Source organism: Callospermophilus lateralis, chromosome 3 (genome assembly GCF_048772815.1).
Source record: "Callospermophilus lateralis isolate mCalLat2 chromosome 3, mCalLat2.hap1, whole genome shotgun sequence".
NCBI classification, from domain to species: domain Eukaryota; kingdom Metazoa; phylum Chordata; class Mammalia; order Rodentia; family Sciuridae; genus Callospermophilus; species Callospermophilus lateralis.
In genome coordinates, this window is record NC_135307.1 from 173,024,876 (window position 1) to 173,094,092 (window position 69,217).

At 49.4% G+C, this 69,217-nt stretch overlaps 3 protein-coding genes across 6 annotated transcripts; 1 reads left to right on the plus strand and 2 right to left on the minus strand.

Annotated features, from left to right (window-relative positions):
- The first annotated feature begins 3,471 nt into the window (after positions 1-3,471).
- Positions 3,472-23,971, plus strand: Tbc1d20 (TBC1 domain family member 20). Its single transcript, XM_076851652.2, has 8 exons — positions 3,472-3,621; positions 12,398-12,583; positions 13,957-14,037; positions 18,868-19,054; positions 19,299-19,400; positions 20,115-20,256; positions 21,464-21,651; positions 21,867-23,971. The coding sequence occupies exons 1-8, from the start codon at positions 3,552-3,554 to the stop codon at positions 22,120-22,122; spliced, it is 1,212 nt and encodes a 403-aa protein (XP_076707767.1). The 5' UTR covers positions 3,472-3,551; the 3' UTR covers positions 22,123-23,971.
- Positions 23,972-25,697: 1,726 nt separating this feature from the next.
- Rbck1 (RANBP2-type and C3HC4-type zinc finger containing 1) lies at positions 25,698-40,563 on the minus strand. Of its 4 annotated transcripts, none has more exons than XM_076851656.2 (13): positions 40,462-40,563; positions 39,796-39,884; positions 38,710-38,854; positions 35,678-35,771; positions 35,380-35,578; positions 34,072-34,190; positions 33,826-33,999; positions 32,867-33,027; positions 31,811-31,922; positions 29,148-29,327; positions 28,437-28,535; positions 28,025-28,168; positions 25,698-26,266 (listed from the first exon to the last, which is right to left on the minus strand). In XM_076851656.2, exons 2-13 carry the CDS (start codon positions 39,815-39,817, stop codon positions 26,186-26,188), a joined length of 1,530 nt encoding a protein of 509 aa, XP_076707771.1. In that variant the 5' UTR covers positions 39,818-39,884; positions 40,462-40,563; the 3' UTR covers positions 25,698-26,185. The 4 variants fall into 4 exon arrangements, with proteins under 4 accessions (XP_076707771.1, XP_076707770.1, XP_076707769.1 ...); XM_076851655.2 differs by having other exon boundaries at positions 40,437-40,559; XM_076851654.2 differs by lacking the exon at positions 40,462-40,563 and adding an exon at positions 40,196-40,420.
- A 4,875-nt stretch (positions 40,564-45,438) lies between these two features.
- Trib3 (tribbles pseudokinase 3) lies at positions 45,439-56,386 on the minus strand. The gene is made up of 4 exons (XM_076849012.2): positions 56,136-56,386; positions 51,776-52,066; positions 50,000-50,292; positions 45,439-47,167 (listed from the first exon to the last, which is right to left on the minus strand). The coding sequence occupies exons 2-4, from the start codon at positions 52,064-52,066 to the stop codon at positions 46,675-46,677; spliced, it is 1,077 nt and encodes a 358-aa protein (XP_076705127.2). The 5' UTR covers positions 56,136-56,386; the 3' UTR covers positions 45,439-46,674.
- Positions 56,387-69,217: the final 12,831 nt, after the last annotated feature.

Genomic DNA, 69,217 nt, shown 5'->3' on the forward strand with positions numbered 1-69,217 from the left:
TTATGTGGTGCTGAGGATCAAATCCAGGGTCCCTCGCGTGCGGGAGGAGGGCTCTGCCGCTGAGTCACAACCCCAGCCCCATGATTTTTTTTTTAAGCCATGATCTTTATTTTTTAAATTTTTTTAGCTATAGATGGACACAACACCTTTATTTTATTTATTTATTTTGAGGTGGTGCTGAGGATCAAATCCAGTGTTTCACATGTGCTAAGCAAGCGCTCTACCACTAAGCTACAACCCCAGCCCAGAAGTGGTTCTTACATGGAAGTGAGGATTAATTCTAGAAGACCTTGAATGCCTCATCCAGTGCTGAAGCACTGCTGTCTAGCTGGTTCCATCCAGTCCTGACTTGAGTGTGGTTCAGGAGGACCTGCCTGGCTTACCCCTGCATGCCCAGTGGCCCTACTCTAGAGCCAGAGTCCACTTTCATAATGTACTGCAGGCCATTAGACACTTCTGGTTTCTAGACTCTTAATTCTATACATGGGCTATCTTCTCAGTCTAGAATGTTCTTAACCACATTGTTGATTTAATGTACCCAACCCTCTTTATAAGACATCACCTCCCCAGGAAACTTCATCACCCTCCCCTGCCCCAGTATGAGCTTTGTTCTTTTGGCTTCTAAGACTCTCTAGGTGTCTTCCCCCTTTCCTAGAACTTGTCACCCTTTGTAAGTAAATAAACTTTCTCTCCTAGCAGCCAGGGCTGTTCTGGAGTCCAGAACACAATGAAATTTCAATATTAGGTCCCAGCATAGGCTTGGTCTTGGGTATGGATAGTGACTATTTGTTGCATAAACCATGTTTGTTTATTCAAGATTTTGTATGATGTTCATGTCCTGGGCCCTGTGGCAGGCCAGCCTAACAGACTCTGGCTCACCTGCAAGCCTCCAAGCCCAGGCCACAAATTTTTACTTGATACCCACTCTACTTTCAAAAAGACACAGCATGGGAATAGTGAGCAAAGAAACTAGTATTCTTGGTCATGACATTCAGAGCTGCATAGTGATGAAGTACAATTAGGCAATGGGCTTCCCAAAATGTAGGGTGCCAACCTGGGACAGGAATTATCTATGAGATACCTTGTTCTTCACCTTGCTGAGCACTTGACAGGAGCTAGCACTTCCTTGTACAGAGGGTAAGGGCTGACTAAGCCTCACGATGACCATACAACTGATGAGCTCCTAGACCTGCAGTGCTGAGGAAGAGAGGGGCCACCGTCCAGTCACTAGCAAGAATCCAACTGGTTCACTCTTACTAACTAGTTCAGTAAATTGTAAAGGGAATAAACACTGTAACTCAAATTGCCTGAACAGGTTATTCCTAAATTGGGATGACAATTCTTCAGGGAGCACTAAACATCTTTTAATCTCAACAATAGTTTGTAATAAAGATTAGACAAGTCAGACTTCCAGCATTAATATTTTTTGCATTAAGGAATCTGTAAATGTGATACTTTAAATCCTTACAGTTTCTTTAAATCCTTACAGCAGTGGATGGGGATGTAGGTAAGTGGATGAGGGCTGGCCTAGCATGTATTAGGCCTGTGTTTGACCCAGAAGAAAAAAAAGATAAATTCTTATAATGCTTAAGATAATTCAAGAATTTTAACATTCTTGGGGTAGTAATTATAAATGTGTATTTAGATAATAGATTTACACTTGTGATTTAAATTGAAATTTTAAGTTTGTATTCACACATTTTTGCATGCCTATAATCCCAGCAACCCCCAGAGGCTGAGTCAGAGGATCTCAAATTCCAGGCCAACCTAAACAACTTTTTGAGCCCGAGTCTCAAACTAAAAAGGCCTCAGGTATGTAGCTCAGTGGGAAGGACTCCTGGGTTAAATCCCCTGTATCGCCCCCCCCACCCCCACAAAAAAAAAAAAAGTTAAAAAGCCCAGCGCGGTGGTCCCCACCTGAAATAATCTCGCCACTGGAGGCGCAATCAGGAGGCTAGCAAGTTCCAAGCCAGCCTCCAAAAACTTATAAAGACACTGACTCAAAATAAAAAAAGGGCTGGGGCTACAGCTCAGTGGTAAAGTGCCCCTGGGTTCAATCCCCAGTTCCAAAAAGGAAAAATTAGGTTTGGGAATTTCTGATTTTAATGAATATTAACTTTAAAAGTCAAAGTAAACTTCAGAGTAATCTTTTCTGCTCATGAGGTCCTTTTAAAAAAGGACTTAACCATATACTAGTGAAGCCAGATTTAAAGATAGGTACTTAGTGTAGTTAGGTAAATGGGGTCTAATATTGAGTAAAATCGAGAATGAAGGCCACATTGAGAAAAGAGTCCAGGAAAAGGGGGAATTGAAAAGGCCCAGAGCCCATCCCAAGGAAGTGTTAATGAAGCAGCTGTCCCTGCCCAGATTACTCCTTCAGCTCACCTGTCCCCCACCCTTCCCACCTATATTCCATCACTGCAAAATAACAGAACCAAGGACAGGAATTCGGGAAAGCTGAGAGAACACCTTAGCTATAAACGAGGGAAGACCTCCCCTTTCCACGGCTTCCACTCTTGGGTCCCCTTCTTCCTCTGGGGAGAAGTCTTTTCTGCTGTCCTTTAATAAAGCTTTTACTTTCCACTCTAAACTTGCCTCGGCGTGTTTCTCTGGTGTTATACTTCAGCATGGGGAAGCAAGAACTCCTCACGGGGTAAAACAGTGGTAACACTAGTGAACCCTGAAACCGGGACAGACATGAAATCAGGAGGAGCCAGTAATAAGTCTCACCATTTTTTGGTGGAGGTTGGACTATGAGAGTTTTCAAGCAACTTGAATCATGAGAACTTCATACTCTGCGTCGGAGATTTGGGAAGTGAGGTATTTCTGGCCATTACAATGTCAGAGGTGTGATTGGGTGTGTAGCATTGCAGAAGAAAGAGTGCAAGTGGAGATGAGAAGGAAATCAAAGACCAGAGAAGCCAGTGTTATTTTGGGCAACTCAAGGCGGGAGCACTGTTCCAATAGCTGTATTCATGGCCACCCCTTGTACTGTGCATTGCGGGAGCCGTCAGCAATGGTCCTGCTAAACCCTGAAGTATACAAATGCATAGAACAGGAGTTTGCGCGGGAAAGGGACACTACAGGTAAAGTCCTTGTTAACCAAAATAGCTCGTAATTATTCAGTACAGTATTTACCACGTGGGTAATGGTCTAAGCACAAGCACAATAATATTCTCACCACTACCATTCTTGAGATTATAAAAGCCAAAAAAATGACAAAATCCGATCCTGAACACACGAAGTCAAAAGCGCCACGCACCACAGTGGGGGAATTCAAACAATTCCTCAGCAAGATCCCTGCTCTTTCCCCACCACCCGCGCCCGCCGCCCAGGGCGCAGGCGCGCGTGCTCCGCGACCGTCGCCCGCCCCTGCGTGATGTGGGGTCACGTGCCGGCGTGGGGCGGGGCCGCCTGCGCGCCTGCGCGCCGCGGGCTGACGAAACCAAGCCTATCCCACGTAGTGGGCGCAGCGTCCTGCGGCCAGAGTCGCGTCTCCTTACGGCTCCGACACCAGCCGGGGCTCGGGCCGGGGCCCGGGCCCCCGGGACATGGCCCTCCGGCGTGCGCAGGGCGACGGCCCCACCTCCAGCCGCTGGGTCGGCGGCGCCGACAGGGCAGGTACGGAAGCCCGCCGGGGCGCGGGGGAGCGGCCTCCGAGGACGGCCTGAGGGGCCAGAACCGGGTCAGAAGAGCGGGCCGAGGGCGGGGTCGCGGCGCTGGGAGAGGAAAGGGGCGAAGGACTTGGCTCACGTCAGGGGGGGAGAGGGCCTGGAACTGGCGAGTCCTGAGCCATCGGAGGAAGAGCCCTGGCGGGGAAGGTCCGGGGGCCGTACGCTGCGGCCTCCGGTACCCCGGGAGTGGAGAATTGGGACTCCCGAGGGCTGAGGCCAGGCCTCACCCCGGCCCGCGGCTGACGGGCCACGTCCGCAGACTCTGGGGCCGCCTTCCTGGTTGTTGGGAAGGTTTCCCAAACTTCACTCGGACCGACCGGACTGAGGCGTTCCTCCCGTATCTTTAAAGTACCATAGAATTCCCCCTTCTAAAGCGTCGAGTTCAGTGGTTCTTGGTTCTCTCGCAGAGCTGCAGGCACCGCCACTGTCCAGTTCCGGACCTCTGGTTCCAAAAGAAACCCTTGTCCGTCAGCAGTCACTCCCCTTCCCCCGTCGAGGCACTCCCGGCAACCGCTCCTCTCCTTGGCGCTCCTAATCCTCCCTTAACGTTATTTAATTGTGTAGAAAGCGATTCTGCTTTTTATACTGTTTCAGTCTAGTCAGTGCTTTGGGTGAAATCATGGTCTTGTAGCACCTATTCCCAAGACACCTTCCATACCATAAATAGGTGGTAGTTAAAATTATGAATGTTTATCCTGCATCAAGTGAAATCTTTTTCCCCTCTTGGGAAGGCTGAAGTAGCTATCCTCCTTTCCCCTCTTCTGATGAGTGGTGCCCGTGATAGAACAGTGGTATTTTGATGAAGTTCCTGGTATCCACATCATGTTTCTAGGGCTCAGTTTTCTGTCATCCCTCTTTTCTTTTGATACTGGTTGGAACTGGAGCTCACTACACATGTTAGTTTTCTGGGGTCTTTGTCGTTGCAACATTTTGCTGGTGTTTGTGTGACATCTGTCCTCATGGCATAATAGTCAATGTCCCAAGCAGCATGGGTTATGTGACCTGTTGCAGTGCAACTGAATAAAATACTTACCTCCTTCTGTATCCTTGACTTTGCTTCTTTGGATGAAAAGGAGGAACTTAGAGATGAGGGGCTTGAGGGGAGGGTGTTTGTTTTGGCTTTTTTTTTTTTTTTTATTCATATTGGAGAATTGTTGACAAAACTTACTAATGCTAGAAGCTGCCTTTGTAAAGGATGGTTAGATTAGTTTACTAGACTATCATTCTCCGTTGTTGGAGTAAAGCACGTTTTTTTTTTCTTTCTTTCTTTTTGTGTTCTTAACCACTGAGCCACATCCCCAGCCCTTTTTTGTATTTTATTATTTAGAGACAGGGTCTCACCAAGTTGCTTAGCACTTTGCTTAACTGTATGCCTAAAAACTAGCAATTTTATTATATATAAATGGTACTATAACAATTGTTAAATGTACAGTTTGGTTGGGGTTGGGGGCTTTTGTTTGCTTTGTGCTACTGGAGGTTGAACCCAGGTATTATCTGCCTCTGAGGACATCCCCAGCCCTTTTTATTTTTTATTTTGAGACAGTGTCTTGCTAAGTTGCTGAGCCTGGCTCTGAACTTGATCCTCCTACTACCTGAGCCTCCCAAGTCCCTGGGATTACAGGCATGGGCCCTCATGTCCAGCAGCATCTTTTTTGATGCCTTTGTTATGGTTCAGATAGTTAATGAATCTCTTCTTGTTTGGGTACTGTTTTCTAGAAACTAATTAGGACTGCCAAAGACAGAAGCTACTATATTTTATTTTATTTTTAATGGGAATCTCACCCAGAATAAGATATTATTTTCCCCTTCCATTGTCTATCTCAGGTACAGACATGAAGTCTGAGCATAAATTTTCAAATTAATTTCTCATGTCCATATTGGGAGTTCAGAGTAAGTATAGGGAATGTCTCTGAATAGGAGAATCTCTCTCCCTCATCCTCTCTCCCTCTCCTTTACTCTTCCATTGTGATTGAAGCTATCATTTTTGAGTTTAGCTTCAGTTTAAAGACTAAAGTTTTCTGGATATGCAGGCATATACTAAATAATCAGTATGGAATTTTGTGCTCTTGCATAAGGTTCTGTTTTACAAGTATGTACGTAGATCACTTACCAGATTCAAGTCACTAATTATTTTAGGGCTATGATTAAAAACTCTTAAGAGGATTCATAAGTGTGGTCATCTTTAGTCATGGCTCTTTCCCTCTACATTAAATTCCTGAAGCCAGGGACTTTTGGAGATACCTGTTACTCTGAGGAGGCAGAAATCTACACCTGGGTTCTGTAGCCAGTGTTGGGAGACAATTCAGACAGTAATGGGCTCAGCCATCTTTATCTGAACTGTTAAGAAATACTGCTTCAGTGGCCCTTATTTTAATAGAAAACAGGCCAAAATAGTGCCTGTATCATTTTTCCTTGTTGAATGAATTGCTTTTCAGGCACTAGGAATTTATTTATAGCAGCCTTACCTTTTATAGCCAGCTGTAGGCAATCATTTCACTCCATCATGGTTATGATAGCCAAGTCCTCTACTACAGAGGAATTTGAAACATATCAGTTTTGGAATATATACAATACACCTTTCTTATAAGTGAGGCAATAAGTTGGAGAGCAGAGGATTCAGGGAGATTAGAATGACATCAGTGATACCTTCAGATGAAATGTAGGCTTTAATATCAAGCCAAAATACAGCATGATCAAGTCCAAAAATATATGTCGTACCCTAAAATCTATACATAAAATTTACCTTTAAATAAAATAGATAGTAGGCATTCATTTCAGTCTTTTTCTTTAACATCCAAGAATAGCTCTGTGATTTTTTTGCTTTCTTAGATAAAAACAATGTGTATGAAGTATTTGTTCGGTGAAGACCCTGCTAAAACTTTTTGTAATGCAGTAATTGACCTTCTCACCTTGGAGTTTATGTATCTCTAGCTCATTGAACTTTCTGTTTTATCTTTCCGTATCACAGTGAGAGAGTATACATTTGATGTAATAAAATATCCATGGGGGTGGTACATGTAGGAGTGCCTTCCTCATCTGCCACTGACATTTAACACTGGAATATGGGGGTAAGGAAGGCAGTCTTGGGGCTTGAAATAGCAGCCACAATCCACATTTGAGCAGCATACTAGGAGCTTTATTTTATTTTTATTGCTTCTTTTTTTGGGTGGGCACCAAGGATTGAACTCAGGGGTCCTTAACTACTGAGCCACATCCCCAGTATGCATGCATGTCTGTTTGTCTTTCTTTCTTTCTTCCTTTCTTGTTATGCTGGGAATTGAACCCAGGGTCTTGTGCATGTGAGGCAAGCACTCTACCAACTGAGCTATATTCCCAGCCCTAGTTATTTATTTTGAGATAATGTCACACTAAATTTCTTAGGGTCTTACAGAGTTGTGATGCTGGCTTTGAATTTGCAGTCCTCCGGCCTCAACCTCTGAAATTGTTGAGATTGCAGTTATTCACCATCACACTGGGCCTTGGGAGCTTTAGAAACAAACCAGAGTGCTGGATGTGGTGGTACATGCTTGTAATCCCAGTGGTTTGGGAGGTCTGAGGTAGGAGGACTGTGAGTTCAAAGCCAACCTCAGCAACTTAGTAAAGCCCTAAAAAAATTCAGCAAGACCCTGTCTGTAAATAAAATATAAAAAGGGCTGGGGTTATATAGCTCAATGGTTAAGCATCTCCTTTAATCCTGAGTACCAAAGAAAAAATAAATACACCAGAATCTACAATTTATATTTAGAATTCTACAGTGAGCATACTAACAGTAGTATGGGAAAAGTATCATATACTTTAGGCCATTTTTTTCCAGAGGAACAGTAACTAAGTAATTTATTCAATATCCACACATTTATGGAGTTCCTACAGAGTGGCAAAAACAGGAAGATACTAAATTTTGAAATGCTGGATTAAAAATAGAATCAGTGCCAGACCTGTAATCCCAGTAGCTCTGGAGGTTGACAGGAGTATCTTGAGTTCAGAGCCAGCCTCAGCAACAGCAAAGTGCTAAGTAACCCAGTGAGACCCTGTCTCTAAATAAAATACAAAATAGGGCTGGGGATGTGGATCAGTGGTCAAGTGCCCCTAGCTCAATTTCTGATACCAAAACAAACAAACAAACAAAATAGTATTAAGAGAAACAAGTGGTCAGGCACAGCCGTGCGTACTTGCTATGCCAGCAATTTAAGAGACTGAGGCAGGAGGATTGCAAGTTTGAGGCCGGCCTGGGCAACTTAGACCCTGTCTCAAAATAAAAAGGGCTGGAGATATAGTTTAGTAGCAAAGCACCCTGAGTTAAAAGTAAAAAATAAAAAAGAGTGAAAATAAGTATTAGAGCCAGGATTTTGGTTCAGAATTAGTTAACACTCTGACAGATTTTTTGCCAAAACCTCACAGAAATCCAGCTGATTACAAACAGTGTTCTCCCCGAAATACAAGCAGCAGTTTTCCTTTTCCCCAGTTGCTGAAGAGTCTACTTGGAAAGAGGAGTGGGGGTGGAATATGTCTAAACAAACTGAGGAAAATCACCCTATGCTTAACAAAGAGGGCAATGCAGTTTCTAAATGTCAGCCTCCCTCATGTAATACTCAGTATTACCACGTAAGTGCTCTTAACTTGTGATGTATGGAAAGTGCAAGAATACACAAGTAAAAAAAAGTTAGATTTTTTTTCCTTGTGAAAATTAATTAAATTCCTGCACTTATTTTGTCTCGGCCTGTGTTGTCTCATAAAAAGTCTTCTTGGCGTCTGAGGATGTGGCTCAGTGGTAAAGCCCTTGCCTACCAACCTCAAGGCCTTGGGTTCAATCCCTGGTACTGCCAAAAAAAAAAAAAAGTTTCTAAAAAGTCTTCGTGGGCTGGCATGTAGCTCAGTGGTAGCATGCATGAAGCCCTGGGTTCCATCCCTAGCCAGGGGAGAAAGGCGGAGAGTCTTCTGTTTCCTGTATGCCTGTGACCCCTCTGAAAACATTCAGCCTCTTCTTCCAAAGGAGGAAGTCCCTGCAGGGTGTTAACCAGACTTCCTGCAGCTGAGTACAGCCTGACCACCTTGATTAGCCTCACTTCCTTCAGTGCCTCTGCTGCACTCTTCCTGTATCCAACTCTGTCACATGTCAGAACTCCTCTGTTTCCCAGACATGCTGTTGGTGTTTAGTTCATGTGACAAGGTCTTTGCACATAGTCTTTCCTCTGTCAGGAATACTTTCCCTTCAACACACTCTTCTGTGTGGCCAAGTTTTCAAGAAGATACCAGACTATTCTTGGTGAAGCCTTTCCTCATTGTCTCAGAAGTAGTCATTCTTTCTTCTAGGTTTTCATAATCCTTCATGATTCTGTAATATCCTATGTAATAATTGTGTTTCTCTCTACAATGATATACTAAAGGTCTGGGTGGGAGACATATTAATCTCTCTATTCAGTACAGTGCTTGTACAGATAGTCACTCATTAAATGATGGACTGATGGGTGGGTGAATGGATGGAAGGAAGGAGGAAATGAACCCAAGGATAGACACACCAGAGCTAAGAGCTTGACACACCTCATAAACATTTAATTTGCTGACAGAGGGAATTGGGGACTTGATTTTTCATGATTTCTGGGTAAAACAGCCATTTAATTTAGTATCCAAACTGGGCCAGTTTTGCAGGTTGCAAGAGGAGTTAGCTGTGAACAGTTACAGCAAGACTCCAGTTGTAAATCAGGAAGATCTCAGACAAATGATCACCCTCCTAGGCTATCATTGTTGTTAGGAGAATAACAATAGTTTGGCCAAGATAACAGGGTACCTGGCAAAAAGTCACTTGTGTTATTTTACTGTCTGCAACTTCAGTGGCATGTGACCCCAGTCCTCTGTTTGTGTGGTTTATATGGCACAGCTCTCACAGGCTCCTAGTACCAGTTCCCATTTCTGTTAATAATGTGCAACTTTCTCATGGAGACAGTTTGAGACAGACTTTTGTCTCAGAATAGAACATTGCTGAGGAAACCTGCTTAATGACTTTTCTGAAGTCTAACCTTTCTTCCAATGTTACCTTCCTTCTTACATTAACTCTAGAGCCTTGTATCTAAAATTTATTCCATAATATTTTTTTAATGAATCTGTTTGCTATCCAAGAAGAAGCCCTGTATGTATGTTCAAACTTTCTATTCTCTACTAAATCCTCTTTTTTTTAAGTTATGCTTCTTGGCCTGACTTGTTAAAATCACTTTTGGGTTCTTGGCCTTCACTGTCTGTGTACACCTTTTTTAATTATAGGACAGTGCCTTGTAACATTTGATATTGTCTTATTTCACTTTTCTTGTGTTTTGTTTCATTTTCTCAGTGGTACAAGCAAAAGAAAAGAATCTAAATATACCCCATCATTCATTTAACTTCAGCTAGCTATTCTAAAAGTAGCTATTCGTTTGGATACAGTGGTGCATGCCTGTAATCCCAGCAACCCAGGAGGCTGTGACAGGAGGATTGCAAGTTCCAGCAAGACCCTAAGTAACTTAGCAAGAGTCTCTCTCGAAATAAAAAAGAGGCTGAGATGTAGTTCAGTGTTAAAGTACTCTTGGATTAAATCTCCAATACCAAAAAATAAATAAAATAAGCCATCTGCTTGAAAATTCTAAGATCCTATGACCCCATTATTTTAAATAGAAGACTAATAGTGACAGATATCAACCATAAATTCCCAACCTATATCCTAAAAAGTAATGTAAACACAGTAAAATGCCTGTAAATAACAGACTATCACATAAGAATGTAAGATGCTTAATGATCACCAGTAATTTATGTGGTTGTTGAGAAATGATTGCTTTGTGTGCAGTCAATATCTCTAACCTCCAGCCACATTAGAAATCCTAGTACCCTTTGACAACTCTTGCTTCTGAAACTGTCTCCGCGTGATTCTGATGTTCACCAGTTAAATTAACTGGTATATGTAAAAACTGATACGTGTAACTGGAGACTTCTCTATGTGATTTTGTTAAAAATGTAGTATTGAGCTTCACTCAGTAAAACACGCCTATAATCTTAGTGATTCAGGAGGTTGAGGCAGGAACATGGCAAGTTCAAGGCCAGCCTTGGTAACTTAGCAAGACCCTGTCTCAAAAAATAAAAAGAACTGTTGGTGCATGCCTGTAATCCCAGCAACTCAGCAGGCTGAGGCAGGAGGATTGAGAATTCAAAGCCAGCCTCAGCATCCTAGCAAGGCACTAAACAACTCAGTGAGACTCTGTTTCTAAATAAAATACAAAAAAGGAGCCAGGCACGATGGTGCAGCACCTGGGGAGGCTGAGGAGGAGGATCACAAGTTCAAAGCCAGCCTCAATAGAAGTGAGGCACTAAGCAACTCAGTGAGACTCTGTCTCTAAATAAAATACAATATAGGGCTGGGGATGTGGCTCAGTGATTGAGTGCCCCTGAGTTCAATCCCTGGTACCAAAAAATGAAATAAAATAAAAAGGACTGGGAATGTAGCCCTATGGTGGCATAGTGTTCCTGGGTTCAAGCCTCAGTACTGCAAAACAAAACAAACAAATGTGTATTGAGGCATTACAGAGCCACACCCTGAGCTATACCCCCAGCCCTAATACTTAGAGGGTTTTATTTTTTGGTGTTTTTGGTTTTTTTTTTTTTTAAGAGGAGGGAAAGTTTATTTGGTGCTCACAGTTCCCAATGTCTCAGTCCATAGATAGCTAACTCCATTACTCTGGGCCTGAAGTGAGGCAGAGCATCATGGTGGAAGGTTATGGAGGAGAAAAACAACTTGGGACATGGCAGTCAGAAAGCAGAGAGCTAGGATTGAGTTTTGAATTACCTTTTTCCTACAAAAATAATAGGAAATTTTTCCTAAATTGAGATAAGAGTGTTCTTTGAAGTTTGAGTACTAAGAACAGGAAAACATTGCCACTGACTGATAAGCCTGAATTTACTGAACATTTATTATAATTCTGATTCCTTGCTTGTTACTTATATATCTCAGTAGAATCTTACACATCATGTGCTACATAATTATTCGTGGGTTGGTTTTTTTAAATCTCTGCTGTTTTAGAATGAGGAAGGTAACTAATATTTAGTAAATAATTGTGACTGTCCTGACAGATTGGTGTTAACCCTGAGGACCAGAGAGGTGGAATAATCTGCTCAAAGTTATTTGAAGGGATAAGTGGCAGACCCAGATGTGAACCATGATCTGTCTAATGTTAACACATTCTTTTTTTCTTTAAAGAAAGATGCTGTGTACCTATGATCATTGGTTCCAATCTATAGAATAAATCACCTTCTAAAAAGTAGTGCACACCTGTAATCCCAGCTACTGAGGAGGCTGAGGCAAGAAGATTTCAAGTCTGGGGTCAGCCTTAGCAATTTAGCAAACACTGTATCTCCAGAAAGGGAGAGATAAGGTAGGTACCTCCTGTTAGACAGGAGGGAATGCAACTCAGTGGAGAACGCTTGCCTAGCATGCATGAAGACCTGGGTTTAATCCCCAGTACCAAAAACGAAATAAGTAATTTTTAATTATTTTATAATGAGTGCCCCCCCCCCACGATTAAAAGCACTTGGCATGAAATTTTGAGTGTCTCTGTCCATGAGATTTAAATGCCAGCTTCTAACAGGAGGTACCTACCTTATTACCTCAAACCAAATAAGGAGAGGGAGCCCCAAGCAGAAAACTACACATGCTGAATGTAAGCCTCACATTCCCCACATACACTTTTTTTTTTTTGTAATTTCAGGCTTTAGTGCCAAAAGGAAGAAGAAAGTGGCAGAGATATATCAGGCTCTGAACAGTGATCCCACTGACGTGGCTGCCCTCAGACGCATGGCTATCAGTGAAGGAGGTCTCCTGACTGATGAGATCAGACGAAAAGTGTGGCCCAAGCTCCTCAATGTCAATACGAGTGACCCACCTCCTATATCAGGTAATGGGGTAAGGGCTCAGGAGGGGAGCTGGTCCAGGAGGTGGGGAGAAAATAATACTGGGATCCTTGATTTTTATGATCAACCAAGAGTAGATGAGTAAATCAAAAACATTTTAGGAAATCCTTGAGCCCACTCTGAAAATAAGTTCAGACTGATGAGTAGAGTCTTACTCAAAACTGGAATGAAGCCAGTCAAGGTCACACACATCTATAATCCCAGCTATTGTGGGGGCTAAAGGCAGAAGGATCACAAATTATAGGCCAGCCTGGGCATCTTAGCGAGGCTCTGTCTCAAAACAGAAAGGGATAGGGATGTAACTCAGTGGTAAAGCGACTCTGAGTTGAATTCCTAGTACCAAAAAAAAAAAGGCATTGCTATATTCATACTCTCAGTTCTGGGATGAAATTCTTCTGTCAGATTCCAGATTTCCCATGTCTCCTGATAAGATGGAATCACTGTGTGAAAATTTACACAGCTTCCTCTCATACTTTTGATTTGGTTGTAAAGGAAATCTGTGCTTATTATAGCACTTGTTGTGGCTTGAGGGAAGTGGTACCCTTGTGTATATAATAGCAAGAAAATACTGCTGTACTCTTGAACTAGTTGGACTTACCAACTAACTGACCACAAGTTCTGTCTCTTGTTTGCAGTATCCTAGTTTTAGAATTGCAGGGCTGAGGGGTGTCAGGTTCATCTTTGTCTGAATTTACTCCTTTCTGAACAGCTCAGGATGCCTACGATCTTATAGATGTTGGAATTTTTTTCATTGGTCTATGACTTCCACATTCATAATTTTATTCAGTACCTGAAAGGTGCAAATCGAAGGGAATATCATCATTTTGCACACATGGGCTATTCTCTGGTGATGCTCAGTGGCAGCCTGCACAGACCCAGGCCTCCTGACTTTTCTGGTGCTGTCTCCACCCCACTGTGGACAGTCTGTTTATGACTTGCATTAAACAGCATGTGTTTGTCCATACATGATGATATATGCCTATAATCCTAGCCAGCGACTCAGGAAGCTTAGGCAGGAGGATCACAAGTTCAAGGCCAGTCTCAGAATTTAGTGAGGCCCTAAACCACTTATTGAGACCCTGACTCAAAACTCAAAATAAAAATGACTGGGAATGTGGCTTAGCAGTAAAGCAGTCCTAGGTTAATCCCCAGTACCAAAAAACAAAAACAAAAAAAGAAACACTCCAGCATGCATTTAAAACTGAGTAGGGATTCCCTTCCACGTGTATCTGGAGTTGTATACTTTTCAGGAAAAAGCTGCATTGTATCCACCAGGGCTTTGATGTTATTCCAGAACTTTTTGCTCCTTATATGACTTCCCAGGCATTCCTGCAGTAATACGTTCTTTTTCCAATAGGAAAGGACCTACGACAGATAAGCAAGGACTACCAACAAGTGCTGCTGGATGTCAGGCGATCTTTACGGCGGTTCCCTCCTGGTGAGACACTCTTCCTTCCTTTGGAAGTCTTTCTGCCCTGTTGCACTTCCCTCTTGTGTTGGTGCTTGCCAGTCTTGAGGACTTTCCATCCCAGTCCACAAAGGCCCAACATGTAGGACCCTGCTTCTCAGGCATTTCGGGTGCTTTCAGTCTGCTGAGTCATTCTTTTGATGACTGGGCCACCATCAAGCCTTCTTTGTGAAAGCCTAAAAGTGACATAATGTTTCTTGGCCTGGAAGTGGTAATGAGAGAAGAAGAATTTTTTGGGGGTCTTTTTTTTTTTTTTTTTTCCCCCCTGCCTCAGTCCCGCTGCAGCAGAATAGGGGGGGGTGACGAATAACGGAGCCGTTTATTGTAGGATCTGAGAGATATTTATACATTTTACACAGCTTATCTAATTAGCATAAAATAGATACAGCAGTCAACCAATAAGGAATCTCCACACTTAATGGCTCGCTTTTGTTACTTCACAAACCACTCCCCTCTGGCATTTTGCCAGGCGCCATCCAGACTTGTTTACAGACTTTAATATTTCTCTGGCAAAATAACAGGTGCCAATCTGACTTGTTTACAGACCTTAACATTTCCCTTCATGCCACAGAGAGGACTTTAGAGATTGGTAGAGCCATCAGTCTGGCTTTAGAGAGCAAATTATCTTAAATTGGATACTAATAAGAACTGATAATATCATCATCTAACTAGATTTTTAAACATACATGTATTAGGTCCCTTGGACTAGAGGGGAGGCCATTCCCTTCATGTTCATAGAATCTATTCTTAAAATTGCCTCCCTTGGCTGTGGCTATAGCTCAGTTGGTAGAGTGCTTGCTTTGCATGCATAAGGCCATAGTTTCGATTTCCAGTACCACCAAAAAAAAATGCCTCCTGCTTCTCAGGAAGAAAGAGAGGGATCCTTGTCATTTCCATTTTCACAAGGAAGGAAACTGGATGTCAAACCTTATATATATGACCTATTTCTCTTCCTCTAATTACTCCACTTGGAAGTCCCTGGAGAGAAGAGAGCTGCTGAAGGGAACTAGAGCCTCTAACCCTGTTTTTCACTCATCTGAAACCAAGCTCTAGCTTGGATTTGTCTGTTAGGGTCTTTTTTTTTTTTTTAAATATCATTTTTATTATTGTTGTTTGTTTTTTATGTGGTGTTGGGGATTGAACTCAGGGCCTTATGCATGCTAAGCAGGTGCTTTACCACTGAGCTATCCCCCTAGCCCCTGTTAGGATCTTCTTTCCTGCTTGTATCCATGTTCCCTACAGAGGCCCTTGTGACTCCCTTGTAGCCAGTAGCCTGCCAACTCTGGTTTTCTTGTTGTTGTTGTTTTCCTGTACTGGAGTTTAAACCCCAGGGCACTCTACCACCAAGCTGCATCCCCAGCCCTTTATATATATATTTTTTTTTAATTTTGAGACCGGGTCTTGCCATGTTGCCAAGGCTGACCTCAAACTTGTGATCCTCCTGCCTTAACCTCCCAAGTAGCTGGGATTACAGGTGTGTGCCACGGTGCCCAGCTCTAACTTGGTTTTGTTTTGTTTTATAATTATAGATTGATACCATGCTTTTATTTTGTTTATTTTTGTATGCAGTGCTAAGGACGGAACCCAGTGCCTCACACATGCTAGGCAAGTGCTCTGCCATGGAGCTACAGCATCAGCCCTTGGACTTGGTTTTGATAAGATTTGTACCCATGATCCAGTCCCTTTTTCCTACCTCCTAGTCCAAGTGAGACCTCTCTGAGCGGATGGCTCCCCTTGCCTCCCCTAGTAAACTGCTTTCCCCCCGAGCCCTCTGTTCCTCTTCCATTGTGTCACTTCAGTCTGTGTTGCTCTGGCAGGCTGAACTTTTGTCGTGGCTTTGTGGTATTTTCCATTCGTTTTCCTCTGGGCTTGGCTGAACACTCTTCGCTTTGGAAATTCAAATAGGGTTTAGTTTTGACTCTTACTGCTTTCATTATTTTACCTATCCATAGTTCTTGGTTTATTTCTTTTTTGTTGTTGTTGTTTTATTGTTTGAAATATGACTCTTTTTTTTTGAGATGTGGTGGAGGAAATGTGGGCATGAGGTAAGCTTTGCTGTCACCTTGCACCTTTTGTTCAGTGGGACTGAGCCCTTAAGTGAGCTGTTTCTCCCGTATCGGTTTTTAACAGTGAAAGTTAAGCTACTACTATATTTATAACTCAAACTTCGGGAATTCTTAATTAGCATCCTTGCCTGTGAGCTTATTTTTTAGTTTTAGATGGACACAATATCTTTATTTTATTTTTATGTGGTACTAAGGATTGAACCAAGTGCCTCACGCATGTTAGGTGAGCGCCCTACCATTTAGCCCCAGCCCCAGCCCGTGAGCATCTTACACCTGAGTTTGCTCTTGTGTTCCACATTGTTCTGTCAAGCTTTGTCAGAGTGAACCTTTATGAGCAGCAGCCTGCTGTCCAGCTTCAGACAGAGTCTCTTACCCATGTCAAGGGTCACAGCCTGTACAGCTGTCTGCATGCAGCTCTCAGGACGTTTTTGCTTGTTTTTCCTATGGCTTTTTCAAGTTGGCTTAGGTGCAGTTGTCCTCTGATCGTGCTTCCTGCTGAGCTTTATCTTAAGTTCACAAACTAGCCATGGTTGGATTTTCTGGAAAGTTTTCAGCAGAACTAGATCAAAGATTGTGATAGCTTTCTGACTACGGCCCACTTTAGTCTCCTTGGCTATGGTGGCATTCAGCTCCCTTAGCTGAGCCTTGAGGTCTACCTGGATTCATCTCTTGCTCCTGAACTGCCCGAGAGATGCAGTACTCAAACCTATTGGGCTTCTCACCTTTGGGCTGTAGTCTTGCCATTCCCGCTGAGCACAGCCCTCCCCTTGCTGCTGGCTTAGGGGGACAGTTCAGCACTCTTAACACTAAACACCCAGATGAGTGAGGAGCTTGCTGACCACTGCGGACTGGCTTCATCCTCTGAAAGAGCTCTGGAGACAGGCGCCCCCGTTTCTAAATGTATTTTCGGGTGGAAGAGATCAGTCTTCCCTGGAATATTGATTTAGTTTAGAGGGGAACATGCAGCTTTTTCAACTTTTAATTTATAATTTCATTCCAAAAAGTTGCAAAAGTAGGACAAAGAATTCTCCAGATACCTTTTACCCAGATTTCCTTATGTGTTTTACCACATTTGTTTTATTAACTCTTTGTTATTCTTTCCTTCTTTATACATAGAAATGAATTTTTTTCTGAACTATTATGTAAGAGTACAGTGGGATTCTAATTAGAAAAAGTTATATTCCATGTATAATATGTCAGAATACACTTTACTGTCATGTTCTCTAAAAGAACGAATAAAAAATAAATAATTTTTTTTTTTAAATCAATATTTAAAAAAAAAAGCCAGGCACAATGTAGCAAGCCTATAATCCCAGCAACTCAGGAGGCTGAGGCAGGAGGATCAAAGCCAGTCTCAGCAAAAAGCTAGGTGCTAAGCAACTCAGTGAGACTCTGTCTCTAAATAAAATATTAAAAAGACCTGGGGATAGGGCTCAGTGGTCAAGTGCCCCTGAGTTCAATCCCGGGTACAAAAAAAAAAAAGCCAGGCGCCATGGTACATGCCTGTAATCCCAGCAGCTGGGGAAACTGAGGCTGGAAGATCATGAGTTCAAAGTAGAGTCAGCAAAAATGAGGCACTAGGCAACTCAGTGAGACCCTGTCTCTAAATAAAATACAAAATAGGGCTGGGGATGCAGCTCAGTGGTCGAGTGCCCCTTGAGTTCAGTCCCCCGTATCCAAAAAAAAAAAAAAGTTCATCATAAACATATGGTCCCTCTTTAACCAAACTATTTCAGGATGTAGTTCTAAAATTAAGGTTCTCACCAAATCAGTGGCAACATTGAAAAATACTGTTATCTAATCCAATCTAATTTTTGAGATTTCACCATCTCACCACTTATCCTTTATAGGAAGAGGAAATACAAATTCACCCATCTCCCACTCAGCCATCATCTCTTTAGCCATTTTTTTCAGGGAGGAAGTACAGGGATTGAACTCAGGGCACCCGACCACTGAGCCACATCCCCAGCCCCTTTTGGTATTTTATTTAAAGACTGGGACTCACCAAGTTGCCTAGCACTTTTCTTTTACTGAGGCTGCCTTTGAACTTGCTGTCCTCCTATCTTAGCCTCCTGAGCTGCTGGGGTTAGAGGCATGTGCTACTGCACCTGGCTTCTTCAGCCTCTCAATCTGTAGCAGTTCCTTTGTGTTTTATGACAGCCTAGTTATCCTGCTCAGTTTTCCTTACTTTGGCTTTGCCTGGTGTTTCCTCATTGTGAGATCAGGCTTATGCACCTGATAGGAGTTCCACTCGTGAACCACAGATCTCCTGTCAGCACATCATATCAAGAGGCGTATGCCATCCCACCATCCCTTGTGGAGGATAGTAACTCCAATTTGGTTAAGTTGGTGTCTTCAGGTTCCCCCTGTATGTTGAAGGTGTGGCTCTTTTCTGTGTGTCAACTTGATAGATGTTACCAACTTGTTTTATTTATTTATTTATTTTTAAAGAGGGAGAGAGAGAGCGAGCGAGAGAGAGAATTTTAATATTTATTTTTTAGTTATCGGCGGACACAACATCTTTGTTTTGTCTATGGTTCTGAGGATCGAACCCGGGCCGCACGAATGCCAGGCGAGCGCGCTACCGCTTGAGCCACATCCCCAGCCCCCCAACTTGTTTTAAATACATTTTCTTTTGTTGGACACTTTCTCTGAAAAATCCATTGCTGGCCTTCTTCCTAATCTCCCTGTTACTGGGCTGCTTGCTGTTTTCAAACGTACCTCCTCTCCACAGGCATGCCAGATGAACAGAGAGAGGGGCTCCAGGAAGAGCTCATTGACATCATCCTCCTCATCTTGGAGCGCAACCCTCAGCTGCACTACTACCAGGGCTACCATGACATAGTGATTACGTTTCTGCTGGTGGTAGGCGAGAGGCTGGCAACATCCCTGGTAGAAAAATTGTCTACCCACCACCTCAGGTACCCCTGCAGAGGGATATAACAGGAGGGTGTCACTCCTTAAGCCCAGCCCCCTCAGAATAATTCCTTAGTCCTTTTTTTCTTCCTTTGGGCACTGAGGATTGAACCCAGGGGTGCTTTGTCACTGAGCCACATCCCCAACTCCCTTTGTCATTTTCTTTTCAGTTTTTTCAGTGGTCACACCCTCCAGCCATGATATCTAAGTGCTTGATCCGACTAAGCTCATTGAATTGTCTCACTCTAGGGACTTCATGGATCCCACAATGGACAACACCAGGCACATTTTAAACTACCTGATGCCCATCATAGACCAGGTGAACCCAGAGCTCCATGACTTCATGCAGAGGTACGGGATGCCGCCTTCATGTGTGTACCACCCGTCTTGCCTTTGCTCTCCTGGCTCTTGTTTCTTCGCCACAGATCTTTTTCCGTTTCCTCATATATTAGGTTGATTCATGTTGGTTGTCCCTTCCAGTCACCAGCAATCTGGATGATTCGGTTCTTTACATAGTCTTAGAGCCCTTTTTCGGGTACTGGAATGCAAGGGGGAGACGACCCATGGCTTGAGGAATTCACATCTAGTAGGGAGGAGGGGTGGCATCAGTTTACTAACTTAGACTTGCTCCAAGATGAAGTACGAGTTCTTGGAGATTGAGATAAAAGGACAAGGCCATCCATGAGTGATTTTATTTCCCAAGTTCCAAGGAGAAGAAAATTTTCTGTGCAGATATCAAAATTGTCTCAGAAAGAAAATCACAATATAGTTCTCTGAAAACACCTCCTTATTCCTGTAGTTGACATCTGTTGAGCATTAGAAGAGCGCTTGGTGAGATAAGGCAGGCAGCATGCTGTTGTGGTATGAGTGTCGTGCTGCAATTTTAAAACTTTGTATTTTTTGAGGAGAAAATGCTAAGTTCTCAGGTAGCTGGATTTAAAAAAAAAAAAAAAGTGTATTTCCCAAATGCTTCCTTCTCACCAGCACTGAGGACAAAGAAGGCCCTGAGAGAGGGAAGGGGTGACATAAAAGGGAACCTAACATTTGGATTTCCTTTGCTCCTAGTGCTGAGGTGGGGACCATCTTTGCCCTCAGCTGGCTCATCACCTGGTTTGGGCACGTCCTGTCTGACTTCAGGCACGTTGTGCGGTTATATGATTTCTTCCTGGCCTGCCATCCGCTGATGCCCATTTACTTTGCAGCTGTGGTAGGTACCCACCATGAGCAGCAGCCAGGCTCTCCGCCACCCACCCTCTTCCTGCAGGGGTCTGGTGATCATGAAAACAATGTAAGAGATGGCATTTCCTAGGCAGGTGTCCCTCTTCTGTGCAGTGTAAATGGGGGTGTTATGAAAAACAGAAAATTACAGAGATTTCTGTCCTGTAAGACTCTTCTGAACCTTTGAAGTGCCAGTGTGCATTGTGAATTGTCATTGTTCTGCTGATGCCTTCTGGAACTATGTTCACCTGATGAACCCCTAGCAGTCTGCACAGCAGCTGCCAAAGGAGAGAGCTGGCCTCAGGCTATAGAAGCGAGGTGGCTGGTGGTAGTGGTGAGGGCTGCACTTACTAGAAGGTGACGCACACCTGTAACCCCGATAAGTCAGGGGCTGACTCAGCAGGATCACAAGTTTGAGGCTAGTGGGAACAACTTAGCAAGATTCTGTCTCAAAATAAAGTTAAGATTTTTTTTAAAAAGGGATAGTGGGGCCGGGGCAGAGTACTTGCCTAGCATGCATGAGGCACTGGGTTCTATCTTTAGCACCACATAAAAATAAAAAACAAATAAAATAAAGGCATTATGTCTGTCTACAACTACAAAATTAAAAAAAAAAAAAAAAAAAAAGGGATGTAACTCAGTGGTAGAGCACCCCTGAGTTCAATCCCTTGTATGGGGGGTGGGGGAAGCACAGGCCTGAGTAATTTGTAGAGGTGGGGACCCAGGAAGTTCTTCACAGATCCCTTCAACAGCAGTGGATTTGTGGGCCAGCGATCAGAAGGAAGATGTTTAAAGGGAACGAGACGATTCCTTCTACAATTTTGAACCATTTCTTTGCTGAAGCTCCAAGAATCTCCCTATGATCCATCTCCTTTTCTTCTTAAAAGAATCACCTTCATTTCTTTCAAGACTCTGAGAGACACTTGAGCAGACAAATGTGCCTGGAAGGACTTACTTTAATTTGTCAGTCTTTCACATCATGAGTGGCAGTGAGCTCCTAGCAGGAAGGCCCAGCCCAGCTGGAACAGCACTGAAAGAATGTGCCTCATTCCTTCCTAGATGGATACAAGAGCTTGCTGAGCAGCTGGGCTGGGCTCTGTCTGTTTCCGGTTTGAACTCATCTCTATAGAGACTGAGAGGCAGCTGGCCACGGCCCTATGTGTCTCGTCCGTAATGCAAAGTCTTTCTTCCCACAGATTGTGTTGTATCGTGAGCAGGAAGTTCTGGACTGTGACTGTGACATGGCCTCGGTCCACCATTTGTTGTCCCAGATCCCTCAGGACCTGCCCTATGAGACGCTGATCAGCAGAGCAGGGGACCTCTTTGTTCAGTTTCCCCCTTCTGAACTCGCTCGGGAGGCTGCTGCCCAGCAGCAGGCTGAGAGGTGAGCAGAGCGAGGCACTAGTAGAGTTGGGGCAGCTGTAAAGGGCAGAGGCAGGGGAGACTGTGGGGTGAGGACAGGGCAGGACAGTGGCCAGAGCCATTCCAGCCGAATCCCCTTAGACTTCTCGGGTCTTTATCCAAAAGAACTTTCTGGCTCTGCCGCTCCTCTTCCTCTTCCTTCATACCAGTCCTTATTTCTGCCTCCTTCCTCTGCAGAACCGCAGCCTCTACCTTCAAAGACTTTGAGCTGGCATCAGCCCAGCAGAGGCCGGATATGGTGCTGCGGCAGCGGTTTCGAGGACTTCTGCGACCTGAGACTCGAACAAAAGATGTTCTGACCAAACCAAGGACCAACCGCTTTGTGAAACTGGCAGTGATGGGTCTGACGGTAGCCCTGGGAGCAGCTGCTCTAGCAGTGGTGAAAAGTGCCCTGGAATGGGCCCCCAAGTTCCAGCTGCAACTCTTCCCCTGAAGCCCGAGCCACTTTCTCTCACAGTGCACCCGGTCTCGCCCTTTCCCAGAAGGACTGAGAAGATGGAATTTCCTTGATTAAAAGGGTTTCTGTCGAGGTGTTCTGTTCCTGCCACCCTTGCCTGCCACGTTTGCCATGGCTTTGGAGGCCAGTCACAGAACAAGCCTAACCTTCGGTGTCTTCCACGGACCTGAGAGTGTCTCTGCCACCTCCCCTCATGTTGGTGGAAGTGGGTTCTTTTGTTCCCAGCCATCCTGAGAACCTCAGGGCCTGGGCTTCCCTAGCTACCCAATAGAAAGTAAGCCAGACCCCAGAATGCCCTCCTTGCAGCTTCTGGGGTTCTATCCACTTCAGATAGATGAGGAAGGAGGTTTGCTGCTGAAGGAGTCGGGCCTTGGGTGAAAGTGAGGGGCAGAGGACTCTCGTGTGGGAGCCCTTTTAAAAGCAGCTCCATTAGCTGGTCAGAAATCAGACACCAATGAGGTGACTGGTGAAATCCTACCTATTTTCAGCCTAGAAATCACGTGGGTACTTCCAGTCTAGCAGGAGAGGATATTACCTAGACTGGTTTGCCTGCCTTTTTATTTCTTCCTGTTCTCTTCTACAAGCCACATGACATTACTTATAAAAGACATTTTTATTACTATTTTTAGAATTATATACTCCTAACATGTAAAGTACTTTCACTTTAAAAAGAACCGTTCCTTCATGGAAAAAAATAGTTCTCATCAGAAGGATGAGCTTGTACAACCCTGAAGTTTACTTTCTACTCAACTGCGTAACATTTCACTTCAGCCAGAGCTGCCATTTGTGGAGAGCCCCCCACTTCCAACCCAGTTTGCTTCCTTCCTGTTCCCCACAGACCAGCCTTCCACTCCCAGCGAGGCGCCCACTCGCATCGTCTGGGCTTGATATAGCAGAGCCCCTGGTCTCTGCCTAGTGGGAAATGGTGGAAGCTTGCTGGTACCAGAAAGGGACAAACTGTAGCATGAAGAGCATGGCAGGGCCCAGAGCAGCCAGTCCCGCCCCAGGCTTCTCGGAGGCCCCCCAGGCCTTGGGAAGAAGGGGGGATCCCATAGTCCTCCTGGGCAGCTTTCCTGTGAGTGAAGCCAGGTTTGTACATTAACTCGAGCTTGGGGGACGGGGAAAGTGCCTTTTGCTGCTTTAAAAATTGGAGTGCATTGTGTGGAGCAGCTGTGTACTTTTATTTTCCTGGTCTCTCCCCTTAAGTGAATGGGTCAGAAGCACTCCGCCCTCCTGCATGCCCACCGTGTGCAGGGTGGGTGGTCAGCAGGCTTCCTGCCAGCATGCTGGAGAGTTCTGAGTTACACTGAGCACTTTAATCAAAACATCTCAAAGCATGGTGAGTCATGCACAGCAGGAGGCATGTAGGGTGAATGTGCTGCAGATGGATTAATCTAGAAAGTGGTGGGATCATTAGGACAAATGAAAATTCTTCCAGGATCCAGAGGTGACAAGAGATGGCAAATATTCCATCTTCTCCTGTGCCAAGTTTGTCCTCTTGCCATCTTTACAAATGAAACAGCTCTGTGCCTCTAGCCACACTACGCAAGCCTGTTTGTAAACCCAGTGATGGCAAGAGGTGGAGGAGCTGCTGACGACCCAAGGCCACAACTCTGGATCCCACGAAGCAAGCGATGTTTGCCTGTGCTGTGGCCTAAGGAGAAAGTGTGCACTGCAGCTTGCTCACACCAGGATTCTCCCTAACCACTGAGGAGAAAGCATTATCTATTTACCTTCAGGTGACTTATTTATTCTGTAAAGAATATGTGTAAATATTTTGTACAGAGAGCCCTGTATGAAATAAACAGCCATATGTGGTTACTAATTATGTCTGTCATTCGTCCACACCCTCCAAGGCTACCCTTGAGCTACACTCCAGCCCTTTTTACTTTTGGGAACAAGACCTCAAAACTGTAGTCCTCCTGCCTCAGCCTCCATGCCTGACTCTTCAGCAGAATTTTGATAACTGGAGAGTTGAAGAAAGGGTGTGTGTGGTGTAAGTTATGTGGTCTTTGTGCAGGTTCCTGACCCAGGGTTCCTGCAACCCTTGGAATTGCCAAGGAGTAGATGATTCAGGAATGTCTATCATTTTTAATAAATTCACCTTAGTTCATGCTAACCAGGTGACCTAAGTGAAATTCCTAAATGGCCTCATGACAGGGCTGGTCACTGGAAACACCAAGTGATTACATTGACCTAGGGGCTGGAGGGGGGAAATCTATGAAAAACCAAATGAGGTTCTGTGAGCTGCCTGGCCGGTGAGTACATGGATATGCAGGGGTCGTGACTGCACATGACTGCAGGGACATGGAGGCTCACCCCCATCTTGTTCTGGTCACCTCTAGCTGCAGGTCACTGAATCCAGTGTTCCCTGTGAACATTAGTGAGCCCAAGGGGGAGAGGTCATGATGCGAACTCCAGAGAGCTGGAGAACTGGTTACTGGACACCCAATTGGCTTCAAAAAACCCCACCCAATGTGCAAGGCCAAGGAGAGAGTAGCCAGGGCACAACAAAGCTGACCATGAAGTGTGGGGGTTGTGGGGAGGGGGAAGCCCAGGCCTGGGGCTGGGTCTGTGGAGAGAGGTCATGGCAGTCTGAAAGGCACCTGCAGGCTGGGCTGGAGCCAGCTCTGCCTGATCCTCCCCCAGGGCTGGGGAGGCTGCCAGCCACCGCCAGCCAGAGTCAGTGACCTGCACCCACACCGGCAAGCCAGGGGCACTTACCCACCCATATTCTCTGGTGTCTGCTCACTGCCTGGGGTCACCTTTTGCTCTGGGCATCCAGACACGGTGGCAGTGCCTATTCAAGGGTGGAATAAACCCTTCCCCCAACATCCTCAGGCCCAGCATCTAAGCCTGGAGTCAGGCCCGGAGCAGCAGAGGCACCCCCTGCCTGCCCTCGTGATCACATTTGTGGCAGAGACTGCTTTGGGCATTAATAACCAGCTCTCAATAGGGGATGGGTCACAGCTTGGAGGAGAATGCACAAAATGGACATCCCCGGACCCTGCTTTATTAATATGACCAGCAGAGTGGGTACTAATGAATATCACTAGGTCGATACTTTGCCATCTTGCCTGAGACATTAAAATTAGGATGGACAAGCTGAGCACAGTGGCACATGCCCATCACCCAAGCCACTCAGGAAACTGAGGCAGGAGGATCACAAGTTCAAGGTCACCCTCAGCAGCTAGAGATGAAGTTCAATGGCAAACTGCCCCTGGGCTAGAATCCTCAGTACCAAAGAATAAATTTAGGATGGACAACCTCACCCCAAAATCTCTGCTCCCCACCGCTGGCTCTCCACTGAGAGGTCAAGGGGGACCAGCAAGACTCCCCAGCCGGCCTCAGCCTCCCTCCCCCCAAAGTCCCCCATGGCCCACTGTGTCCTTGGGCACAGAGATGCCAGCTCTGGTACAGGGTCCCAGCACTGAGTCACAGCCTCTTCTTACCACTGAAAACGGCTGACAGATTACCTTCTTCATGTCATTCCCAGAGGCCTCAGGGACCCTGGCCCATGACACTCCCTCTCAAGGACAGGACACGCACCCTTCCTGGAAAAGCATTTTAATCTGCTCATGCAGGCAACAGAGGGAGATGGTGGCGGTCAGACCAGAGGGCTGTGCTCTCAGCTGGCCTGGTCTCAGCAGCTCCGAGCCTCCAACAGCAAAGGCAGAGCAAATTCACCCCAGAAAGCCAAAGTGGAGGGGCAAGCTGTGGCTAGCTGGTGACCTGCAGGCGAGGAGTGGGGGTGCCGGTGGCTCACAGAGCCCCTTCCAGAAGGTCTGGGCTGCAGGGACGAGGCGAGGGATGGGCCGCAAGCCCGCAGGAAGAGGATAAAGGCACTGGGCACAGGTGATCTAACAGCAGGCTCAGGTGGGGCCTCTACACCACCTGTCGCAAACAAGCCATCCCCACAGGGCCTCTGCCTTGGCCAAAGCACAAAACGGTCTTGCAGCCCAGAAATCAGAGCCAAGTTCCGAGCCCAGCCCTGCCGACAACTGCCTCCGGATGTGGGACTGGGTCCACCATCTTGGGTTCAGTGGCAGTTCTGACAGCTTGGGTGGCAAGGAATCCCATTCACACGGCAGCGGCAGCCCCCGCTGGTGTCTCCAGGGCCCTAGAGGACAGAGGGAAGTGCCTTTGAACAGGGAGGAAGGACAGCCTGCCTGTGCTGCTCCCTCAGGCCCACCTGAGCACACCTGCCACTCGGGCCCTCACCCCCGAAGATCCTCCTGGGCGGCCTTCCTGGCTAGGCCACCTGGTAGAGGCGGTCATGCAGGCCTTTTCTGGGCTCTGCAGCTCCCCTATTACAAGAGTCGTGTCCGTCTGCCACAGACCCAGGGTGGGAAAGACTCAGACAGTACGGCACATCCGGGTGGGCAGCGCTGGTGCGAGAGCGGGCAGACCCCTCCATTTCGTCTGTGTCTCCTGTGTGCCACATGAGCCCCAACTCCAGGAACATCCCCAGTGAGGACAGCTGACTTCAGCAGAGAGCTCCCAGGGGACACTCTACCTAGCAAATGCCTTTGTCATTTGATTTTGACAAGCCTGAGGCTCCACAGTTGTCCCAGGGGAGGAAGCTGAGCCTCAGAGAAGTGCCCAGTGTGGGGGGCCAGGGAGGAGGCGCCCTGACTCCCGACTGCACTTTCCCACTGTCCTCTGCAACAGGGAGGGAGAAGGTTCCTGTAAAGGCCCGATGTTGGGCACTGGCAGCCATATAGTTAGCCCCTGGGGCACCAAAGCAGCCAGAGACCGGAGGCCAGGACAAGAGTGTGGCTGGCCTCGGACAGAACTATACTGAGGACACTGAAATCTGGATTTCACCTAATTTTCTGTTTTCTGCAGAGTGATCAGGGCTGAACCCAAGGCCTCACATATACTAGGCAAGCACCTACCACTGAGGTACTCCCCAGCCTAGATTTCATATCTTTTTCACCTATCATGAAATACTGTGTGCTTTCAGTACTGTTTACACCATTTAAAGATGTAGCTGGGCTCAGTGGCACATGCCTATAACTCTAGTGACTCAGGAGGCTGAGGCAGGAGGATCCCAAGTTCAAGGCCAGACCCAGCAATTTAATAAGAGCTTTAGAACTTAGTGAGACCCTGTCTCACAATAAAAAATAAAAAGGGCTGAAGATGTAGCTCAGTGGTTAAGCACCCCTGGGTTTAATCCCCAGTACCAATAAATAAATATTTTTAAAGTAAAAATAAATAGGCTGGGGTTGTAGCTCAGTGGTAGAGAGCTTGCCTTGTAAGCGGGAGGCCCTGGATTCGGTCCCCAGCACCACGTAAAAATAAACAAATAAAAAAAGATTGTGTCCATCTACAACTAAAAAATTTAAAAATAAACAAATAAATAAATAAAAATAAATGATTAAAAAATAAAAATGTAAAAAGCTACTGTCATGTGTAACTAATCAGAACAAATTTTTTTAAAAAAATTTTTAAAGTGTAAAAAGCAAGGTGCAGTCGCACATGCCTGTAATCCCAGCAATGCAGGAGGCTGAGGCAGGAGAATCATAAGTTCGAGGTCAGCCTCAGCAACTTAGTGAGACCCTCTCTAATCAAATAATAAGGGCTAGAGATGTAACTTCGTGGTAAAGAGCCCCAAGGTTCAAAACCAGGTACCAAAAAAAAAAAAAAATGGGCTGGGTATGTGCTCAATGGTAGCACACACCTGCCTGTGTTCAGTTAAAAAAAAAAAAAAGTTAAAAAACCCTCTCCTGGGCCGGGCTGGGGCTCGGTGGCAGAGCACTTGTCTAGCATGTGGGGCTTGGCACAGTCCCGAGGCTATAGTTTTCCAAGCCTCTCTCCCAGGCAAGCCCCACTCTCCCCACCCCACCCCCAAGCCTCTGCTCCTTGGACAACTCACCCCAGGGCCCCACCGCGGGCCCTTGGTGACCCAGCAGATCTCGGTGTGGCAGACGGTGCAGCGGATCCAGTCGCACCCATCCTTCTTCTGCACCACAATATGGCACTGCGGGCAGTGCATGGCCTCGCCCTGCTGCAGCAGCACCTGGAGCAGAGGGTGAGTGGGCGGGGCCTGCCGCCTGCCCCGCCCACCCCTGGATGCTTCCAGCGCCCTCCAAGAACTTCTCTGGCCTCCTTTGTCACAGAGGTCCCCTGCCTCCAGCCAGACCCTGCTCCTGCTGCTCACCACCTGACTCAGGGCCTAAGGCCCATCCTGGGATGGGAGTTGACAGAAGGGAGCTCTGCATCTCCAGGGATCTGTGAACTCAGCTCTGAGAAGCCCCCAGAGCAGAAATCAGCCCGCCCCTGCTCACCCTCAGCATCTCCGTGGTCTGCCGGGCTGCCACGTCATTCTGAGCGCGCAAGGCCAGGTCGTCCTGATACTCCCTGCAGTTCATGCGCTCGTGGATGGCCTGCGGGGGTGGGGTGGGGGGGTCCAGGAGAGAGAGTTCCCGGGGCTTCACACTGGAAGCACTACTCAGCACAACCAAAGAAGGTCCCTCGGTCTCTGCTTGGCTCTGCCCCCACCAGAGGTCCATTGCTTGGAGACCCCGTTTGCCAAGCCTGAGTCTGAGCCTGGGCTCTGCCTGTCTGCCTGCTCATCACTTTCATGGGCAATTTTTGAAGGCCTTGGGATGTGCCTGGGGAAGGATGGGGCAGGGTTGGGTGGGTCTCGGTGTCTGGCTTAGCATGGGACCAGTTAAGTGTGCAATGTAGAGCCTGAGCTGAGTTTGGGGCCAAGTTTGGAGATCGCAAGGGTCAGGGCTCCATACGGGACCAGGATTCAGTCTGTGACTAGGGCCAAAGTTGAACTCAGCCCAGGACCAGGACGTGGTCCAGGATCAGGATCAGTACTAGGCTGTGCTGGGGTCAGTGCTGGGATTGGCCTCGCGGGTCAGGGCAGCGACATGCAGCTCCTCATCACAACTCCCAGACCAACATCGCTGCTCCCTCCCCATGGGAACAGGCGCTGATCTCTGATGCCTCCACAGAACCAGGGGAGGAGGCAGCGTGGGACCACGCACCTTGCAGAGCAGGCAGTTGACGTGGAAACACACAGGGCAGGTGAACTCATTTACATCATCCTCAAAGAAGCACCAGCCCTTGCAGTCTGGGGTCTTGCAGTGGTAGCTGAAGGCGCTGCGGTTCTCGGCAATGGAGACGCTCAGGTCCAGAAACCGCTGGTAATCCTCGGGGCTCAGGAGCTGCCAACACACCATGTCCTTGTGCTTGGGGTTCAGAATACCGACAGATGGCCCTCTGTGCCACCAAATATCGTCCAGGAAGCCCCAGCCCATACAGTCAACCCAGTCCCAACTACTTTTCTCCTGTAACCCTTCTAGTGTTTAAAGGCTGCATGCAAGCCGGGCGCCGGGTGCGATCTCAGCCACTCAGCAGACTGACTGACGCAGGATAGCAAGTTTGAGGCCAGCCTCAGCAACTCAGCAAGATAATATCTCAAAATAAATAAATAAATAAATAAGTAAAAACAATACCCTGCCTCAAAATAAAAAATACAGGTTGGGGACATGGCTCAGTGGTTAAAAATCCCTGGTTTCAATCCCTGGCATCAAAGTAAGTAAATAAATAAATAAACCAAAAATGAAAATAAATTAAAAGGGCTAGGGATGTAATTAGATGGTGGAATACATGTCTAGCATGCAGGAGGCCCTGGGTTCAACACCTAGTACCATGAGAAAAAAAAATAAGAAGAAGAAGAAGCAATGATAAGGGCAACATAGTTAAATTAGTATCCTGGTACATCATACTCAAAAAAAACAATTTGCACCAGGCATGGTGGTGCACACCTGTAATCCCAGCAACTTGGGAGGCTGAGGTAGGAGGATCACAAGTCTGAGGTCAGTCTCAGCAATTCAATGAGGCCCTAAGCAACTTAGTAGACTCCTGTCTGAAATTAAAAAATAAAAAGGGCTGGAGATGTAGCTCAGTGGTTAAGCCCTCCTGGATTCAATTCCTGATACTCCCCTGCAAAAAAAAAAAAAAAAAAAAAAAATACCAGTTTGGGCTGGGGATACAACTTAGCAGAGAACTTGCTAAGCATGTATGAGGCTCCAAGTTCAGTCCCCCACATACAAATCAATGTCATACAGACAGAGGAAATGATTATTATATAACATTTTTGTATTATATGTAAGATTCTTTAGCAAAATAATAAGTTGTTGCGTCTTTGCCAGTTACAATGAGGTAAGAATCGGGCCTCTGCTCTGTATCTCGACTGGCTGGTGGTGAGGGCTCTGGGTTAAGGTAGAAAGCTTGCCTAGCCTGGGAAGGGCCCTGGGTTTGATAACCAGCACTGAAAAAGAAGAGAAGAAAAGAAAAGAAAAAGATCTCATCAAGCTGCACAGTTACAATGGGTACATTGTAACTAAGTATAATTTAATAAAGTTGATTGTTTTTTTTTTTTTTTAATTTTATTTTTTTATGGTTGAGTAAATATCCATTGTGTATATATACCACATTTTCTTTACCCATTCATCTGTTTTTTAAAGAGAATTTTAATATTTATTTTTCAGTTTTCGGCGGACACAACATCTTTGTTTGTATGTGGTGCTGAGGATCGAACCCGGGCCGCACGCATGCCAGGCGAGCGCGCTACCGCTTGAGCCACATCCCCAGCCCTAAAGTTGATTGTTAAAAAAAAACACATGTCTGCCAGAAATACTGGAGGAAACAGGACAAAATGCAGTTGGAGGATGTCCTGGGATGGGAAGAAACGGGGGTGCTATGTGCATGTCTGGGAAGCATCTCCCATTTGGCCCTTGGCACCTCTGGCCCTGCCTCCATGTTTTGGCCTGCAAACCCCAGACGCTCGATTCTGAGAAGGCCATTTTCTTGCAATTTGAAATTGGTGAATCAAGCCCAACAGTTTACACTGTGATGGGGAAATGGAGGCCCAGAAGAGGGAAGGATTTGCTCAAGTCATCAGTAGCCAGAGGGGGAAACTGACCCCTTAATAACCTGAACCACAAGAGCAGCAGCACGCACACAGGAGCCCCCACAGCACTGTGCTAGGCTGTTGCTCATGTCCCCTCCCACAGGGACAGCAGGCAGAAGAGAGCAGAGACTCAAAAGCACTCCCACACCCAGGCCCCCCACAGCTGCTCCTGGAGCCCTGGAACCACCAAGTGAGCCCTGCCAGCCTGCAGGTGGAGAGGAGCCACATGAACCAGTCCACCATAGTGGCCCACCTGTCAAGCCCAGAAAAGAGCAGCCTGGCCCAGCGCAGACAAGAAGCACCCCCGGCTCAGCCTAACTGGAATCACTGACTTGCAACTGATCACTTAAATTGTTGGGAGCCATTAAATCTGGGGTGACTTGTTACACAGCAAAAACCAGCTGATACAAGGGCTTGCCATGTGCCAAGTCTACTCTAACTTCTTCATGCACACCCTCTACCACAATCTCCACAATTCTTGAAAGGAACTCAGGTCATACACCCAGCCCCCGGGCCCAGAGCTCCCCACTCCAACAGCTCGCTCTCTTCCCTTCATGAAGGAAAAGTTACAACTGTCAGTTTTAGCTACTTCCCCCAAATCCTGTCCTGGTTGGACCCCAGCGCCCAACGTGGGGGAGGCGCTTGAAAAATGTCTACTGAGACCTGCACTCCTGTGTCAGCCAGCTTAGGCCAGCTCCAAGGACTCTGGGGCCTTCCTGCCCCCAGCCTTACCGCCCGGATCTCCCTCTCCAGCAGCTTGCCCGGGCAGGAGTAGGTGTTGTCGATGAAGGGGCAGGAGACCTCAGCCTCCTGGCAGTTGCGGATGGTGCCCTGCAGGCACTCCCTGGCGGAGGTGGGGGACAGGGTTAGGTCCTACAACTGCCCACAGGCACTCCACCCCTCCCATGGCGCAGCCTGACCCCAGGGCCCTAGCTGGGCTTCTCCTCAACACCCGAGTTCGGTCCATCCAGCCGACCGGCTTCTCCCTGCTGCTCTGACCCAGGCCCCCATCACTCCACCTGGTGACACAGCCTCCTCCCTGCCCCCACCTGGCCCCTAAGTCCACTCTCAGCACAGCAACAGTGTCAGTGCCCAGGAGCTCCCCACCCCTTCCACTCCAGCACCCACGCAAACCCCCATGTGCTGGCTGAGCCCTGGGAAGCCCAACCCCTCTGTCCCTCTCCTCTGGACACACAGGTCTCCTGAGACAAGTGAGGTCGAGGTCCAAGCCTGGGCCCAATCTTCTGCTCCAGGGACGCTCCTTAGAGGCGTCCTGACCGTCCCCAAGCAGGGCTCATGACCCACTGCTCAGCCAGCAATTATCCATTAAGATAGGCCTCCTCCCCGAATGTCACCTCCAGGAGGAAGAGGGGACCTGGCGCTCAGTACAGCTCTAGCAATGACCACCGTGGCAAACGAACACGTTTTCCCAGCCCAGGGGTGGAAGGGCCACGATTGGGGTGGGGTGGGGGGTAGCGCTCGCCAGTAGAGGCCAGAGTTGATACAAGCTGCGGGGGGTTGGGGGGGGAAGGGGTCCATTGCCCTCACCTGGGCCTGGGTAGTTGGGGTTAAAGTAAGGGCAGAAAGTCTGCAGTCAGAATGCCTGAGTTCATGTGTGGCCTTGGGGAAGTCGCTTGGCCTCTCTGTACCTCCCACTGCTCCTTTGCCCTTGGGGAGACAGGGCCTACCTGGAAGGTTCTGCGGGTGTCCAAGGAAATGAAAGCACACAGACCCACCCACTGGCGGCCCTGCGAGGGACGCACGCCCCTGGGTGGGGGCGGGGCGCACCTGCAGAAGGTGTGCAGGCACTCGCGCAGCACCACCGCCTCGCCGGGCGCCAGCGCCGAGTAGCACACGGGGCACTCGGCGGGCTCGGTGTTCAGCACCAGGCTCCGCTGCTCCAGCTGCACGTGCTGCAGGTAGTTCCCCTCCTGCTGCTGCTGCTTCCGCTGGGCACACGAGCGGGGGCCACGGGGCGGGTCAGGGTCTTAGGGGTGGTGAGACCAGGGTGGGGGCAGGGTGAGGGAGAGGGGCAGGGCGGGCGGGCGTGGCCAGGCTGGGAAGCAGGTGGAACAGCGGCGGAAAGGACATGGCCGGGGTCTGAGGTCCTGCCAGGCAGCAGGGCGGGGCGGAGGCGCAGAGGGCACAGGTGGGGTCTGGTCAGTTAGGAAGGGGCGGAAAAGCCGGGAGCCAAGCAAGGCTACAGATGGGACCTGAGTGGGGTGATGGCCAGGGTGGGGCAGGGGCTGTGCGGGTAGGGAGAGGGGAACCGGGGCAGGTAATCAGTGCTGTCACCACAGGGGGCTCCTGGAGGGCAGTCATTCCCCCAGGGAGAGTGAGGGGCCAGGGACGGGTAGGCGGGGCCAGAGGCGAGGGGAGAGGGGCCAGGAGAGGACAAGGTTGGGAGGAGTGAGGGTACAGGTGGATAGGGGTGAGGTCCCTGCTCAGGCCTCCTCAAGGTCACAGCAAAAATGTTGAGGTCACAGCAGGGACACTTGCGTACATGGGAGGTTGTTAAAGTGCAGACGGAGACACAGCCCACACGGGACGGAGCACATGAAGAAACTGGATGTGCTCCACAGCAGGAAGCAGAGTCCCGGCCACAGGGTGACCTCAGAGACAGGCAGCGCACAGTCAAGTGAAGGGCCACAGCTGGCAGCGAGGTCAGGAGGGCAGGGGGCTCCCTTCCTGGCCTAGGCCTCCCGCGTCCAGTCGGCAGGAGTCTGTCCCGGGACTGGCGCGCCCACCTGCTGGTACTGGCGCAGCGCCTCCTCCTCGCTGGCCAGGCGCGCTCGCTCCTCTGCGTCCGGCTGGTAAGAGGTGGGAACCTGGTAGGTCTCTGGCCGCGCCTGGCAGCACATCTCGCAGCCAGGTCGCGTGGGCTTGTTGATGAAGGTGCAGCCAGGGCACTGCCAGCCCACCTGGGAGCAGAGAGCCATGAACAGAGTGGCAGACCGGGTGGGGCAGGCAGGGCGCACAGGACTGCCGCTTACCGGTGGGGGCTCGGGCACTGCATCTGGCTGCTGGCCAGGCTCCTGGGAGGCCCCTGACTTGGAAGGGTCTGGCTCCAGGGGACCCCTTGGCTGCAGCGTGAGATCCTTGAATCCCAGATCTGCAGAGGAGGAAGGCCGGCAGGATCCATGCTACCCACTGTCCACACCCTGAGCCAGCCAGGCACCCCACCTTCAGCCTCTCTCCTCCCTGGACCTGTCTCCAGCCTTGTCCTGTCATTCTAGCTCCCCCAGGGATTAGATCCCTACCCCACCCATGATGCTCCAGACTCGGGCCTCCTGATGCACCTAAAGAGCCGCAGGGTCCCCTCTAAGGAGGCCTGTCAGAAGACCCAGGGATCCATTTGTGAAGAAACTAGAGAAAAAGAAGGAATGGCGCCAGACTTCTCCAGTCAGCTCAGGGGAGTCAGGAACCAGGGAGAGCCACAGGAGGAGGGTTGGGATGGGACTGCTTCTTTTGCCATGAAGGATATCTGTGGGGCTACTGGTGAAACCTGAGAGGGGCTGACTGTACTGCATAGATGCTGATTTCTGAATTGGAGAGCTGCACGTGGTAACACAAGAAAATGACCTTTTTATTTACAGAAATGACACTGAAGTATTTGGGGAAGGGGACATCATGTCTGACCCTTATTCTCAAATAGTTCAGAAATTAAAACCATTTTATATTTAGAAGAGAATGATAAAGCAAAGCAAACATGGTAAAGTGTTCATATTTGGGAAAGCCAAGTGCGGTGGCGCACGCCTGTAAGCCCAGCAACCCGGGTGGCTGAGACAGGAGGACTGCAAGTACAAGACCAGCCTTAGCAATTTAGCAACTTAGGAAGACCCTGTCTTCAAAAAGGGCTGGAGATGTGGCTCAATGGTAAAGTGCTCCTGGTTCAATCCCTAGTACCAAGGGGAAAAAAGTACTTTGGAACTTATGTAATTTTTTTGTGCAATTCTGTAACTTTTCTGTAGTTATGAAATACTGCAAAAGTAAGAAATTTAGAATAAATACTAGTTATAATTATCACCATACTCCGTTTACAGATTATAGAAACTGAAGATTCAAAGAGAGGAATGAACCTGCCCGAGGTCACACAGCTCTGGTAAATGCCAGGGCCAAGGCAGAACTCCACCCTGCCCCACACCAGATGTTCTAAAGAGGGTTCCCTGTAGCGCTCTCTGCCCACGTCTCTGTCCTGGGAGTCCCTGACCCCCCATCCAGGCAGGCACTGTGCCCTGCTCACTATGGCCTCAGGTAAGCCTGGCCCTGTGCGCACCCCACTGCCTGGGCCAGGGCCTCACCTTCCAGCATCCGCAGCTGCCGCTCCCGCTGCAGCTCCCGAGGGTTAAGCGAGGTGTTGCAGGCTGACAGCAGGTAGAGGTAGGCACTGTCCCCATTCCGCCGCACGCCATGGGAGTGTAGAGTCTCCTGGTCTCGTGCCAACCGCTGCCCAATTACCCACTGCTGCAGTGTGGGTGGGAAGCCATAGTCCAGGAATACCTGGCAGGGGCCAAGAGAGGGGAGGGAGGAAGGAGGGCTGAGGTGAGGAGAGGCCCGCGAAACAGGCCCCACAGCGGCTCCCACCAGCCCCTCACTCACCATGTCCTTGAGGGAGGCCACGGTCATATCAGGGCGCACAGTGAGCCAGATGGTGACGGTGTGCATCTGGGCATCCTCCACGCTCACACACAGCCTGGAGGGGAGAGGGGGACCACAGGTCAGCCATGGCCACCAGCTAGGACGTGTACACATTTGCTCGCATGTCCACTCACGGTCTTGGGGAGACTCCCCTGGATTCCCGGGTCCCTCTGCTTCCTCCTCTATTAGGGCCACAGCCAAAGTCCCTCCACCAGCCCCAGGCAGCACTTAGCCTGAGCCACAACTGGCAGCACGGGGACTGCCCTCCCCACTTCTCCAGCCTCTTCCATCCCTTCTCCAGGCCTTTCAGCCAAACCTCCAACAGTGGTCGTTTACCACATGCAGAGGCCCAGTGCCTACTGACTCTTAACCCTCTCAAGGAGCTCACAGGCAGTACGTTGTCTCTTTTCCACAGATAAACATGTTACAGTAACTATGCCAAAGTACAAGGAATGACTGCCAGAGGCAGGATTTAAGGCCAAACACCATTATTTCAGTGCTTTTTTTTTCCCCAGTTGTTGGACATAATACCTTTATTTATTTATTTTTATGTGGTGCTGAGGATGGACCCAGCATCTCAGATGTGCTGAGTGAGCACTCTACTGCTGAGCCAAACCCCAGCCCCTATTCCAGTGGTTTTGTTGTTGTCTGCAGTAGTGGGGACAGAACCCAGGGCCTCCCACATGCTGGGCAAGCACTCTTTCACTGAACCTCAGCCTGATATTATAAATACCAACTTTCTCAAGGATCCTCAAACACTTTTGGAAGACTAAAAATATGAAAAGGAAGAGCTAATAGGAAAAACCAGAACTGACTCCAAAGGAAACAGAGATGATGTAAAGTGCAGAACAATCTAATGAGCACCCTCAGACTTGGGAACACATTACATCTGCAAAGCAAGGATAGCAAGAACGAATCAGAAGCCAGGTGCAGTGGCACACACCTGTAATCCCAGCCACTCGGGAGGCTGAGGCAGAGGATCACAAGTTTGAGGCCAGTCTGGGCACTTTAGTGAGGCCCTAAGCAACCTAACGAGACCCTGCCTCAAAATGAAAAATAAATAAATAAAAAGCACTGGGGTGTAGCTCAGTAGAAAAGTGCCCCCTGGGTTCAATCCCCAGTACCAAAATGAAACAATAAAACAACAACAAAAAGCTGACAAAAGACCTGTATAGGCAGTTATCCAAAGAAAAGATGCAAATGACCAACAATCACATGACAAGATGCTCAACATCATTAGTTAACAAATGATTAGGGAACTACAAGTCAAAGCCACATTGAGATACTACTTCAAACTCACGAGGATGCTATAACCAAAACCACACGCTGCTGGCCAGAATGTGAAATGGTGCAGCCACTTGAAGTTACCCTGTGACCCAGCAATGCCACTGGGAGGTAATCCCAAGAGAAACAGAAACAAGTCCACCTGGTCACACACGTTCCAGAAGCATTATTCATAACAGCCAGGAAGTATGAACAACCCAAATGGCCATCAACTGACTAAAGGCTAAAGACAAAGTGATTTGTCCACACAGTGGATTATTGTTCAGCAATAAAAAGAAAAAAGTTCCGATACATATGGTAAACATAGATGAATCTAGAAAACATGTTAAGTGAAAGATGCCAGACCAAAAAACCACCTGTGGTAAGATTCCACATATATAAAATTTCCAGAATAGTCAAATCCCTAGAGATAGAGGGCCCTGGAAAGAAGGTGGAGAGGGACTGACTACTAATGAGTACAGACTTTCTTTTTCTTTTTTGGTACTGGGGAATTGGACCCAGAAATACTTCACCCCTGAGCCACATCCCCAGCCCTTTTTATTTTTTCTTTTGACACAGGGTCTAACTAAGTTGCTTAGAGCTTCACTAAGTTGCTGAGGCTGGCCTCCCAGGTCACTAGGATTACAAGTGTGTGCCACCATGCCCAGCTGAGTATGGGTTTTCTTTATAGGATAATAAAATGTTCTAAAATCGACTGTGGGATGACTGCATAACTCTGACACACTATTACCTTACTAGGCAGCAATAAAAAAGCAGTAAAAAAAGAATCAGAGACATCAACATTTATTGAGTGATTACACTTTGGTGTTTCAGCAGAGATTAAAACCTCTGGGGCAAAGACTGACAGCATCTATTCTCCCTTGCTTCCCTTGCTAAGAGAACCCTGCAGTCTAGCTGGATACCCGACTGTATTTCACAGCCTCCCTGCAGACTGAGTGTGGCTGTGAGAACAAGATTAGGAATGAAGCAGAAGTATGTGCAACTTCTTGTCTACATTCTTAAGAGAAGTCTTCCCTTCTTCCTGATGTAATGGCTGGAGCTGGAACAGTCATTTTGAACCATGAGATGAACTTCATGAATAATGAGACAGAAGAAAGATGTGCCTCTGAGGACCATGAGCAGCAGAACCTCCAAATTTGAACTGGTTTTTTTTTATGCCACTGTTGTTTTTCTTCTATTATATGAAGCCTGATATCCTAACATACCTCCTAACAACCCTATCACTACTGTTATTGTTTCATTTTTAAAAATGAGAAAGCAAACTCTGAGAGGTAAAATAACCTGCCCCATATCTCAGTGACAAACTGGTATTTGAATCCAGGGACACTTGGCCACTAAACCATGTCCCCAACCCTTTTTATATTTTATTTAGACACAGGGTCTCGCTGAGTTGCTGAGGTTGGCTCTGAACTCACAATCCTCCTGCCTAGGCCTCCGGAGTCACTGGGATTACAGGTGAGGGTCACGGTGCCCAGCCAAGAATCATTCTCGAGGGTGCAGTGGCACATGTCTGCAATCCCGAGGCTGAGGCAAATTAGAGCCATTCAGTGAGACCTTATCTCAAAATAAAAAACAAAAGGGCTAGGGATGTTGTTCAGTGATTAAGCATCCCAGGTTCAATATCTGGTGCAAAAAAGAAAAGAACATTTGATAGGCTGCCCATGAAGGTTCAGGAAGCCCAAGTCCCTGGCCAACCACGCAGGCCTCACCTGATGTCCTGTGTCAGGGAGACCTCGGGCTTCAGTTTCACACTCACAGGCACCCGTTGCTCTGCCAGCCAGATGGCACACTTCATAGCAGCCTGTTCATCCCCACCAGCCACTGCCCGGGCGAGACTTAGGGCCATCTCCTCTGCTATTGTCAGCAAAATAGAAGCAGGTTAGCACAGGTTTACATTTGGGGAGGTGGGGGGTGAAGGGGATGAGGAACAAGGTGACTCCGTGTGCACACACGCAGATCCCTATCTTCCTGGTAAACTACTACATATCCTTCTCTACCCAGCTTTAAAGTCCCTTTCTCTGGAAGAAAGTCCCTTCTCTGACACTCTCTACTCCTGCCAACTTAGGCTCATTTGGTTCCATTTTTCCTTCCTACTCAAGACTTCCCATACTTCCATTCATTTATCTGATGAGCATTTACTGAGCTCCTACTGTGTGTGACCCACAGTCCCAGGAAATGGTTAAAATAAACAGGGCCCCTCCCCTCAAAGACCTGCCAGTCCAGAGGAGAGGGAAAAATAAACAAATTTAACAGGACAAAAAAAAGAAATCAGATTGTGGTGCATGTTGGCAATAAACAGGGTAAGGAGATCAGGGACGGGTGCTGAGATCTGAGAAGGAGCAGCAGGGGGGACGTGGAGGGTGAAGGGGGTGGTGTTCCTGTGGAGAGGAGTAAGGGAAGGCGCAGCAGGATCAGAACAGAAGCCAGTGGGGCTCCACTACAGTCAGCAAGGGAGTGAGTGCAGGGAGAGGGGGTGGGGGGGTCACCCAGGGCTCAGGACTTGGTTCTAAGAACTCAGGGGCAAGGAAGGGTTCGCAGCTGGGCAGAGAAATCGCCCAGCTTCTACAATGTTGGGTGGCCTGGGCAAAAGAAGAGGCAAGGAATTCTGATAGGCCCACTGAGGTCCGTCTCCCCACCCGCCCAGGTCTCATGTCAATGTCCTCTGGTAGTGCCCGCCCACTGCCTATCGTAGCACAGAGCCGGCCCAGAATGCGAGGGAAGAAACCGAAGGGCAGGTGGGCAGAGAGAGGGCAGGCAAGGCTGGGACCCCCTCCTCTCCCTCCCTCTGTGCCCACCTTTCTTGATCTTCTCGTCCATCTGGCTTGGCTGCGCCCATCCCCCAGAGGGGGGCTGTGGCTTCGTGGAAATGCTTCCTCCAGGCCACCTGGGAGAGAGCATGCGACCAGGAGCGACTCAGCCTCGGCCGGTGGCCAGGGGCGCCGGCCCAAGCCCCTTCCATGCTTTGGTGTCCCGAGCGGTAGCCGGGTAGCATCACACCACCCGGGGCCCGGGCCTGGCACAGGGAACTGGCCAGAACCCCACCCGGGACGGTGAAAGCGCAGGGGGCACCCAGCCAATGGGCGAGAGAGGAAACGGGGCCGGGGCGGGAAAGGAGGGAGAGGACGCCGGCGCCGCACGGCGGGGGCGCTCCAGGTCCCCGAGGGGCGCCCCTGCGGTCTGGGGCTGCGGCCCTACCCCAGCGCTCCCGGAGGCGCCTGTCATTCGGAAGCAGGGGACCAGCTCCGGCGGAAGAGAAAGTGAAAGTGGTGGCCCCGGAAGTGGGGCGGGGGGGGCCGGAAAATTGTCTCCTCACCCGGGACCCCCCGCCCGGCCCCAGCGGCAGGAGGCGCCGAGGCTGTCCCCGCGCCCCGCCCCCGCGGGCCCGGCCGTCCCCAGCGCCCAGCCTCCCCGATCCAGGCGGCCCCCTCGTACTGACCACAAAACCCCTGACCCGGTCTCACCCGAAGCGCCGTGCCTCCGCCGGGGGCGGGGCCTGGGGATCGTGGGCGGGACCTGGACCAAAGGACGGGGGTCTGAGCGGAGCCGGAGCCTGTCTGGAGGGCGGGGCCGGGGCCTTCTGGAGGGCGGGGCTGGAGCCTGTCTGGAGGGAGGGGCCGGGCCTGAGGGGTGAGGGCGGGGCCTGGGCCAGGAGGGGCGGGGCTTGCAGAGACCCGGTCGTTTGACACCACTGCTGACAGCTTTGGAGAGCTCTAAGCGGGCTCCAGATTGTTTCTGACCTTGTCAAGGTCAGAGAGGAAACTGAATCCAAACCTGGCAGGTTCAGGAACCCACCCTCAACCAGACCGGAGGCTGCCTCTAGGCTTTCACCCTCTACTTTTGCATTCGTTCATTGACGAAGTTTGCATCCGCCTTACCAAAAAAGTCTGGGAGCCCGACGTACTCCAGGCTTCTGCCTCTTTAAAATTTTCTCCCACTTTTCATTCCACGGATCAGCAGATCCTGTGAGCTTCATCTGCAGAGTAGATTCAGAAACTCACCCCTCGCCTCAGTCCTTTCCCAGTCGAGTCGGATTAGCGTCCTCTCCTGGCTCCTTGTTTCTTTTTCTGCCAGCTCCTCCCCGACCTGCAGGCACCTTCTGCCCAGGTACCAGAACAGTCTGCTAAAATGTGTATCAGATCCAAGTCAGCCCACTCAGATACTCCCATATCATTAAAAGGAAGAGCCAAAGTCCTCCCCAGCCCTGCCAGCTGCCACCCACAACCTCTGCCTTTGTCTCTGACACCCTCACTTGGGATCGCTGCACTCAAGCAGCTTCAGGGTTCTGGAATAACTCAGCCTTTTGGAATCTGCTGCTTTAGAATTATTCCATAGGAAGAGGTTTCTGGTGACGAATGTTCATACTTTTTCTTTGAAAAAAAAAAACTTTATTTAGGGCTGGGGTTGTGGCTCAGTGGTAGAGTGCTCACCTAGCATGCTTGAGGCACTGAGTTCGATCCTCAGCACCACGTAAATGTAAAATAAAGATATTGTGCCCACTTAAAACTAAAATAAATAAATAAATTTTTAAAAAACTTTATTTAGACTTTTTTTTTTCTTTTGCTACTGGGAAGTGAACCCAGGGGTGCTTAATCATTGAGTCATATCCCCAGCCCTTTTTATTTTTTGTTGTTGTTTTGAGACAGGGCCTGGTTGAGTTATTTCAGGGGCTCCCTAAGTTGCTGAGGCTGGCCTGAATTTGCGATCTTTCTGCAGCAGCCTTCTAAGTTGCTGAGATTACAGGCAAGTTGCTGAGATTACAGGCTTGCGTGCACCACCATGCCTGACTCCTAAACCTCCTTCTTGAATGAGTTTTTAGCTGGGTGTGGCTGTTTTTTCAGACTCTTGAAAAGGTACATTCCATTGTCTTTCCTGACTTCCACAAGGGCTGTTGACATTATCTGTTGGTCTGATTAATAGGGAACACAAAGTTTGGTGGGAACACAAAGTTAAGGGCCCGCTGCACTGACCCCCACAGGCTTTCTTTTCCAAGAAGCATTTCCCTGCAGCCCTGCCTGGCTTAGGTGGACAGGCTCTGTCACATTCCTCAGCAAACTGCCTGTTGTCTGCAGGAGAAATGCAGGCCCGAAATAATGTTGAATAAAGGAACCAAATTACCCTGAGGGGGAGACTTTTGGAACCCTTTTCACAGACCGGATCCTGAAACTCAGGGAGATAAGCATAATTCCTCCTGATCATAAAACCTGTGAGAATGCATGGCTAAGAATCCAATTAGAACTGTTGGTATGGACTAAAGTGACTAGGGTTGCCATGGCAGCGGGGACTTGAAAGTATGATGTCATGCTGCTGTCAGTCAAAAGCCAAGAGGTGGATCTGGGCAGACTCTCTGGAATCTCCAAAAAACTGGAGTGCAGGAGAGGCTCGGTATCCCTCTCCATGTCCCCTTTCCCTTTTCCCATCCCTTCAGTAAGTTCAGGCCTGTTCCTCTGAGCAACATGTCTGAAGTCTTCCTGACTTGATTGCAGAATCAGGATTTGAAGGGGGACTTCGTGCTTCTTTAGTTTCCCAGAAGGCCCCAGTCCCGTAACATAACTGTTCTTCCTTTCACATCTTTATTGGGATACAGCTTATATACCATAACATTTGCCCACTTACGTGTACACTTTAATGGGCTTTAGTACATTTACAGAGTTGTTCACCCATTTCCACAATCTAATTTTAGAACATATTTATCACCCCAAAAGAAACTCTGAATTCATCAGCATACGTGTCCACTTCCCCATCCTCCACCCCTCCATGTGCTTATATAATTTTGTCTCTATAGAAGTTACCTATTGTAGACTTTTTTTTTTCCAGTACCAGAATTTGAACCCCAGAGCGCTCTACCCCTAGTTACATTTATTTTGAAGAAGGATCCTGCTAAATTGTCCATTTTACACCTTGGCTGGGGTCCACTGTTCCAAAGAGGGGCTGAAATGAGCTTTCAGTCCCCAAAGAGTCAGGATTTCTCTAAATACAGGGGTTCTCCAACTTGGATGCTCAGTAGCATCACCCTGTGAATTGGTTAAGATGCAGAACCCCCAGATGTTCTGATTCAATTCGGGAGGTCTGAGGAAGGTGCAGGAATCTGTTTTTAAACAAACACCCTGGGGATGGATGCTCCATCCAATGGAATTTAAGAAATTCTGTTCTGGGCCACAGGAGGTGCCACACATCTGAAATCCCAGATACTTGTGGAGCAGACCAGAAACCCCCACCCAGAGGACCCTTACCATAATGAAGCAGAAACCCCCACCATATTTGTAACATATATGTTCCTCTTTCTTGTCAGAATATCAGCAAAAATTTTGACAAAAAATTCAGTGTTGGGGCTGAATTTGTGGCTCAGTGGTAGAGCACTTGCCTAGTATGTGTGAGGCACTGGGTTCCATCCTCAGCACCACATAAAAATAAATAAATAAAGTAAAACTATGGTGTCAATCTACAACTAAAAATATATATATATAAAAAAAAAAAAAAAAAAAGCCAGGCACAGTGGTGCATGCCTGTAATCCCCATGGCTCAGGAGGCTGAGACAAGAGAATCGAATTCAAAGCCAGCCTCAGCAAGGGCAAGGTGCTAAGCAACTCAGTGAGATCCTGTCTCTGAATAAAATACAAAACAGGGCTGGGGATGTGGCTCAGTGGTTGAGTGCTCCTGAGTTCAATCCATAGTACAAAAAAAAAAAAAAAAAAAAAAAATCAAGAGCTCTGTAATGTTTTGAACAACCAATAATAAAAAAAAAAAATTCAGGGGTTGGGTCTGTGGCTCACTGGTAGAGGGCTTGCCTAGCATGTGTGAGGCACTGGGTTCGAGTCTCAGCACCACATATAAATAAATGAATAGAATAAAGGTCCATCAACAACTAAAAATATATATTAAAAAAAAAAAAAAAAACTCCATGTGGGTTAGGACTTTCTAAAACCAAGTTTGGCCGCAGACTTGATGATGTCGCTTCTGCTTTTGTTGTAAAACCTGACTAAGCTAAAAAATGGGATGAAAAGCAATTTCTTACCATAGCGTAGCGAAGCAGAAACCCCCATCATATTAGTAACATATATATTCCTCTTCTTGTCAGAAAATCAGCAAAAATTTTGACAAAAAATTCAGTGTTGGGGCTGGATTTGTGAATTCAAGAAAAAAGATACTTTAGTGTAGATTCAAACAAAAATGTAAACCTCCCACCACCCCTCCACTTTATACTTGGGTACAAAGTTCCAAGAATTTTCAGAATCAAGGTTCAGAGGATGTTTTAGGCGATAACCCCTCTGGACCCTGCAGCAAATAAATCTGCTTCCTGAAAATTCCTCAGGTGTCCGTCCGGCCTCTTCTGTCCTGGTCAGTTGGGATACTGAGACAGGAGAATCGCAAGTTTGTAGCAAGCCTTGGCAATTGAGGGAGACCCTGTCTCAAAATAAAACAGAAAGGGCTAGGGATGTAGCTCAGTGGTAGAGTTCCCGGGGTTGGTTCAATCCCCAGAACTACAAAAAAAAAAAAAAAATTCTGGAAGCTTCTGAGGCACAGGAAAGAGGAGGCCACTAAGGTGAGAAGAGGCTCCAGGTCCTGCCTCAAGTGGCAGGCAAGGCTTAGCCACATAGAAAGAAGGGGACAAGTTCATGGTCCTTGTTTCCGCAGGAACTCATGCCCTACATATTTCACATTATGGATATTAGTGTATGCAAACACACACACACACACACACACACACACACACACACACACTTTATTTTTTGGTAAGTGATTGAAGCCAGGGGTGCTCTACCACTGAGCTACATCCTCAGCTCTTTTTCTCTTTGAGACAAAGTTTCTCTAAATTGCCCAGAGTGCCCTAAAACTTGTGATGCTCCTGCCTCAGCCTCTAGAGTTGCTGGGATTTCAGGCATGCACCACTGTGGCTACACACACACACACACACACACACACACACACACTTTTTACTTGTAGGTGGACACAATACCTTTATTTCATTCATTTATATGAGGTGCTGAGGGTGGAACCCAGGACCCCACCCATGCTGGGTGAGCGCTCTACTGCTGAGCCCCAGCCCCAGCTGTCCCATATATATATTTTAAAAGGCCACACATTTTCAGTTCCTCACATTCAGAGAGAATCTGAATGACAGGGGTTGGCGGATGGACATGTGCCACAGTGACGGAAGCAAAGCCTGCTCACTGGTACCTGTCCTCTTGCTGCTAGTGAGCCAGGACTTAACCCTGGGCAGCCTGACTCCAGGGTAGAGTCCGCAAGTGCTGCAAGGCCACCCCCCTTCTTCCTCTAATGTGGCACATGACTGCCACAGTCATGGTGCCAGCTCTTTTGGGCGACAACTGAGCGAAGGACAGAAGGAGTTAGAGAGCAGCATCCTTGCCAACAGCTCTGAGAACCGACTCAACCCAGCCCACCTCACTCACTGGCTTCTTGCTTTGGGTGAAATATGGGGGCCTTGAGCGTGGGAGGCACATCCACCTCTACCAGAGCTACACCCCCAGCCGGTGTTCATGCTGGTTGGACTCAGAGACCGGAGAGTGTTCAGTAAAACCCACTGGGCTGTGGGGAGTGTGTCCTCACCAACCACGTGTCTGGCCTTTCACGTGGAGGACAGTTTTAAAGGCAGGGAGAGCTGGTAAGAGATGGTTGTGAGGGTACAAGAAATCTCCCAGAGAAATAAAATTATTTCACAGTCCTTTTTTTTTTTTTTTTAATTAGGCACAAGGTGAGAACAGCTACTCATAGTTCCAAATCCATGGTATTGACCCAGTCCTGAACCCTGAGTATGCCCAGAACAGGCCCGAGGCTTTCCAAGTGGCCATGACACAAACCCTGTGTAGTCCTGATCCCCAAAGATCCTCAGGGGCTAAGGGGACAGCAGACTTGGAACCCCATTCCCAAGCACTCCTTAAATCCAATGAGAACCAGCCTCAGAGTGGGATTCTTGTGTCCTTTGGGCCCAAATCTTTGACCTAGGCCTGGAAGGAGAGTGTTTGTTCCTTTGTTTGTTTCTCCTATAGACCTGGGGACTGACCCAGGGATTCTCTACCACTAAGCTCCATTCCCAGCCATTTTCAAGTTTTATTTTCAGACAGGGTCTCATTCAGTTACCGAGGTTGGACTCAAACTTGCGATCCTCCTGCCTCAGCCTCCAGAGTTGCTGGGATTACAGAGCATGCCACGCGCCCCTTAAGGAGAACGCCTTGATCAGGGGCACAGAACAGCTAGAGCACCGTTTCCAGCCGGGGGCCTGGGCTCTGCAGTCCTGAGGGCAAAGGCTGGGACCTTTGGCATGGAGATGCGTCCTTTTCCTTGAAAGGTAGAAGATACAAAGGTAGCTGGGCTGTTTGGAAAAGGGACCGTCCTCGGGACAGAGGACCTGGCACCAGTACAAGTGGAGGCTGACCCTGGTACTAAGTGTGCCAGGCAGACACTGACCTATGCCAGCTTGTCAGCTCTGCAAGCGAGGAGGTTTGTCCCCTTTGTGCAGTGCCCAGCACCATCAACGGGGCTTAGAAACAGGGAGCATCCAAGCAGGACATGTCATATAGCACACCTGCCCGTGCCTCCTCCTTTCTCCCTTCCAGAAGGCACTTAAGGGTTGGCTCAGTCCAAAGAGTTGGAAAAAGTTTGGAGATGTCCCCCAAACTCAATCCACTGTCTGCAGCTGGCAGCCCACGGCGGTGGCCCTAGCCGTACAGACCCACCTCCCCTTCTCCCAGCTCCTCCTCAGCCTCCTCCAGCCCCAGCCCATCGGGAACCACCTGGTCAGCTTCCCAGAGATGGGAGCGGAATGGGGCTGAGGCGACGGGGTCCCCCCGTAGCCAGGGGTGCAGCAGGATGCCGGGGGCCGTGAGCCGCTCAGCGGGCTCCCGGCGGAGCAGGCAGCGCACCAGGCAGCGCGCGGGCGCGGAGAGGCCCCGGGGCAGGGCAAAGGCCCCGCGGCGGATCTTGCCAAAGAGCAGAGCAGGCTCCGTGTCCTGGAAGGGGTAGTGGCCGGCCAGCATGGTGAAGAGCGCCACACCCAGGCTCCAGACGTCGGCGGCCCTGCCCGAGTAGGACGCCCGCGAGCTCAGGATCTCGGGCCCCACGTAGGCAGGACACGCGTGCTTGTCCCACAGGGAGTCGTCGGGCCCCGTCAGGACGCAGGCGTCCTCCAGGTTCTCCAGCACCAGCCTCGTCCTGGGCGGAGACAGAGGGTTAGAGCCCCCTGGAGTCCCCAGGCCACCATCCACAGTGTCGCCTTCAGGGGCACCCCCTTCCCTGGGATCTGCTGGCATTGGACAGAGCCCGTTCTGGGAGGGTGGACAATTCATCTCATCTCACAGGTGGGGAAGCCTAGGCTCCTGTGTTTCTCCAGGTCACGGAGCAGTTTCATTTAAATAAGATTCCAACCGGGTGCAATCCCATGATAGTGAGGCTGAGGGAAAAGGGTCGCAAGTTCAAGGCCAGCCTGGGCAACCTAGTGAGACCCTGTCTCAAAATAGAATAGAGAGGCTGGTAGTGAACCTGGTGAGGTGGCGCCATCTGTCATCCCAGTGGCTCGGGAGGCTAATACAGGAGGATGGAGAGTTCAAATCCAGCCTCAGCAACTTAGTGAGACCCTAAGTAACTCAGTGAGACCCTGTCTCTTAATAAAATGCAAAATAGGGATGGGATGTGGCTCAGTGGTCGAGTGCCCCTGAGTTAAATCCCCAGTATCCCCCCAAAAAAGGGTCTGGGGTGTAGTTTAGTGGTAAAGGGCACCTGAGTTCAATCCCCAGTACTGAGAGAGAGAGAGAAAGAGAGAGAGAGAGAGAGAGAGAGAGAGAGAGAGAGAGGAAACTGGGAGTGCATGGAACATCTCTTCAAGGTCCTGCCTCCAAGGGGAATGACCAAGTTACACTAGCCTGCAGTGTCCATGTGCACTGGCCCTGAGCTAAGCCATTTCCTGGCTCAGCTCATTTCACTGTGGCTACAATCTGTAAAGATGACACCGTGTCAGAGCTCCAGGCTAAGGCCGGGATGGGAGTTCTGGCTCACCCCCACTAGGATCCAGGCTTCCAAACCCTCAAGATATTCCCATTTTCCCCCCAAAGCAGCCAGAAATCTTTTTGGCAAGGGCATGGGCAGCACTAGCAATCAAACCCAGGCCTCCTGCATGCTGGTCAAGCGCTCCTCACTGAGCCACTGTTAAGGTCTGTAAACAAGTCAGGATGGCATCTGGTATTTTGCCAAGAAATGTTAGAGTCTGTAAACAAGTCTGTATGGTGCCTGGCAAAATGCCAGAGGGAGTGGTTTGTAAAGTAACAAAAGTGAGCCATTAAACGTGGAGATTCCTTATTGGTTGACTGCTGTATCTACTTTATGCTAATTAGATAAGCTGTGTAAAATGAATAAATATCGCTCAGATCCTACAATAAACGGCTCCTATTCCTGCTGCATCAATCTACGCAAGTCATTCGTCACCCCCCAGATATTCTGCTGCAAGCCACATCCCCAGCCCCAGAAATCATATTTTAATAAAAAAGTCCCAGTGTTTAAAATGTTGGCCCGCCATTTGCAGCTTGTACTTTACTTTGGTTTGGGCAGTGCTGAGGATTGAACCGAGGCCTTGCTGATGTTCGCCAGGCTCTCTACCGCGGAACCATCCCCCCGCCTCGAAATTTCTACTTTAAACAGCTCCTACAGGGCACTCCAAATGGCTATATATAGCTTAGTTGAACACAATACCTTTATTTTTATGTGGTGCTGAGGATCGAACCCAGGTCCTCATATGTGCTAGGCGAGCGCTTTACCACTGAGCCACATGCCCCCAGCCCCCGAAAGGCTTCAATAACAATTATTCAATGACCACTGCAACTCATCTTCCTTATGGTCCACTTCCTGGTGGCCTCCAGAGAGTTCACAAAAAGCTGACCTCCTATGACTTGCAGCCTGGGGGTGGGGCAGGGTCAGCATTATTGGCCCATTTTATAGATAAAGAAAGAAAGGCTTGTGCAAGTGAAGGCAATACTCCAGTGCAAACAAAAACAGGTGAAAAGGCAGAATCGTCTCTCTGGATCCTCAGACCCTCTTCTGCTAACTATTCTTTTTTTTCCTTTTTCTCTTTTTGAAGTACTGGGCATTGAAATTGGATCCAGGGGCACTCTGCCACTGTTATTGTTATTTTATTCTGAGAGAGGGCTCTGCTAAACGCATGAGGCTTGCAATCCTCTTGCCTCAGCCTCCCGAGTACCTGGAATGACAGGTGTGCGCCACAGCAGCCAGCTGTTAGCTATTCTTGAACTACTGTCTTCAAAAGAGAAGGAGCACTTTCCTCCTGAAGGTCTGGGGTCGCTGCGCTGACCAAGTTACGTACCAGTTTAAAATCAAAATAATTTTACATTCAACTTTTACTCAAAGGCATGCTGCTCTGATACAAAATGTGGAAGGAAGCCGGGGGAATGTAGAAGCGACTCTGGGATTACAGGCAGGAGGTCAAAGTCACCAACTTAGTGGGCCCTAAGCAATTTAGCCAGACCTTGTCTCAAAATAAAAAATATAAAAAATGGTCTGGGGATGTGGCTCACTGGTTAAGCATCCCTGAGTTCAATCCGTGGTACCAAAAATAAAATAAAATAAAATAAGCCCCAGGGCCTCGCACATGCTAACCAAATACGTGCATGTTGTATCAAATTATGCTGCCAGCTCTGAGTTTCTCCGCTTCTTGCTTAAGTTACTCTGCCTTCTAGATCTTCGTTTCTTTCTTTCTTTCTTTCTTTTTTTGGTGGTGGGGGTTTGGGTACCGTGGATTGAATTTGGGGGCACTCCACCCCTGAGCCACATCCCCAGTCCTATTTTGTAGTTTATTCAGAGACAGGTCTCACTGAGTCGCTTAGCGCCTCCGCGTGGCTGAGGCTGGCTTAAGATTCAAGATCCTCCGGTCTCAGCCTCCGGATCCCAAGCGTGAGCCCCGGCGCCAGCCTGGGCCTCGTTTCCTGCAGCAGGGGCCACCTCTTAGGTCTGTCTCGGGGGCTCCTCAGCCGCACTCACCTCTCGCGGTTGGTGAAGACGAAGCGTCGCAGTTTGAGATCCCGCAGGACCAGCCCCTGCTGGTGGCAGTGCGCCACGGCGGCGGCCATCTGACGGAACAGCGCAGCGGCTTCAGGCTCAGGGACTCGTCGGCGGCTGCGAACCAGGCTGTGCATGTCCCCGTGGGTCCGGGTGAAAAAGACGTAGAGGTGCCGGGTGCCCACCAGGACCTCGGTGGGCCGGGCCACGTGCTCGTGGCGGGGCAGCCGCGCGTAGGGCTCCAACACGGCGCGGGAGTCACAGGCCGGGTACACCTGCAGGCGGGGACCGCGTGAGCAGCCGTCCCGAAGGGCAGGGTGGCCTGTGAACAGGCCCGCCAACCCTTAGACACTCCTGTGCGTCCACCATGACCACTTTCCAAGTCCCTCAAGGCCCGCGAAAGCCCCATAAGAAGGGTCACCCCCCCCACACCCCCCTTTACAGTTAAGAAACCTGAGAAGCCATGGCCCAGCCGGGTCTTAAACTTATGGGCTCCTTCATCTGCCCTTAACTGCTACCCTGTAGGGCCTTCAACTTCAGAAAATTGAAAATTAACAGGTGAGCCAGCTGGGTGCAGTTGTGCACGTCTGTAGTCCCAGTGAGTTGGGAGGCTGAGGCAGGAGGATCACAAATTCGAGGCCAGTCTCAGCAACTAAAGGAGGACCTGAACAATTTAGTGACACCCTGTCTCAAAATACAAAATAAAAAGGTCTGGGAATGTAGCTCAGTGTTAAAGTACCCCTGGGTTCAGTCCCCAGTGCCAAATTATAAAAATTTAAAACAAACAAACAAACAACAACAAAAAAAAAAAAACCCCAACTAATCAGAAAAGTCTTACAGCAGGAGAAAGCCAGAAGAGCAAAGGGCAGTTTATGCTCGTCATCCTCAGAGCCACTGCCTGGCACCCTTTCACTCAGCCAATCAGTTTGTATCTGGGCCAGCCACTGGGGAGCCAAATGACTGACAGCCACCGCCCTTGCTCTCTGGTGCCCACAGTCCAACACAGGAAGCAGACAGTGCAAAAAAAGTCAGCAAACTCAAGTACTGCTGAGTGCTTCTAGCCCAGAAAGATCCTGGAAGAAACAGTATTTTGGAAGCTGGCCCATTTTAAACAGCATGACCCAGAAGGAACTCTGGGCACCTGAATGATTTAAGAATTCCCTTGGGAGAAGCTTCTCAGGTCAGGGGCACTAGCAGTGCAAAGGCCCTGAGGCAGTTAGAGCAGACGGGCTCTAGAAACTCAGCTAGAGGTCAGTGTGGCTGGAAAGGATGGCGGGCAAGCGGTGAGAGTGGCCAGGCTGTTGGCAAATGTTTTAGGAGTTTATGGGCACTGAACATATATCTGAAAGCTGTGTTCAATTTTATGGATGGTAAAATTGAGCTTCAGATAAAGGAAGTGACTTGTTAGAAGCCACACAGCTAAACTGGCTTGGTGGTGCACACCTGTCATCCCAGCGGCCCGGGAAGCTAATACAGGATGATGGCAAGTTCAAATCCAGCCTCAGCAACTTAGCAAGACCCTAAGCAACTCAGTGAGACCCTTTGTCTAAATAAAATACAAAATAGGGCTGGGGATGTGGCTCAGTGGTCAAGTGCCCCGAGTTCAATCCCTGGTACCCTCCCCCCCAAAAAAAAAGGGCACACAACTAATCCCCAGCCAGGGATTCACTGGCTGCCTCCACAAAGAACCTCCACAAAGGTTCTGGGGCCTCTGCACTCTGGCGAGGAGCCGGGAACCTCCCCAGGCTCCCAACATACCTTGCAGGTGTGCTCGGTGCCCGTGGGGCAGTGCAGGGCCCGGTAGGTTCGCCCGCCCTCCTCGGGCTGCAGGAGGACATATGGCCCAAGCCTGGAGGCAGGAGCCACCGCGGGAGCTCGGTCCGGAGCAGGGGGTGGGCTCGGGGGCCGCAGGCAGGGCGGTGGCAAGGTCTGGGACTCGCTTCGAGCTCGCTTCGGGATGGGACACTCCGCGTCTGGGTCATCCTTCGGCTCCAGTGGATTCTTCCTAGAGTGGGAGCCTGCGGGAGCAGCCAGGGGAGCAGCTGGCATCTAGAAAGAAGGGAGGAGAGCAAGGGAGAGGTGCTGGCGGCCCCTTTCTTCCCCTGCTGGGGGGCAGGGCGCATTAAAATCACAATAGCAGCCACCTTTGCCTGGGGGCCTCCTTCTGGTAGTTTATCCTCCAGCTATACTGCCACCAAAACATGAAATGTGTGAAAGGCAGTCCATCAGAGCCTGTGTCTAGTAGCAAAAGATACAAGAACTCCCAAATTGCTGTAGTGGACGGCTAACACAGGCCAGGCCAGCCGTGTGGTAGAATACTATATAACTCTAAAGAAGAACCAACAAACACTTAACAGGCTGATGTTTATTGATCATATATTAAGAGGGAAAAAAATACACAGAATCGTATATATACAGTGCTCTTATATTAAAAAATAATATATAAAAACAGCATAGGGGCACACACCTGTAATTCCAGCAACTGGGGAAGCTGAGGCAGAAGGATCCCAAGTTCAAGGCCAGCCTCAACAACTTAGCAAGACCCTATCTCAAAATGAAAAATACAAAGGACTGGGGATGTAGCACAATGGTAAAGCATCCCTGGGTTCAATCTCTAGTGCCAAAAAAAAAAAAAAAAAAAAAAAAGTACAGTAAGTGGGTGCAGCAGTGCACACCCACAATCCCAGTGACTCAGGAGGCTGAGGCAGGAGGATCACAAGTTTGAGGCCAACCTCAATAACTTAGGGAGACCCTGTCTCAAAATAAAAAATTAAAAAGGGGATGGGGATGTAGCTCAACGGTAGACCACCCCTGGGTTCAATCTCCGGCAGCCCACCCCCGCACAAAAAGGAAGTTTAAAAAAAAAAAAAAGCTGAGTTGAGAGATGGAATTGGCAGCTGGGGAGAGGGAGGTAGAGATTGCAGGGTTCTGTTCCTCAAATCTTATAACATCTATTATCTATGACGGAAAGGAGGGAGGACAGTGAATGAACATGTGGGCACATGCTGCACAGTGAACCTACATGAACAAAGTCAGCTGCAGAACAGTGCCCGGAGATGATCCTATTTACGGTAAAAAAAAAAAAAAAAAAAAATACCACCAGCATATAAGACAAAATACCTTCACATTTATATGCACACAGGAAAAGATTATATGCACACTGGCCACAGTAACTCCTGGCCACCTACCTGCATGGCCTAGAGGGAAAGCAGTTTTGGTAGAAAGTCAACGGAACTTTCAATTTCAACATTTTTATTTTATTTTAGGTTATTTTTTATTTTGAGACAGGGCCTCACTTAGTTGCCGAGGCTGGCCTTGAATTTGGGATCCGAGTTGCTGGGGTTCCAGGCATGCGCTACCACACTGGCTCCATATTTCTATTTTTTAAATTTTTTAAAAAATATTTATTTAGTTATTTTTGTAGTTGTACTCAATAAATTTTTTATTTATTTTTATGTGGTGCTGAGGATCGAACCCAGGGCCTTGCACATGTGAGGCGGGAGCTCTACTGCTGAGCCATAACCTCAGCCCCGGCTCCATATTTTTAATGAAGATTCTGCATCACTTATTGCTTCTGTTTCAAAACAATGTCGTTCTTTCTCCCTGGGGGAGCTGCGAGTACTCTTCCCTGATGCCCCAGAGCTCCTGGCATCGCTGGACACATGTCCACAGACGGGGCCACAGGCAGATGCAGCTTCTGGATGGAGGGCAGCAGTGTGACGATGCCTGTCGGTGGAGGATGGGCAACGGCATGTGGAGGAGGGACAGTTTCTCCAGTGTCACACACTCAGGTTCCAGGCCAAGGAGGCATGAGGGTTAGAGACGGAGACACCTCAGCCCCTTAGGGACCTCCCAACAGTCAAAGTGGCACCTGCAGGGAGCTTCAGACAGGCTGCCCTCTTCATGTGGCTCCCAAATGCAAGGGCAGCCTCCGGAGGGGAGGAGCCCCCTTGTCCAGTAAAAGGCCATCATCCTGACTTGCTAACAATGTAACCTACAAGGGACCGGAGCGCAGCTCAGAGGTAAAGCCCTCGCCCAAAGTGCATGAGGCCCTAGGTTTGACCCTGGGCATCTTATTAAAAAAAAATAAAAATAAAAAGTGTTTAAGTAGGCAATAAGTGTACATGGGGGTAAGGTGTAGTCAGATATTCCTAGGTTCTAATTCTGGCTCAGGCCTTTTCTGGCTGGGTAGCCCTGGGTAAGTTCCTCAACCTTTCTGTGCTTCAGTTCCTGTACTATGGGAATGAGAAGAAAATCTCAAAGGGTTATTGCAAGGATGAAATAAGAAGAAAAAAATATAGCTGAGCCCTGTGGCTGCAATCTCAGCTACTCAGAGGCTAAGGCAGAAGGATCCAAGTTCAAGTTCAAGGCTAGCCAGAGAAGGAAGGAAGGAAGGAAGGAAGGAAGGAAGGAAGGAAGGAGGGAGGGAGGGAGGGAGGGAGGGAGGGAGGGAGGGAGGGAGGGAAGGAAGGAAGGAAGGAAGGTCCACAGTAGTATGCAACTGTTGCAACATAGATGTTAAAATGGTCACTACTATAGTTGCATCACTATTATTATTACTCATGGCTGAACGTTTTAAGTGCCACCCACGTGGATCTTAAGAGATCTCCCCAGTGTGAGGCCAGAGCTACTCTCCTTATGTCACAAGATTGTTCTGATTGTCAAACAAGAAGATGCCTGGCTGTTCAAATGCTGGGTTCCCTGTTGGCCGGCAGTGGCTCTGGTGGTGGGCATATAGTATCCTCAGGCCACCTTAGTGGATCCCTGAATCCTCCCCACCTCAGAGCTGGGTGGGCCAAGCCAAGCTGTGCTGGACAGATGGGTTATCCAAGTCCACAAATGAGCAAGAAGTCTGCAGGCCACACTGCAGGACCAGAGCCTCCCCTGCAGAAGGAAGGCCCCTCCTACCTCCTGGGGTTCCCTGCCACAACTGGTCAGGGAGAGGGAGGGCAGGTCACACCAAATACCCGCCACACCACCCAGGGTCCACAGGTGCTCACACCCCTCAGAAACATGTCTCCCAGTAAGGCAGCAGGGTGCACGCCTGGAATCCCAGTGGCTCCTGAGGCTGAGGCGGGAGGATGGAGAGTTCACAGGCAGCCTCAGCAACTGAACATGGCCCTAAGCAGTATTCTAGACCCTGACACCAAATAAAAAGAGATGAGTGTGGCTCAGAGGCCTTGGAGTTCAATCTCACACACATCCCCTTCTCCCAACCCAGCCAGGCACAGCACACAGAATCCAGGGCAGATGGGGACACACACCTGGCCTTCCACATGGAAGAGGGCAAGCAAGTACATACAGCCCTAGGGCAGTCTGCGACCTCGCCCTGCGCCGCTGTCCCAGCCAGGCCCCGCCCTTGGGAGCGGAAGCTGCTGGAGGCGGACATTTGGGATCAAAAGGCTCCGCGGAAATTGAGGGCAGGTCGGTGACAGGGAAAGGACGAGGCAAAGGGAGGGAGTGTGGGCCCCAGGGATTCTGCCCGGCGGACCTGGGCCTTCGACCCCACACCCGAGTCCGCACGTGCAGCCCACGCGGTCGCAGCGGTTCAGGCGCACGTGCCCAGGGCAGCCCGCGCGTCCCCGCCTGCGCTCTCTGCACCCGCTCGCGTCCACTGCCAGCTCCCCGGCTGCCCGACGGCGTCCTCGGCACAGCCAACCCTCCCACAGGTCCCACTGTCAACACAACCCAAAGCGCGAGATCCTCACCGAGACCCCTGCAGGCTCACGCACACCCCACTAATACCCACCCAGACCCTCCACGGCCCCCCAGCGCCCCCTACAGGTCCCGCACACACGCCCCTCGCCTAAACACGCCCAGACTACCGCCCAACCCTCTCTCAAGTGACAGCCGTCACCTCAGTCCTGGACACAGGGGACACAGCTGCCACGCCCTGTCGGTGCGCACCATCGCGCCAGTCGGGCTCGGTCACACTCGCGCGGACCCCACGCCCTGCCCGGGGGAACACCTGAGACCCGGCGGGACCCCCGACGGCGGAGTGTGACCAAAGTGGAGCGTAGTGGGTGCTTGGCGCGGGGGCTCCGTACGCACCCTCTGTCTCCGCCCTGGCCGCCCCCTCCCGCCCGCCGAGTCTTTCCGGCCGCGACCTGCCGAGTACCTTGTCCTGGAGCCCCGCACGGGTCCTGGCGCCTCGGGTACTCAGGGTCGCCAGGGCACCCGCAGGGGGAGCGCAGCTCGCTCCGCTGCGGCCGATCTCGGGGCCCGGGTCCAGCTCGCGCCCCCGCCACTAGCAGACGATGTGTGCCGAGCCTCCGCTGCTCCCGCCGCGAGTGTGCGGTGGACACCGGCGCCGCGTCCCGCTCCCCGGCCGCCGGGTGATGTAAACCTGGGCTAATCCGCCGGCGTCTGATGCCCTCCGGCGCCGAATTGCACCATCCCCGCGCCCCGCCTCCCGGGTCGCCGCCCCAGCGCTCCGCCCCGGCCCCTCCCTCCGGTCGTCCCACAGTTCCTGGGTCCCTCTCCCTTGGCTGGCCCACTCGGGGTGTCTGGGCTCAACTCTCTCCGGCCGTGGAGTTTTGGGGTGCAGACTCCTGTCACCTTAGGGAAATGTTTTGCTTTCCCCAGCGACCTCCTCCCCGTTTCCAAGATCATCCTGCCTTCCCGGGGTGATGCGAAGAGAGAAAAGAGCCAGCCGCGAGGTCGTCACTGTGGCCCGATGCGCCTCTCTCGCGCTCGCTCCCCGGGCCCGTCCCCTCTCTCAGTTTTTGGGATAGAACCCAGGGCGCCGTGCACGCTAGGCAAACCCTCCACCGCGGAGCTGCGTGCCCGGCCTTTTTCCTTTGAGAGAGTTTGGCCAAGTGGCCCAGGTGCCCTTACACTTGTCACCCTACTGCCTCAGCCTCCGGAGTATCTAGGATTACAGGGGGGCTCCCGCTTGCTTCTCCTGTTACAAACCATTCCCACCCACACCCACACCCCAAGCGTTAAGAAGACTACCGTGTTGAGAAGTGACTGACTCTGGGCTCAAAGGAACCAGTGGCCTGTCCTGGAGAGGTCTGGGGCCGGCTGAGCCTCCCAGCATACATTAGATAGAAGCAGCCCAGCCCAGTGGTTAGAGGAAGCGCCCTAGAGCCATCCCACCTAAGTGTGCATGCCATCTCTGCTCCTACCCAGCATGCCACAAAGAAAAGTCACTTAAAACCCTGCCTCAGTTTCCTTCTGCAAAAAAAAAAAAAAAAAGAAAAATGGACTCAGAATTCACTTCATAGGGTTTTCCTGAGGACTAATAACTTCATGCACATAAAACGTGTAGAACAGTGTGTGGCACATTGTAGGTGCTCAATAAATAGAGCAGAAACAATGGAGACTCACAAGGAGAAGGGACCCAAAACAGAGCTTGCCCCCCAGGCCTTAGCTGTTGGTGGAAAGTCCCTGAGCCCCAGGGATCCAGTGCCTTTCTTGGAAATTCCTTTTAGATCTTGATACCTGAGCTCACCTGTATGGAAGAGTACTTCCTCCAGGCAAAGTTGCACAGGAGGTAGGACAGAGTCATTTTGTTTCCCGGGCTCCAGACCCCAGGGACCAGACCAGCTCATTTGTGCCTCAGAGCTCTCTGGGCATACCAGGGATTCTGGGATCTCATTTAACCCCAGGGGTTCCCTGCTGGGGACGAGTGAGTGAACTTATTTTCTACACCAGAACTCCAAGACTGGCAAGATTCCACAGCTGTCAGAGGCCAGAGAAGGCAAGCACTTCTTCAAGCCCTGCTCTGAAGCCAGCTTGGTTCATTTGGACATTCCTAACTTTGTTGTGTGCTATGTTAGGCTCTGTCCTAAATGCTGCGGCCTGAGGGTGACCACAGTGACCATCTCTACCCTCACAGATCTTATAAACAATAGGGAGATAAATCACTACCAAAAACATAAAATCAATAACCAAGATCATTTTTAAAAAGTTATAAAAGTAGAACATGTGTGTGTGTGTGTGTGTGTGTGTGTGTGTTGCCGTGGATTGAATCCAGGGTCATGTGAGTGTTAGGCAAGCATTCTACCACTGAGCAACACCCCCAGCTCCACTATGGATTTTTTTTTTTTTGACATGAAAGAAAAAAATAAAATTGGATAGATTTATTCTCTATCATGACTGAGAGTTGCTATTTTCAGTAGGGCTCATCAGAAAGGTAATGTTTAAGATTTTTAAGGAAAAACAGGGATGAGTGGTGCAAAGATGTGAGAGAGAAACATACAACAGCAAGTGCAATGGGCCTGGGGCAGGAATGTGAGTCACTTCAGGAGCTGTGAAATGGGGACTATCACCTCCATTCTACAAACCAGAGGAGTCAAGGTCAGGGGCTTACCCAGCTTGGCAGTATTGAGATTTGAATCTGGGGTAGCTGATGCCACTGCCCACACTGTGCTGGGAAATTTCAGAATCTTTGCAACTCCACATGAATTTGTGGTCACTGGAATACCACCTCGCGGGAGCACGGCAGCCCCCAAGAGGGCCTGTCTCAGCTACAGCTGTCAAATCCAAATTTTCTACACCAGGATTTCCTAAAAGAAGCAAAATCCAAGCTGCTTATGTAACTTTAATTTTTTTAGTGGTACATTGAAGATAAGTAATAAGAAACGAATCATGTTAGGGGCCAGGGATGTAGCCCAGGGGTAGAGCAGGTGCCCGGCAGGCATAAGGCCCTGGAGTTCATCCCAACACTGCAGAGGGAGAGAAGGAGAGGAAAGAGAAATTTTAACTATCTATTTAATGTAATCTGCTTAAGCTGGGGATCTAGCTCAGTGGTGGAGAACCTGCCTGGCATACATAAGCCCTGGTTCAGGGGCTGAGGCTGTAGCTCAGTGGTAAAGCGCTCATGTGGCATGCATGAGGCACTGAGTTCAATCCTCAGCACCACATAAAAATAAATAAATATACTGTGTGTTCATCTACAACAAAAAATACATAAAAATATTTTAAAAAAGAAAATAAGCCCTTGATTCAATCCCCAGCATCTCAAAAAAAAGTTTAAAAAACCCTTACTTTAATCTAATATGTTCAACATATTATTATCTCAACAGATTTTAAAAAAAATGATATTTAACCCAGTGGCTTAACCACTGAGACCCATCCACAGCCCTTTTTATTTTCAATTTTGAGACAGGGTCTCACTATGGTGATGCCAGGCGAGCACGCTACTGCTTGAGCCGCACCCCCAGCCCTGGTGACTTCTTTTTTATGGCAAATGTTAGTTTTCCATGTGAGGTCAATGATTTAAAACTTCCATTTAACAATCTCAAACCTGTAATCCCATTGATTTGGGAACCTGAGGCAGGAGGATGGCAAGTTCCAAGCCAGCCTCAGCAATTTAGTGAGAACCTGCCTCAAATAAAAATAAACAGGGCTGGGCTGGGGCTCCCGGGTTGAGGGCCCCTGGGCTCAGCCCCCAGTGGAGAAGAAGAAGGGGGGAGGGGCGGGGCTGGTTAAAGAGAAAACCTGGAGCTGATAACACAGATGTGTTACCGGAGTGGGGCCAGTCAATTTGGGGACAATGGTGGGTGATTCAAGAGTCGCGCCTCCGGCCGGTGCTCCTCTTGGGGAGCCCTTAGCTAGGAGACGGGGCACTCCCGCTGCTCTGCAGTCACCAGGGGCTTTGCAGAAGTCCTTCATCATCAGGCTGACACGGGCTGGGTCGGGAAAGGCGCGACCCCAGGGCAGCCGGGATTTCTTCAGGGGGAAGGGGTCTTGTGCCTGTGGGTGGAGCATGGCCCTGTGGGGCCTCACATGGTCACGTCGTCGCGTTGTCCTCAACCCTCCCCACGAAGTTGGTGCTTCCATCCCTGGAGACAAGAAGAAGCCAGGCTCAGGAAGTGACATCCTTGTCTTATGGGGAAGGGACCAGTGGAATCCAGAATCCGTCTCTCTGGCTCAAAACTCACGTGATTTCTAGTCTGCTGCCTTGGGGCACCTGTCCTTGTTGTGTGACACTGCCAAGTCACATAGCTACTCACATAGTGCCTTTGTAACCGAAAGCTGGGTCCCTGCCCCTAATGCCAATCAATGCCAATTTAATAATGAGGCCAGGTTTTAAGAAAAAAGAAAAAGATTTATTGCTTTGCCAGCAAAGGAGAAACACAGGGGACTCCTGTCCCAATGGCTGTGCCTCTTTCCATCAGGAGGGACAGGGAGGTTTTAAAGGAATTTTTCAAGGACTACATTCCAGTAGCGGGTGCCAGGGAACCCTGATGGCGTGTTAGGGTTCACTTGTTAATTTGAGAGATATTCTCTGCCCAGATCCTCAGCAGGCATCGCCTTCCAGTAGTGGGTGTGTTGGGGAGTTAACTGGGGGAAGAAGAGAGAACACTGCCTCCCTAATCTTGTCTTATGGAGAAGGGACCAGTGGAATCCAGAATCCGTCTCTCTGGCTCAAAACTCATGTGATTTCTAGTCTGCTGCCTTGGGGCACCTGTCCTTGTTGTGTGACACTGCCAAGTCACATAGCTACTCACATAGTGCCTTTGTAACCGAAAGCTACACAGGAGTCCCCTGTGTTTCTCCTTTGCTGGCAAAGCAATAAATCTTTTTCTTAATCTTGTTAGGGAGGGAGAGGGGGAAGAAGAGAGAGAGAAAAAAAACATTTAAAAAATAAATAAGGGCTGGGGATGTGGCTCAAGTGGTAGAACGCCTAGCATGCGTGAGGCACTGGGTACGATTCTCAGCACCACATAAAAAATGAAATAAGGATTTTTTAAAAAATAAATAAATAAACCTTAGATCAGGAGGCTGAGACAGGAGGATCGTGAGTTCAAAGCCAGCCTCAGACAAAGGGAGGTGCTAAGCAATTCAGTGAGACTCTAAATAAAAAACAATATAGGGCTGGGGAGGTGGCTCAGTGGGCAAGTGTCCCTGAGTTCAATCCCTGGTACCTAAATAAATAAATAAACCTTAGAGCATTAAGCAATAAATAAACCTAAATAAATAAATAAACCTTAGAGCATTCAGAAGGTGAAGGGTGACCACTGTTACACCTAGAAGGGTTCCTGGCGTTGAACTTGAGGGCTCAAGTTCATTGAGCGCTCCATTAATGACTCTTTTCCTGGGGGTCCAGGCTGCGCCACTGATCTCCCCACACACAGCCAGAGAAGTGGGCACCTCTCCGGGCACATCCCCTCTGGCACTTCCTCACATAATCCCGCCCACAGCCCTGCCCACTGGGGATGGATTCATGACTTGCACAAGTGATCAGTCAGAGAGAAGTCACCTGCCCAGGGTCACACAGAAAGTGGACGGTGTTTGAGCCCAGGTTGGTGTGGTTCCAAAGCTCACATTGATCCACTATTTCAAGAGCCTCAGTGAGACCGAGGGAAGGGTCCAGGGGAAGCTCAGGGTGAAGGGTCCTCCCCGCCCCTGGGTGGGGGAGCCGGAAGAGAGCAACAGGACAGTCCTGGTTCTGTGAGGGTCGGGGGTCTTGAGCAGCTACCAAGTCCCTCCCTGGGCTCAGCCAAATAATTACTGCCTTGGTGGGGGGGGGGCTGGAGGTGGGGGTGCGGTGGGGGCTGGGGATCTTCAAACTTCTTGGGCGATCTTCTTCTCTTCCTTGCCTTCCAGCTGGGAGGGGGGGGCTCCCAATCCCGCCCCCTTGCTGAGTCATCCGACCCCTGCCCCGCCTTCCTTCCTGCGGCTGCGGGTCTGGAGCTTTCCGAGGCCGGGAAGGAAGAGAATTATTTGTGTTCAGCCCAGGCCTCTGCCCAGCCCTTCCCTTTCTGAGAAAAGCGGGAGGCGGGGTGGGCAGTGTGTCCAGCCCGTTGCATCAGAAAACCTTGCGCAAGGCACGTCCTGGATCCCACGGGAGCCCTGCCCCAGCCCTCCCCCACCTGCTCCCCTCGCTGCCAGCCTGGGTCCTGCGGACACCGAGCCAGGCCTGGCACTCAGGGAGTGCCCTGGGGAGGACCTAGGGATGGGGGAGGGTTTGAGGGGTGTTGGCAGTGCATAGGCTTCTGGACAGCGGGAAGGTGCCCCTCAGGGGATCCAGAGGCAGCTCCATCTACAGAGAGGTGACTAGGTCAGTGTCCTGGACACTGAGCCCTGATCCTATGAGCCTGTGCTCATAGGCTGAGCCCTGTTGCCTGACACTGGGCTTGGACTATCCTTGGACCTGAAAACTTGGACACAGTCTGAGCCCTGATCATGCCCTTGGTCAGCCATGCTAGCCGCTGACTCCGGCCCCACTCAGCGCTGACTTGGTCACTGACCTGACACCACCTTTTCCCATCCGGATCCATACTCTGAACTCCAATTCCGTCTCCCGACTGTTACAATTTAGCTGTGTCTGATCCAGCTTGAGTCCCAGATACCTGCCTCACAGACTCAGGACGCTTTACCTTTAAGCTGCATCCCCAGCCCTTTTCATTTTGAGGCAGGGTCTCGCTAAGTTGCTGAAGCTGACCTCCAGCTTGTGAGTCTCCTGCGGGGGGACTTGAAGTAGCTGGGACCACAGGTGTGTAGGGCCACAGACACTCTTTCTAGAACTCAGAGGGTCAGTGCTCAGGCCCAGGCACGTGGTCCCTGCTCCCCTTCCTGCCAGTCCCCTCCCCACCCTCAGGCGGAGGATGGCCCAGCGGCTGCCATGAACTTGGAGCTCTGCTGAGTAGCCCAGGACTGACCCAGCAGGGTGGGCGCTGGATGTGGAGGCGGCAGAGCCACTGGGGCTGGGCCAGGGCATGTGCTGAGTCAGAGCGAGAGAGGGCAGGGTCCCTGAAGACAGAGCCGTGTGGGTGGAGAGGCTCTGGGCTGGAAATGTCGCATGGTGCCCCAGCCTGTGGGCACGGGTAGGTGAGGCAGCCCAGCCCAGGTCCTGTCCACCTCCACCTACCTGCTGATTCCCACCACTTACCCACTGTTTTCCTCTTCCAGAGCATCCTGTGCCACCAGGAGCTGCCCCGGATGAACCTGCTGACCAGTTACAGTTTCCTAGTGACTTGGGTGTCATCCAGCTTGGGTACAAGGTGTGGCTCCAGGTGCAGGCGTCACCTTTGGGGGTTGAGCTACACTCCCCTGTTCCTTTGTAATCCTACCCCTTTGCCCTTTGGGGGATAGAAGGTTCCATGCAGCCTCCCCTTGTGTGTCCCCTATATAAGAATACAGAATTCCAGTGACTCGCTCTTTCCAGGGACATGGCAGAGCCGTCCCTGGATTATTGAAAAGGTACTTCTGTGTGTTCCGCTTTCTTTGTCGTTGTCTTGAGTTATTGGAATAGTCAGATTTCTGTGAACCCGGCATTAGGTCGCCAGCTAGGGCAAATGGCGATACGTTCTTCCCCATCATGACACTTACTGCAGCTGAAAACACAGACATATTTTATAACGCTTCTTCATGAGTATCTCCCCCTCAGCTCCATTAGGTGCAGCTCCTCCCAGTTGGCTCCAACACCCGATCAGTGCCCAGCCATGCCAAGTGCCCGAGAACAGGAGCTGAGTGCACCCCTTCCTGCAGCCCACGTGCCCACCCCTTATCGGCCCATGTTGTCATTCACCCAGGACCGTCCCTCACCCCATCCATCAACTTCCTGTCCACTCTCTCATCTCCCTCGCTGAACAGGCTTCTGTCCATCACCCACCCTCACAGCTCTCCACTGTCAATCATGCTACTCACTCATTCATTTACTAAGTCTTCGCTGTTTGTTAGACACTGTTCTAAAGGAGGGAAATGACAGAGTAAGGGCAGACCAAAGAATGGTACTAGAAACAATTAACATAATAAATGAATCATGGTACACACTAGAAGGGGAGAATTTGGGGGAGGGGGGAGGGGGGAGGGGAGGGGGGAGGGGGGAGTCCACAGAGGGGTGAGGGGAGGAGGAGGTAGGTCCATGAGGTTTTAGTGGAATGGTGGGGGATAAGAGACAGCCAGAGAGGTGATGAAGTTCAGATCTGGAACTTTGGAGGCTTTTGTTTTTGTTTGTTTGTTTTTTGGCATGGGGGTGGGATTCAACCCAGGGGTGTTTTACCACTGAGCCACACCCACAGCCCTTTTTAGTTTTTTGAGACAAGATTTCACTCATTTGCAGAGGCCGGCCTCAAATTTGCAATCCTCCTGTCTCAGCCTCCAGAGTTGCTGGGATTACAGGAGTGGGCCACTGTGTCTGGTGAACTTTGGAGGTCTTTGAAAGGACTCTGGGGAGTCATGGGGAGAGGCCTTGGGAGGGATTAAATTGAGAAGTGGTCCAAAATAGATCACCAGAGCTGTGGGTGGGATAAACTGAAAGAGGCACAGGCTGAGAGATGAGAGCAGATGTTCAATGATTGGATTGTGTGGGTGGAAGATATGCCTGGATTCATAGTCCATCAGCATTCCTGGACTCGTGATGGTGTTCTCTCCTGATAAATGCGTTGTAACTTGTAAATATTGTAGGTAAAGAAAAAAACCCACAGGGCTAGGGTTGAGAGTCAGTGGTAGAGCCAGCGCTCGTCTACCATGCAAGAGGCACTGGGTTCAATCCTCAGCACCTCATAAATGTAAAGTAAAGACATTGTGTCCAACTAAAAACTTAAGAATAAATATTAAAAAAAAAAAAAGGAAAAAAAAAAAACACATTCAAGGAGGGCACAGTGGCACGTGCCTGTAATCCCAGCAGCTTGGGAGGCTGAGGCAGGAGGATCAAGAGTTCAAAGCCACCTTCAGCAACTTAGCAAGGCCCTAAGCAACTCAGTGAGACCCTGACTCTAAATGAAATATAAAAAGGATCGGGCTGAGACTCAGTGGTCCGCCCTGCCTCAGCCTCTGAGTAGCTGGAATCTAGGTGTGCAGCACCACTTGGCTCAGATGGCTTTTTTTCCTTCCTATTTCAGAGTTTGTCATGGGACTAGTCCACGACAACTCAGAAGGACCTGGGTTTGTGCCGCTCTGCAGGCCACCATGGTAGGGATGTGCTGGAGGAACTACAGGTCCAAGGTCGGGCCAGTCTTTTGCTGCAGGTTCCCAGGCGGTGGAGAGACCCCGAGGTCACTTCCTCAATGCAGATTTCTCAGTCAAGTGTCTGCATTGTCACTGTCCTGGAGTGTTGAGAGCCACAGCCGAAGGGGCCCCAGCAAACTTTCAGACTGCCAGCTGATGAGCTGAAGGGGCCCCAGCAAACTTTCAGACTGCCAGCTGATGATTGGCTCACAGCGGCCCCAGCAACATCTAGCTGATTGGCTCCTCTGCGGTGATGCTCATTGGGCTGTTTCCCTGCCCTTTCAGACCGCGGAGCTGCTCATTGGGGGACTTTTTTGGTTGATGTTATTTGTTAATGTCAAACCTAATTGATCTAGGACATCTCGTCCCCATAAATTTATAGAAAGATGATCCAATACATATGGCTGTATAGTTCCTTCACATCCTTCAGGATCCTTCCAATCTAATACCATTGCACTTCTATGGGGATTAGTAGCCACTCCTAGGCCTCGAAGCGTTTTGGCCATTCTTGACGAGAGATGATGCTAAGGTCTGCACCTGTATCCAGTAGCCCATTAAATTCATGTCCTTGAATATTTAGTTTTAGCATGGGGCGAGAATCTAAATTTAAAGACAGCATAGCCCAATCTACACCTGTGGAGCCTAATCCCTTGGAACTTCTTTCTACAGCACGACTGGAAAATTTATCATGTAGGCTTGGTGTTATTAGTAACTGTGCTATTCTATCTCCTGGTGAAATTACAGATATACCGTTTGGAGAACTGGCTATAATTTTTATTTCACCTTCATAATCGGGATCAATTACCCCAGGACTTATCATAAGTCCTTTTAGAGTAGAAGAGCTGCGTCCCAATAATAAGCCTACTGTTCCTTTGGGAAGAGGTCCTTTTACCCCTGTGGGAATGATTTGAACTCCCATCTCTGGAGTTAGTACTGCTCTGGCGGAGGCACAGATGTCCAACCCTGCGCTCCCTCTGGTTTGTCTGATGAGGGATCTGATGGACAATGTGTCCTGGGCACTACCCTGATGGGGTTGCTGGGTTCCTCCAGTGCTCCGTATATTTGTGGTTTTGGGCCCCGGAGCATTGGGCCCCCTTGTCCATTTTTTGGCAATGGAGCCCGATGCCTTTCTCCACGTGGATAAACACTTGGTCCTTGTTCGTTTTTTGATAATGGAGTACCCTCTATGGTGGTTTGAGAATGGCATTCATTAGCCCAATGTCTCCCTCTACGGCATCATGGGCAAATACCCGGTATTCTACTCCTTTGATACCTAGTTTTGTTAAACCCTCCTCCTATGGGGCAATTCCTTTTAAAATGTCCTGTTTGTTCACAATTGTAGCATGTTCTTGGCTTGGCATCTAAAGCCTGTTTTACTGCAGCTGCCACAATTTGCCCTAGTTCATTAATGTTTCTGGCATCTAAAGCCTGTTTTCCTGCAGTTGCCATGACTTGCTCTTGTTCATTAATGTCTCTACATAATTTAATATATGTGTTTAAATCTTCATGTTTCCATGGTCTAATGATATCTCTGCACCAACGATTCGCTTGGTCATAAGCCAGTTGTTTTATTAATGGCATTGCTTGTTCTATATTCCCAAAAACTCTGGTAGCTGTTTGAATAAGCCTATCTACAAATTCAGCGTAAGATTCATTAGCTCCTTGTATTATCTTAGATAATTGACCTTGTAAACCTCCATGTCCTTGTAAAGTCTTCCATACCTTAACTGCATCTACAGCAATTTGTGAATATGTACCAGGATCATATGCAATTTGTTGCTGCTGATCCTCATAAGGTCCCTTTCCTAACAACATATCTAGATTTCTCTGAGGATAACCAGCTGCTGCATTTCGCCTAGCTGTCTCCTTGCAAAATTCCTCATTGGCAACCTTCCATAACAGGTATTGTCCTCCATTTAGCACAGCTTTACACATATTAGCCCAATCTGCTGGCGTCATGTTCAAGCTGGTAATGGATTCGACCAAGCTTACAGTGAAGGGTGCTTGAGGACCATAGGTTGTTACAGCCTCTTTTAGCTGCTTCACTGTTTTGAAATTTAAAGCATGGTGAATTCGCTGCCCTCCTGCCTCAAATACAGGGCATGTTAATACTTGAGATCCTGTCTCAGGATCTGAATTATCAACTGCGGGGGTTGGGGGCCTCCCAGCATGTGGAGGTGGCCTTGTCAGTTGGACACTTACTTCCTCTGGTGATAGCTCCTGTAGAGGTGGTGCTGTCGGTTGGACACTTAAGCCCTCTGGTGATAGAAAGGTGTTAGTAGCAGTCTCCCTTTGTAACTTTCCCCCTGATGGCTTTTTCTGCTTTACACTTTCTTTCTCTGTCTGACTAGCTTGAGAGACCTTCTCTTTTACTTGAATATTTCTACTATAACTATAATACAACCCAAGAAGATAACGCCAAACAAAACTGAAACAGAGTGAAACAAAATTGGAACAACAGAAAATCATTATAGCCTTTCTATTCTCCTGAAATGTCCATCCGTCCTTTCTCCCTATCTGTTCCTCAGAAGTGAGCGTTTTTTCTTCCATCTTACACATCTCTAGGGACAGGCAACTTAAAACAAAAGTGAAGCAAAACAAAAGAGGAAAATGGCTACCCATCCTCTCGCCCTGCCCTCAGGGGCGAGCAGTTTACTTACCCTCAGTCGTTCCCCGTGCAAGCCACCAAGTGCCGCAGTCTGGCTGGGCACAATTCAGGAGCCACTTGTCAAAAGAAACTAACTTTATTTTTAGAACCACACAAGCCAAAGAAAACAGCTCCTCAGGAAAAAACCCTCAGAGCCCAACTGCCACCACCGGCTTCCCACAAGCCACACACCCCAACAACCTCTTCCTCCCACAATCCTCCTGCTCTTGAGGCCGATTGGCTGGGTCGCATGGGCGGAGCCAAAAAAGTCCCCCAATGAGCAGCTCCGTGGTCTGAAAGGGCAGGGAAACAGCCCAATGAGCATCACCGCAGAGGAGCCAATCAGCTAGATGTTGCTGGGGCCGCTGTGAGCCAATCATCAGCTGGCAGTCTGAAAGTTTGCTGGGGCCCCTTCGGCTGTGGCTCTCAACACTGGAGATCTCACCCGAGAGACTGTGCCGTCCACCTCCTGGCAGAGGAGCCAGTGCCTCTGTCCCCCGGCTTCCCTAGCCCCGGGGTGTTTTCAAAGCTTTTGGTCCTGGCCACCTGGGAACAAAGTGCAGCCTTCCTGGGGGCGCTCTGGTTCCCGGGGATGGTCCTTTCCACATTTTACAGCCTCAGAGTCAAAAGTAGGAGAGGAACTCCCAGGATCGGAGACCCCCGGGGGTCTTGGTGGCAGTGAGCATCCCCCTCCTGCGGGACGTGGGCGGAGGGAGGCCTCTGGCTGAGCAGGAGTTGGAGGCCCTGCCTGTGGGACCCTGCCCCTCCGCCTCCTCTCTCGGGGCTCCCACCCGCTGCTCCAGACAGGAGGCGCCCACGGCTCTCGCCCTCTGCCGTCCGCCCATCTCTGCACCCCACAGCCACCGAGGGAGCCACTTCCCTCTTCTGCCATTTAACTTTTCCTTGGCCCAGAGTGGCCGGAAGCGGGGCCTGGGTGACATCCTGCCTTCTTAGGGGCCCAGGAGACCCCGGGATGATGTTGGGACCTTGGGCTCCCACCTGGTCCCACCCTTCGTGGTGGATCTTAGTGTGCTTGTGCGTGTGCGTGCACGTGCTCCCGTGTGTACGTTCGATGTGTGGATGTCGGTGTGTATGGCAGGAGAGTGTCCCTGTGGCACCCCGGAGTAAAAGACAAAATGCTGGGGTTCTGGGACCAGGACAGACATGGGCTTGATCCCCACATGGCCTCTAATTTTCTGTGTGAGGTTGGACCAGCCGCTTGCCCTCTCTGAGCCAGAGGTCTCCAGTCTATAAAGTGGGAGGATAACAAAGGAGGTGCCCCCTGCCAGCCTTGTTGAGTCACCTCTCAGGCCTGCCTCCACCTCGAACTCCCACTTCACATGTGGTGGCCCTGGACCTTCCTGCCTCTTGGCCTTTGGCCTAGACGTTCCATTTTTTTCCAGAATCTTCCTTCAGGTCTCAGGTGAAATATCATATCAGAGAGCTGCCACCTAAAAAGTGCCACGCCCATAGCAGCCCCCGCAGTTTGTCTCCCATCTGGAATTCTGTCTCTTTTATCCCTGGCTCTTTTCACGGTTTTGTTACTGAGGCCTGAGATTCCAGCGGCTGGGGAGGCTGAGGCAGGAGGATCGCGAGTTCAAGGCCAGCCTCAGCATCAGTGAGAGGCTGAGCAACTCAGTGAGACCCTG

What these genes read in the sequence shown, in the direction of transcription:
- Tbc1d20 (XM_076851652.2), top strand. Translation starts at nt 3,552, where the DNA reads ATGGCCCTCCGGCGTGCGCAGGGCGACGGCCCCACCTCCAGCCGCTGG. An exon ending in CGGCGGCGCCGACAGGGCAG is followed by an intron (nt 3,622 to 12,397) that starts GTACGGAAGCCC and finishes TTGTAATTTCAG; the next exon opens with GCTTTAGTGCCAAAAGGAAG. An exon ending in GCCCAGCAGCAGGCTGAGAG is followed by an intron (nt 21,652 to 21,866) that starts GTGAGCAGAGCG and finishes CTTCCTCTGCAG; the next exon opens with AACCGCAGCCTCTACCTTCA.
- Rbck1 (XM_076851656.2), bottom strand. Translation starts at nt 39,817, where the DNA reads ATGGACGAGAAGATCAAGAAAG. An exon ending in TGGCCTCCCTCAAGGACATG is followed by an intron (nt 35,579 to 35,677) that starts GTGAGTGAGGGG and finishes GGCCCCTGCCAG; the next exon opens with GTATTCCTGGACTATGGCTT. An exon ending in GCCCGCGGTGGGGCCCTGGG is followed by an intron (nt 26,267 to 28,024) that starts GTGAGTTGTCCA and finishes TCTGTCCTCTAG; the next exon opens with GGCCCTGGAGACACCAGCGG.
- Trib3 (XM_076849012.2), bottom strand. Translation starts at nt 52,066, where the DNA reads ATGCCAGCTGCTCCCCTGGCTGCTCCCGCAGGCTCCCACTCTAGGAAG. An exon ending in GCACCGAGCACACCTGCAAG is followed by an intron (nt 50,293 to 51,775) that starts GTATGTTGGGAG and finishes CCCCGCCTGCAG; the next exon opens with GTGTACCCGGCCTGTGACTC. An exon ending in GTCTTCACCAACCGCGAGAG is followed by an intron (nt 47,168 to 49,999) that starts GTGAGTGCGGCT and finishes GTCTCCGCCCAG; the next exon opens with GACGAGGCTGGTGCTGGAGA.